This window comes from Lissotriton vulgaris, chromosome 8 (genome assembly GCF_964263255.1).
Source record: "Lissotriton vulgaris chromosome 8, aLisVul1.2, whole genome shotgun sequence".
NCBI classification, from domain to species: Eukaryota; Metazoa; Chordata; class Amphibia; order Caudata; family Salamandridae; genus Lissotriton; species Lissotriton vulgaris.
This window is the reverse complement of record NC_141696.1, coordinates 606,990,575-607,062,663: the sequence shown is the minus strand read 5'-3', so window position 1 is coordinate 607,062,663 and position 72,089 is coordinate 606,990,575.

Sequence of the window (72,089 nt, the reverse complement as noted above, 5' to 3'; positions counted from 1 at the left end):
AGCTTGTGATGTGTGCATTTCCTGTGTTGTGGGTTGCGTAATTATGGAGTTGAGGTATGGGGTGTGTGCATTTGTTATTGGCCAACGAGCCTTGCAATTCTGTGGGTGCTATCCTGATGAGGGACTGTCGGGAGGTGCAGCTAGTATGCACACTGCCTGGGTGGTTGGCAGCGGCGTTGGCGGAGATTCCACGGTGGTCCACTATTGCCTGCATATTGGTGGGATACGTACGCTTTCTGTTGCGCTTATTGTGTGCAGTGTCACCGGGGGCCACTAGTAGGACATGTGTGCAGTCAATTGCCTCCTGACACGTACAGGAAGCCAGCTGTTGCTTACACGCCTTGCTTGGTCTCCGGCTGTTCCTGCTCAGTGTGTGTGAAGAATAGATAGTGTGGTACCAAGCTGATGGTGTCATCCATGACCGTTGTGGGGGACTTGTATTGGCCTGGATGTGTGACTCCTCTGTCTCAGGTGGATGTTGGTTGGAAGGTACCAGAGGCCAACAGGTGCAACACCTCCAGCAGATTTGTCTGTGGTGGGATGTTAGGTTGTCCTCTGTATTGGTACCGTCAGCCTGTGGGCAATGGTGGTCAGGTTGCGGAGGAGGGTTGTCCCTTTGAGCATTTAGTGGGCAATGACATTCTTTGGTGTTGGATCTGTGAGGTTGTGTGCATTTTCGGAGGGTCACTGTCTTTGTCTGCACTACCTCAGTGTTGGTCCGGTGGGGACGGTGGGTGTCCGGGCAGTTGGGTGGGGTCCAGGGGGGTGGGGGTGGGGGTTGGGACCCGCTTGGGTGTCCAGCCCGCATGTTTAGTGACTCCATAGCATCTGTTGCTCTTCAGGTGTGGCTCTGTGCCGGGCTCCATTTTGTGGTGCAGGCTGTGGTCCGACTTTGCACCAGGTCAGAGCAGGTGTTAATTTCCTGCAGCTAACACGCCTTATCGCCTGTTTTGTGGTCTTATCGTCGATGTGGCTGGTCGTTGAGAATGTTGCGGAGTGGTGTTTTCACTGCTTTTTGCACAGGAATTCCTACTCTGCATCTCATTAGCGATAGTTGCTGGGGTCATCTTTGGCGATGTTTTTTGCTGCTGCTATCGCAGGTAAACTGGTGTTATGGGCTGTTAACACCAGCTTGTGAATGGGGTGATACATTTATCGCAACTTTGGCTGCTAAAGGTGCTGTTAACTCGGCGATAGCTCCTTGAGAATATGCCCCGGAGAGTATTCATGAATAAAGGGGAATAGAGTAGATGTAGGTAGTATACAGTAAAATCATTTATTTCTTGAATTAATGTTTTCTCTTTTGTTCTTTTCATTAGTTCGTATTTGGGCCTTCTTGCCATAATTCGAGTGATTGAGTGAAAGCCTTCTGCGCATGTGTGACCTCTACTTCCCCTGGAAGAATGATCCCATGATTAGACCACATCCAAGGCCACCGACCGCTTAACCCTGGGAAATACAGATGTCAGAAGTGCAGTGGCTGAAGTCATATGAACATTATTGATAGAAATCTTTCAACTGAGAATAAAACTCGGTAGGAATAAAGAAAAATGCATATTAATAAGGGGATGGGTTTAGGAACAAAGAGAAATGCTATGCCATCATGGTGTGATGACCAAACACCCCTTTCCTGTCCAATAAAAAATCGTATTTTTGTAATATTGCAATTTTAGGGGGTGGTACTTGAATCCCAAAAGGTATAAATAAGGTAGTTTAGTTAGGTGGGATGTGCGTAATCCTGAGAGAATGCTGAGAGAGGAGATGCTGTCGGAGTTATTGATGATGCTGATGCTGTGAGATGCTGAAGAAGATTCGAATAGAGACAATTAGTACATGTCTTAAGCAAATAATTAGAAGAAAATCGCAGAAGAATCCTTGAGGAGGAAGAGAGTGTCCACAGTCCTGACATAATTCCTGTCCTGAAGCCTTAGTCACGTGGTCTTTCCCAGGCGATTCATATCAGCCCTTTGGCCAGGGGGTTGGTCTTCACACCATCTGTGGTAACTATATGATTCGTATATTTCCTGATGTACTTCTGTCTTTATCCTCTTCTTTCTGAGCAACGTCAATCTATTGAATTCGTGAAAGTATTTGAATTGATTGATTCTTCCTCCCTAATGATTGATGGTGTCTGTGGTGCATTTGAATGGTTCACTCACATTTAAACTTTAGATAAAGGTTTGAAAACTTCCTGAGTCTGTGTTTATTATTATAGATAAATTATTTACAAGAGAGGTTATGTGCATCGTCACCATCAACTAGTTCCAACTAATTTGGTTTGTCGATCAAATGGAAAGAATTTATTGATCAGTGATAAGAATTTGGAAGGAATATGAATTACTGCAATATTGATCAATAGGTAAACAAACGTTCCCCCCAGCAGCTAACCAGGTGAATTTGAGTGATAGGTGTAAATTTTGATGGGCCCAGGTGAATATATGGTATTGGAGTATCTGTTGTTGGTGCGCTGCTGGATCCGTTTTCTGGTAGCAGAGGTAATGGTTATTATTGACTAGTTTGGTGATGAGTATTGATTATTGATTTATGTTTTAGCAAACCCGTTCACGTTGCATTTTATGTTATCTGGAAACACAGGTACAGTGATACCTGGAACTCCCGGGAAAGAATAGCGGGTGGTGGAAGTAGCCACACTGCTCTGAGATTACTCGTCTTTTGGAATAGCACTGAGAAGCTATGCTGGGCTGGCAGTGTTAAATTAGGGACTATTTCATGTAAAAGTGAGAGTAATTGAAAGCAGAGATTTCACTAGTGAAACTTTGGTGTTATATCACCTAGAAAGGGTGACACTGAAGGAGTAGCAGGTTCTTCCGATCTGGAATGACAGCAAAAGAGTTTGCTGGTGAGACTTGGTTTTACATAACCTAGAAAGGGTAAAACCGAAGGAGTAGCAGGTTTTTCTAAGCTTGAGTGAAGAGTAAACGGAAGACTTTACTCAGTAAAGAGTGAGCGGAATGGTTTACTCACAGTGAAAATAAATCTATCCTTTATTTAGTGGAACAGTGAGAGTAGCGAATGTTATATGTTGTTACTAACAAAGAATTTAATTAAAAGTATTGAGAAAAGTTATTGCATTACCTTGTGAAGGAAGGGTCAGTCACTGGAGTTAGACTGACGTCACGGTGTGCAGCTCTGGGATTGGTGGAAACAGTGGCGTGTGTGACAAACGTAGAATGTAAAGGAGGGGTCACTAGTAAGGAGTGAATACTGACGTCACAAAAAGGCCACGCTGGAATTGGTCAAACAACGAGCGTGACTCGAGTCTAATTAGTTGGGAAAATAAAAGCCGCATTAGGATAGGACAGAGAAAAAATTATATGTGAGATTGGGAAAAGGCTATTGTTGGGAATCGCCGAGATAGAAGATATTTAGGATTTGCAGAATAACATTTTACACATTGATACTTACCCAGAATGTATAGAGAAGATAGAAAATTGTCATTAATAAAAAGAATTAAGAACTTCTTTAGGAAAGACATCCCCATATTGAATAGAGAAGGGATACTTATTTATCCTCCGAAAACACCTGCTTCATTTATGATGATAGAGAGAGGTTATCATACCTGTGTATGGTTGGAGAATTGGATAAATTACACCCACTGTGATGAAGTCATAGCTTTCTCAGAATATGGGACATTCAATGGGAGAGTTCTTCAGAACTTGAGAATGAGAATGAATGATTTAGAACCCAGACCTAGAATAAATCAGTATGAAGCTTTAGAAGAATGGGAGACTGAGTCATTTGAGGTGATAAATCCAGAAGTGGTAGGACTTATAGAGGATTTTTCCCAAAATATTTATGTGAATTACAAGATAGTCAGATGAGGCAATCGAGGAAAGCAATGATTACAGAAGGGTTATATCCAGTGTTAACAGCTGAAGAACAGTTAGGAACCAAGGGTAGATAGAAATCAAAGCACAAGAATGTGACAGGGTATGGTGATTCAGAAGATGAATTTTTAGAGGATATTTTAACTAAAATTCCTCCCCTACATCAGGAAGGACTCAATAGAGTAGACACCCCAAGTGCCCCAGTATTAGGAACTTCTTTAGTTCTGCAAATTTTGTATGATAACTCGATAAATAGAGTACTCCAAGAAAAGGAAATTGAGGCTCCGAACAAAAATAGAGAAGAAATGATAAAGAAAATGAATCAAATAAATTACCTACGGGGCGTGGCTTGGACGGCGGTGGAAATGGCCGCCTAATCTGTCGCCGCTCCACACAGGGACAGAATCAGATGCAGTGTGACTCAGAGCTCGAGCGACACTCAGGACGGTGAAATCTGTAATCGCTAGATTTGGTGCGCTTGAAAAGCCGCTTTGCGACCTCGTTAATGATGAAGAAAGGGGTTTAAAGCCTCTCTGGCTGACAGCCGGGAGACCCGATGCCCAGCCGCCATCTTGAGATCGCAATCTTCGCTCCCGCGTCGGAGGAGCTCCGCTGATCACAAGACCCTTACAGCGTGAGGTTTCTGCACCGGAGGTGAGCGCTTGTTTTTCCTCACTCAGTGCAGTGCACGGATGGTCCCTATGATATGCCACCGCAGCGGGATGCGAAATAGCATGATTCACGCCAGTGATGCCTAACTCTAAAATGGCGCCTTGATCAGAGCCTGCTACAAACACAGCCTGCCTCCTCGCCATGCTGTCCTGTTCGGGGGTTTCTCTGGACTGTTTATGCGCCCCCACGCAGAGTCATGACTGCCGCTCTGTCTAAACCTACCCAACACATGCAAAGAAAAGTATTCTCAGATCCTCACCCAGCACGCCGCGCCTGACCTCAAAATGGCGGATGAAGGCACGATTTGAGACAGCGATTCACATGCAATTCACATGCTCATGTCCTCAAGTCCTGAACTCTTTCCTGTTGCTCCAGCATCACTCCAGCATCACTATGCCATCGGTCAGCCATTATATATAATACGGCCAGCTTCAGTCAGTAGAGTCAATCTGTAGCAGTCAGCTGAAGCATCTGTCAGTGTCAGTGATAGGCAGTGACCCAGCTCACTTAACTGTTCGTTTAACAGTAGCCAGTAGCCAGTAAAACCAGGAAACCAGCCTACAAATGCTCTTCAGCTCTAATAGCGTCCAGCAATAGAGACAGTCAGCGACAGTCAGCGACAGTCAGCAACTGCGATAGTCTTTGATAGCCTGCGATAGTCTGTGCCTCAGTCAGTGACAGAAAAGGAACCGCAATTTTCAGCACCCAACGGCATCCCATGTTTATATGATCGCTGGAGCCCAGCCTGCACCAATAAACTAACGTTTACCGATAGGAGGGCACACTGAGGTCACACGATTGCCGTTGTAGCCAGCCTATCCTGATCCATCGGGGTCTACTGTAAAAACTCATTGATACGGAAGGACTTTGCTATCACCTGCAGCCCGGTGCCCTAACACAGCGCCCCTGCTCCCTTGGCACTAAGCAGTGGTACCAGTGTCCCACTACAAAATAGGAACCCATTGAACATTGTGTGCTGTGAAAAGCAAGACTGCCAGAAGAGAATTCCCAGCCGTTAAATACAAGTCCGATTCAGCAGCCGGTTGTGGCTCGACCGATATCTTTCTACCTTTCTATCGATTGTGCACCACACAAACACCGAAAATGGCGGAGAGAGACTCCAAAAACACTAAGAAGGTGGGGCCAGAAACTTCCATCTCAGACTCACCTATTAAGAACAGGGGTGACGTTGCTAGCACTCTAGACATGATTCTGAAGAAGTTGGCGGACGTGCATGACCTAGCCAAGTCAACGAAAAGTAACACCGACGCGATGCAACTTGAACTAACCGCGATCAGGGCAGACATGAACTCCTTATCTCTCCGCCAAGACGAAACAGAGCAAAGAATTAGCGACATCGAAGACAAGTCTACAAACGGCGGTAAAATCACACAGCATCTCCAAACAGCCACCAACGATCTCAGACGCCAAGCCTCAAAATTGGAAGATCGCAACAGGAGAGGAAATGTGCGAATCTTTGGGGTCCCAGAAAATGCAGAAAAGGACGCTGACTCTTGTATATCATTTCTGGAAGCGTGGATTCCATCTGTTACGGGGATACAGTTCCAACATGGATTGGAGCTGGACAGAGCCCATAGAGCAACGACCTTTCCACATCGCACGTCGAGAGGCCCTCGACCTCTCATATGCAAACCACTTAGGTTCCAACACGCGGAAGCCATCCTAAGGTATGCTAGAAAAAAACACAACATCATCTGGGAAGGTAACAGAATCATATTTACCCAGGATTATTCCAGAGAAACGGTGGAAATACGGAAAGGTTTCCTATCACTTCGAGAAAAACTACGGGCGAAAGATATTCAGTTCTCTTTTGTAGGCCCGGCAAAATTCAAGATCTCAGACCATGGTTGTTCTCACCTCTTCACTAATCCGCATGACTTATCGTGCTACCTAAATGTCAAACCACAACAAGAAATGGACACGTCTGGGGGTCAATCTAATAAAAGAAAAACAGATGCCCAAGAAAAAGGCAGTTAGGACTATCTCTAGCTCCCATCATACGCGGTCTTTTTGACAGGTATGTCTAACTGCTGAGCTATGAAATGTGAATACAGGCGGACTTCTATTCCAGTTTCAACGGACCGACCTAAGTCTCTCATTGACTTTCATAGGCTGGACTTAGCCTCAGTGATCGAACTCTATAATATGGTCTGAGACAACCCTTCACCTCACTTAGTCTATCCCCAAGTTATAAGTTTTAAGTCTATTGACCTGCTCCACTTATGGGAGGGTTCCAGCATTGCACTGCACTACTTGCAGTGCTCAACCGACTCGTGCTTCTCAATAGCTATCACTAGCTATAAGTTGAGGAGAGTTCTGATGAGCATTAGCTGCCACTGATAATTTGATGTGAGGTTAATTTACTGTGAAGTTGCTTCACTTACTCTCAGGCAAGCGACATACGCTATATTGTTTGCATATAGACATACGCTATACTGTTTGCATATAAAAGACTCTACCTTCCGCAAGTTCCCTGAATGCCTAAATGTACCTATACATGACCAGAATTGTTGGCAATAGTTCTATCTGCCGAATGCAAAATATGAGGGGTTCTTTAAATTAGAAGTTCTTTGATTACTTAATTAATATTCTTCAATTAAGATATTACGTCGCCTAGCCTTCGGCGAGCCTAATGCTCTAAGTTAAATGATATAAGTTGAATGTACATAAAAGATGCTTCATCTCTCAATGTTAACAAAACGCTATCAGAATGTTTTCACACAAAATGCTATCAGAATGTTACCACACAATATTTCACCTACCATTTTGCTACATATGTCTCTGTGCGAGCGTCGACAGCACTGCCGTCGCAGCTCTCCAGTTCGAGTTTCGGGGAGGGAGGGAGGGGAGGGGGGGGGGGGAATTCCGATGGGGGAGGGGGGAGTAAGGGGGGGATTGTAGGGTTGTAAAGACGGATGTTTCAGGAGTATATCTGCTATGTACTACACTTTACCTATTCTTTACTCTTCTTCCTTTCCTTTCTTTCTCCTCTTTCTCCTCTCACACTTTCATAGCTACCTCTTACTTACTAATTACTCTCTACCACCACGATGTGTGCCACGCATTCCAGGTCCTTACTCGGCTTGCAGCGCTGTCTATTGGAATATCTATAAAATGCAGCCTACCTATGTGTGCGGAAATGCATGTTACAGCAAGACCACATTCACCCAAAATCTCGTGGCGACCCATCACCACAATGATCCGAACCTATATCCATGGCTTCGGATAAGAACTTAGCAGCTTTTGTACATATTGCTTCGCTAAACATTAAGGGGCTTAATCACCCAGTCAAGCGCAAAATTTTTTTGGATTACTTGGCCAAAACTAAAGGGGATATAATTCTCATGCAGGAAACCAAATTATCCCAGATTGATGCTGATAATCTTAAACAAAACTGGATCTCACTGACACTTTGCTCCCCTGCGACTCAAAAGAAAAGAGGGGTGATCACCCTGGTTGCTAAAAAATCAAACTTAGCCCTGATATCCCATTCGGTAGACTCCGAGGGTAGACTGAGTATTGCACACCTACAAAGAGACGAGGACCATATTTTTGTGGCAAATATCCATGGCCCTAATACAAACCTCCCTGAATTCTGGGAATATGTATCGAAAGAACTTGAAAATATTCCACAAGATGAGCTCCTAGTGGTCGGGGGGATCTTAACCTACCATTAGATCCCTTGTTAGACAGGCAATCCAAGAGTACATACCACCCCCCACACGCACACGAGGCATTGAAACGAATGTGTGCCAAATTCCACCTACATGACTCGTGGCGCCTCCAACACCCGGATGGCCGTGACTATACTTTTTATTCCCCTCCTCACAATTCTTATTCAAGAATAGGTTATCTATTGATATCCGACTCAAATCAAATCAAATCAAAACACCTTTATTCGGTTTCCGTTTGTGAAAGCCATAAAAGTACATGAAAAACACAATAAATATTTAAAAAACATTATTTGTTCGTTACAAATAAGCATTATAAAAACATTTTCAAGATCCTTTTTCAGCGAAAGGCTGTTACATATCATTATAAGTTCATACGGTGCCTAATGCATAGTTTTAAATATTGTGCCACGGATTTTGTCATTAAGTTGTTTTCCAAAAATTGCAGTGCTAAGTAGGCAGGGCGACATCTACGGATGTTCATAACTTTTAGTAGTGGTAATATCCACCTCCTGCGTAGTGGCGTGTAAAATTTGCAAAAGAAAAGAACGTGGATGGTTGACTGTGGGGACGTTAGGTCGCAAGGGCACGCCGAGATGTTATGAGTCCATACATTCTGGGTGGGAAATAAAACCATATAATGATATAAATTAAACCTAAAACGAGTGAGGAGGAGTTTTTCAAATTGCGACAAATCGTACTGCAGGTAGGGTTGGATAGTTGGGACCAGCTGTATTAACAGGCATTGTTGAACTGATGATTTGCCTATTTCACACAACATCCGTAGTTCAGATAAGTGCGACAGACAAAGTGATTTTAGTTCTTTTTTTGTTATGTCTGTTACAGATGGTGGGTCGTCAAAGAACCTCGGGAAGCCGATGCCAGTAAAGAATGATTTTACATAGACCAACCATTTTATCTTTTTCGCGTGTTCTAATTTCATGCAGTCCTCTATTATTGTTCTTGTGAGATGGCATTCATCCGTGGCCCATATTCTGCGCCATAGCATGATAGGCTGGATCTTGATGATGTCAGATATATAGTGTACCCCAAGTTCGAGGTGGCATCCGAATGTGGTTGTGCTTTTTGGAACAGCCAATAAAAACCTTAGGAAGGAGTTTTCGACTTTTTGTAGTTTTTCAACATTCGTTGTGCCCCAAACTCCTGCTCCAAAAGTGGCTGTGCTAATGCATTTTGCATTATATATCTTGATCATCTCATTCGGTGGTTTTTTACCCAAACGAATAGAGAAAGCTTTTAAGGCGCCAACTGTTCTTATGAGGGCTAAATTTCTGGAATTAATTGCTTCTCTCCAGTTGAACGCCTCATCAATAGTGATGCCAAGATAAGGATATGTATGGGTTCTTTCAAGGGGCTGATTGTCCACATAGATTTTCTTTACTTTTTTCCCTTTATTACCGGAGTGCATTACATAAGTTTTCCTTATGTTCACCTTTAAGTTTAAACTGGTCATAAAGGTGCAATAATTGTTTAGGGCTCTCTGAAGCTGGACTGGTGTTCGAGCAAGGATTACCGCGTCGTCGGCGTATAGTAGCGCTGGAATCTGCCGACGACCGGCTTCTGGGAAATCTTTGACGCCCTTTAGCATTGCAGCCTCAAGACCGTTCGTATAAAGCGTGAATAGGAAGGGGGCCAGCACACACCCTTGTCTGACCCCCTTCTGAATTGGGAAGGTGTTGGTTAATTGTCCTGCTGTCCCAAATCTGACCTTTCCCGTGGCGCCGGTATATAACTCACGGAGGATATCTACTATAGATGGTTCAATCCCCATTTGTAGCATTATTGTCCAAAGCTTTGAATGTTCCACGCAGTCGAAGGCAGCTGTGAGGTCAACGTAGACCATATGTAGACTGGATTTCTTTGCTGTTACATATTTTCCAGCAAGTAATGTTAAGTTCAAAACTTGATCCACGGTGCTCAGCCCTGCCCTGAACCCGTATTGAAGGTCCGATAGTACCCCTTGCTCTTTTGACCACTCCTGGAGTCGGTCAAGAAGTATACGCCCTACCATCTTTCCAATTGAATCCAGGAGGGAAATGGGGCGGTAGCAGGTGGGACTGTCTCTGCTGCCCTTTTTGAAAATGGGGACCAGAATCGATGTTGACCAGGAGTCAGGAAGGCCAGTGTCTTTTGCTGCGTTTACCACTTTGGTTAAAAGGGGAGACCATAATTCTGGTAGAAATTTGTAAACATCCATGGGAATGGAATCTGGCCCTGGTGCTTTGCCAATTTTAGCAGTTTTTATGGCATTCATTGTTTCTTTGATTGTGAAATGTATCTCTATTGGGTATTTCACCGGCGGGAGAGGGTCTAGGGAAGTTGGAACTATAGGTTAGACCACTCCAAAAACCCCTGAGAAATGTTGTACCCAGTCTTCTGCGCTTATTGCGACGTCCAAGGAGGGTCCATCATTGTTGTCTGTTAAAAAAGGGGTTTTGACTGTTTCCCAGAAGGCTGCGCTGTCTTTTAGGGTACTGCTTTTTATAAGTTGGGTCCAGAGATTTGCTTGTATCTCCTTTTTCCTTTGTTTAATTGCGTGTGTGTAGGATTTCCTTAGATCAATTACCTCTTCTCTATTTCTTGGTTTTTTTGTTAAGGCTTTCTTTAAATTAGAATAGGCTTTTGTGCATTTTGCGTTAAACCAGCCGTTTCTTGAAGTGTTATTTTGTCTAATAGGCCTGGTTAATTCATTGCTTATTGTTTTGACTATTACAAAGTATCTATTCATGATCTCTATTGAGTTTTGTAGAAGGATCTAGGCATTTATCAATTTCGTTACTACATGTTTTAATTATTTTCGCACTGGTAAGTTCTTGGTCTACTTTGCCCCATTTTAGGGTGTATCCGTTTATTCTGTCCAGTGTTAGTGCTTCTTGGTGTAGCAAGCCGGGATGAGCCCTTTCTGTTTTCTTTTGAAAAACTGGTTCTAGAAATGTTAGTCTAAGTGGAGAATGGTCACTGAGTACATTGTTGTCCACTTCGAACGATTTTATACGCGTGGCTTTGTTACTGGATATCAGAATATAGTCTATTAACGTTGAAAAACCTCTACCATGAAAGGTTGAGGTAAATTGAGTTGTAGGCGTTTTCAACATGTTTGCAAAGCCTATATCTAATTCAAACATAATGGCCTGCATATTGGTGCCTTCAGGGGTGTGGGAGAAATGAGGTAGGGAATTTCCATATTCGTCTGTAATCCCACAGATAGAGGCGTCACTTTTATTACATAAATGAAGATTAAAATCACCTCCCCAGATTATTGTGTGTGTGGCTCTAGCGTGTTTTGTTTTTTGTTCGTTAATCTCTTCAGAGATTTCATTTAAGACCTTCGACAGCTCCATAGGGGTCATGTTATTATAGAAGTTTATGAGGGTATAAACCTCTTGATTAATTCCTTTGATGTTGATAATCTGATAGTTCTGATGGAGTGATACAGGAATTATTTCGCGACTCGGCCAAAGGTTGGAGATGTATGTGATTAAACCTCCTTTGCTTCTCCCTGAATTTGATTTTATTGCCTGGGAGAAGTATGTTTTGTATCCCACAAGATGGATTGGATCATTAAGCCATGTCTCCTGTAGACATATTATATCAATCAGGTGGATCAGTTCTAAAAAACTTTTTTCCAGATATTTAGTTGCTAGGCCCGCCACATTCCAGAATAACATGTTCCTTTCATGATTTTTACTGGTGTTGACAGGTGGGCCCGGCTGGGCGGTGATTTCGTCGTTTGATTGAATGACAGAAGAGTCCAAGTTCAAGTTTATTGCAGATATCTGCATGTTTGGGACAATTTGTGACATAATTGTAGGTCTGATACTGGCCTTAGTGAGGCATTGGCGTTCTTTAGCCGGTTTTATCATGATTTGAGATTTTATCGGTACTCTTAATTCGTGTTGTGTGGTTTTGGGTGTGCAGTGAGTTTCGATAGAAATCTTGCTCTTGGGTAATTTGGCTGGTCTGTTAATGTGAACTCTGTTGTTAAACGGAAAAGTCGTAATGCATGTCTCTGATGATGGTCAGTCGACCATATCCAGGCAGCTATAACTGTTTGAGGTTGGTATTCCCGCCCGTGTATCCCTGTGAGGTGGATGACGTATCCTCCTACCATGGTTATTCCAATCACCCCGGTCGTTATAGTCATGACCCCATTCTCCCTGTTGCCAGCTTCTGTAGTTGTTTCCTTGGCCCCAGTCTCCCTGGTTCCAGCTTCTCTGGTTGCTTCCTTGACCCCAATCTCCCTGGTTCCAGCTTCTCTGGTTGCTTCCTTGACCCCAGTCTCCCTGATTCCAACTTCTCTGTTCGTGATTGGGGTGGTTCCAAGACCATTCTGGGTGCCAGTTAAAGTCCTCAGGGCGATGATTTTGTTGGGGATAAAAAAAGGATAGACGTTTTACCTTTATTCCTCCGTTGTTTCCTGATGAGTCCCAAGACATATATAGTCCACAGCGCGGGGGTTTTCAAGGTTGACAATTATACAGTCACCGGGTATTGTTTTTGGTTGGTGACCTATCCATGAAGCCCTTCTTGCTGTGGTAATTCTAGTGATATTATTTGGATGGTTGGGTCTGTTGATGTTTAGCCAGTAACAAGTTTTATTTAGTAAGGACCAAGTTGGTTCTTCTGTGTCATTACTTAGTTCTGGGACCCCAGTTAGGATTACAACAAAGGGTGCAGCTTCCGGTGGAAGGTTTACCAATTTGGACCGTTTTCTATGTAATCGTTCTGGTTTATTGATTTGTCTCTGTGTCTGATCAGGACGGGGGGTGTTTGAAGCAGGGAGTATGGAAGGGGTATTTGCTGGGAGAGCTTTTGTTTCAGGGGCGTTTGCTCTAGAAGATTTTCCTGGTGATTTGTTTTTTGTGTCTACGGCTGTTTTAAGGATTTCTTGGAGAGTCTTATTTTTTGGTGAGAGAGTTGGATTGGTAGATTTTTTTGCTGCCTCTCCTGGTTTTGCGTTTGAGTTATTTATTGTAGCCGTACTTATAGCTGATTGTTTTAGTTTATCTGTAGACTTCGCATTACCTGAAGAAACATTGAGTCCAGGTAAGTTTAAATGTTCTTTATTTTTAGAAGTTGTTTTTGAGGTGGCAACTAATATTGCTACTTGTTTCTCTATAATTTGCAGACTTTTTTGAATTGGTTGTAGCTGATATTTGACTATTTCAGCTATTTCCTTTAATAAAGAAGCTTGTGTTTTGGTATTATTGATGTTTTTTGTTAGGGTAGAAGCTGCCGGCTGCTTGTGAATCTGCTTGAGGTTGGGTCTGTCGTTGTGATCTTCGACTAAAAGTACGTCGGGATTGGTCTTACTGTTAGACTCAGTGGAGTCAACAAGTTTTCCACTGTTTGAATTTTGAACATTATTTGAATCACAGAATATAGGGGGTGAATCAGAGTCTAAATTTGTAGCGGCTGTGTTAGTTGAATTTTTTGGGAGTGTTTCTTTGTGGTGCGGCAGTTTCGGAATTGCCCCTTCCCTGATCCCTCTGAATTCACTTTGTATAAGTTCGGTTGGTGTCGGCTGTGGGCTTGCAAAGATATCTGGGGTTTGCTCTAGACCTTGGCTCAATTGTGTATCTGATAGTTGTAAAGATACTGATAGATCGACGGTGTTCGGAATCACAATATCCGCGTTTGTTTCCAAGTTGATACTGTTTTGTGGTGGGACATTTGGGGTTTGTGCTTGTGCTAGCATGCCCATTGACGAGCGTCTTGCTTGATCTAGTTCATAGGATACTCGTCGGTCGATCATCATGACCGTTTGATCGATGGTTTGATTCACTTTGGTGATGAAAAGGCCGATGGGGCCTACGGTAGTTGCCATATTTTTTAAGGTTTTGCTCCTAGAGCCTCTAGTAGTCATTGTGTGGTAACGAACAGTGAAGCCTATGGAGTAGACTTGTTTTACATTGAGGACATTGACGATGTATGGTCGCAGAATTACTTACTAATCAGGGCTTTGCCTTGTGTTAGTTCTTAGGGGGGTGGGCCCAGCCCAGTCTCCTCCGGTCTGTGACGGGCTAGGACGGGCCCACCCTTGGCCCAGGCTTCGCCCAGCGTCCCGCTAGCGTCCCGCGAGAGGGAACAGTGACGCCCTTTATGCGCCTCCTGGCGCGGCGTGCTGGGGGTGTGGCTGGAGACCTCGAGGGCTGCCGGGAGTTGTAGGCAGCCCCTCGCCTCGCTCCACTCGGCGGCCCCGCTGTTAGGTGGAGGGAAACAGCAGGACGGCGGGAGGGAGACGGTGGGGGGTCTCCACATCCCAAGGATAGGTTTGTTGTGGGGAGCCTTCCCCTTTCAGCGGGATAGAATGCAGGTCAGAGCGGCGAAAATCAGGTGCAGCAAAATCAGCGTGTCACTGCTCCTTGCAGCAGTGACGCCCTTTATGCGCCTCCTGGCGCGGCGTGCTGGGGGTGTGGCTGGAGACCTCGAGGGCTGCCGGGAGTTGTAGGCAGCCCCTCGCCTCGCCCCGCTGTTAGGTGGAGGGAAACAGCAGGACGGCGGGAGGGAGACGGTGGGGGGTCTCTACAGCCCAAGGATAGGTTTGTTGTGGGGAGCCTTCCCCTTTCAGCGTGATAGAATGCAGGTCAGAGCGGCGAAAATCAGGTGCGGCAAAATCAGCGTGTCCGACTCTCATACACACCTCATCGACGAACCTGATATAGCCCCAATATTGGTGTCGGACCATGCAGGTATCCATATGAAATTGGCAGGCTCACATTCACTTATCCCCCCCAGGCGATGGCGCTTCAACAATGAGATATTATCGGTGCCAGAGAACAAGATAAGCATAGAACGATGCATACAAGAATATTTCCAGATAAACTCGCAGCCAGAAACAGATCCCGCCTTAGTATGGGACGCGTTCAAGGCCACATTAAGGGGTACGCTGATAGGTATCAGGGCTCGTATGAATAAAGAATTATATTCCGAACTGGACTCTTTAGAGAAAACAATCAAGCAGCTAGAGATGCAACACTCCCGTGGTCTGAACGATAAAGCTACCATCGACCGTTTGACTAACCTGAAATATAAATACAACGCCATCCTTGGTAAAAGGGCAGGAGTATGGATTAATAAATTCAAAGCCTTAAGGCTATGTGAGGGTAACAAAGCAGGGAAACTCCTTGCTTCCTATCTTAAACACAAAAGGAAGCAATTCCATATAACATCTATTAGGGACCAGTCCGATACCACCAAAACCAAACAGAAAGACATTCTCCACACATTCCAGTCCTTTTACGAGAATCTTTATAAGAATAATAACCAATTCAACATGGACGAATGTAACAATTATCTAAACTCAATTCGACTCCCACGTTTATCCGCCCCTGACAAAGCCAAACTAGGGGCCCCACTGACTATAGCAGAAATTTCTACCGCTGTTAAAACACTGAAGAACAATAAAGCTCCGGGGCCTGACGGCTTCACGGCCAATTTTTATAAGACCTTTGAGGAACAACTTAACCCACGACTCCTCAAATTGTTCCTATCCTTCTCACTATCAAACAGAATCACCCCCACGATGAGTGAAGCAACAATAATAGTGATCCCTAAAGATGGGAAGGACCCCTTACTTCCTAAGAATTATAGGCCGATATCCCTCATAAATTTGGACTGCAAGATTTACGCGAAGGCTCTAGCATGCAGACTAAATGCTGTTTTACCCTCCTTAATAAATAACTCACAGGTGGGGTTCCTGAAACACCGCCTTTCTAACGACAATACCAGACTCCTATGCCATGTGCTGGAGAAGTCAAAAATCTCAATTGCCCCCGCAGTAGCAATCACCCTGGACGCGGAGAAGGCGTTTGATAGGGTGTCATGACCCTTTCTCCGTCAATGCATGCACATATTCAACATGGGTGATACTTTTATTGATATGGTCATGTCATTATACGCCTCCCCTTTGGCTAGAATTGCCATTAACAGTTCGCTATCAGAACCATTCCTTCTTGAACAAGGAACTAGACAGGGTTGCCCCTTATCTCCCGCTCTATTCCTTCTGGCGTTGGAACCTCTCCTCCGCGACATACAACAGAACGTAGATATTAGTGGCATCACCTTCGGCGATAAAAGTGTAAAAATTGCTGCTTACGCAGACGATATTCTGATAGTCACTGAGAATCCTGATACCTCTATAGCCGCACTGATGAACTCTATAGAATCCTACTCTAAACATTCAGGCTACAAACTGAATTGTGATAAATCTGAAGTAAAACCCCTCAACATATTCACTAATAAGGAATCTTTAGGCACATCAGGTTTAGTCTGGCAAAACAATTACATCAAATATCTGGGTATAGAATTTGGAAGCTCCATCATAGAGACACTACAGCATAATGAAAAACTCACTCTCGAAAAAATAAAAACTCACCTAGACGGATGGTCACCCCGCTTCATCACTTGGTGGGGCAGGCTAGAGACCATCAAGATGATGATTACACCGCTAGTAAACTACCTAATTACCATGCTCCCCTTAATGCTGTCCCAAGAATTTCATAATAGATTAGATAAAATTATTAACAATTTCATCTGGAAAGGAAAAAAAGCACGTATCAGCCTGCAAAAACTGAGATTAGATAAACCCATTGGTGGAGTCAATCTTCCAGACTTTAAGAGATATCAAATAGCCTTTTTAGCGAAACAAGGATCCTATTGGCTGTCCCCCCCAGTGGACTTTTCGCCGGTGTGGCTAGACATCGAAAAAGCACTCCTGGAAGGCATGCCTCCCATATCGATCCTATCAATGAAAGCGAATCAGCTCCCATGTTCTAAACCCATATTTACCAACACCAAAATAGCTTTACTCAGAGTAAATAAACTGCTAGACTCACCGATAAGAAAATCTAGGTGGGAAGCGATTTGGAAAAAACCCTCAATCACTTACAAAGGTAAACCACTATTCAACCCAACCTGGATCAAGAAGGGAATTATTTTCCCCCACCTACTCTATGATAACGGCTACCCTCTGCCCTTTACAAAAATCCAATCGAACTTTGGGATCGATAGTTCCGACTTTTACATATTCCTTAACGTTAAAACAGCCATTACAAAAGCGGGATTGACATCCAAACAACAGGCTCTTCCATCACTCCTCTCTTCCCTAAATAAAATTTGTCACCAGGTCTCGAGGCTATACAAATTGCTGAGCCCGCAGTCAACCGCATTAAATACCAAAACAACGCAGTTCTGGTCGTCAATCGCCTCCTTCTCCATCTCGGGGCTGGAGTGGTCCACGGCGTGGAGATCTTGCACGAGCCATAAAATAAGCCCTACATTATCACAAGCCAAGTTTTGGCTCATGCATAAAGTCTTCTGGACGCCGGCTCGCCTATACGCACACAAACTCAGCCCTGACGCATTTTACTGGAACTGCAACCGTGCAGAAGGAGATCTAGACCACCTCATCCTCCAATGCGACTGTGTCTCAACGTTTTGGGATAGGGTATTTGACTTCATTCACAAAGTATTTAATATATCACCTGCCAAAGAACTTCCCTATCTTGTTTTCGGCTTTACAAAGGAGACCCAAATCCCAGAAATAGACAGGGCCCTCCTAGACCTCCTCCTCACGGCAGCTGTGAAAGTCATTCTAAACAATTGGAAAAACACTGAAAAGGCAAGCTATGCCTGCTGGCTAAACTGGGTGATTAACCTCTGAGGAGCAGATAACATCACTCTACAAAACACACCAGGGCGACCCTCACAAAGGAAACTTTGGAACTCACTGGATATCTACTCCAAAACCCATAAACCTCCGTGATTCATCATGTTCCCCATACTTTCCCATAGCTTCCGGGTGCCTATGATACTTTACCACAGCTTAAATAGCTCATCACCCATAACCTGAACTGCTATGCCGCATCGTGGTGTCCCATCTAACATCTTACATCTTGCATCTTACCTCTTACCTCTTACCTCTATCCTTTGCTCTCTCTTTTTACTCTCTTCTTCTTCCTCCTATCTACTTCGATCCTTTCCACTTCCTATTGATCTCTATCCTCTCAGGAGCCCAGCCTAGAAAGGCTTCATGGTTGATTGCCACATTACCCTCGAGATCGTCCCGAACGACATGAACCCCATCGTGGGACATAATGCCTTTCTATGCTAAATGATGTATAATTACAAGTATTGGTTATATGTACATTGCAACTTCTGATTTGTATGCTATAAAACCCTGAAATTTCCAATAAAAACTTTTGAAATAAAAAAAAAAATTAGATAATTTATCAATCACAAGTTAAAGTGGTAGCCATGACTGACAGGGAAAAACAGGTAATAGCATAGAAGAGCACACAATCATCTTGTGTCCTTACAAAGAAGCAAAAAATATACACATGCCACACACATTTTAATGTAATACAAATATCTGTTGGTTTGACAATTGTATGAATGTGTTCATACAGGCGAGCACTAGAAGAAATAAAATACAAAGAAAACCTAAAAATGTTTTTTTAAAAAAATAATAACTTTGCCTACAGAAGCCCTGACAGCACCTGTAAATAGATGCCCTGACAATCCATTGTTTGGAAATAAAGCAAATGTACAAAATTCTCAAACTGTACCTGCCCCAATGAGCAACTCTGGAACAAAAAAAATAATTGCGGAAGATCAAACCAGTGAGTGCAGTTCAGTCATTTCATTAATGGATCTCCCTGTACGAGTGCCAGTAATTGGAACTCCAAAAAGAAGTTTACCTGATCATGGGAGGGAAAGAGGAACAGTGACACCTCCAATCACTAAAAGAACAACAGCGGTCAGTCCAGAAGATTTGGAAAGGTGGTCACAGGGAATAGAAAGACATAGTTGAGTCCCAAAGATTTTAGACATTTATAAATTGAAAGTGTAGATTGAGGAAATGATTGCTGGTAATGTGGGATTAGGGATGTTAGATTAGGGAAATTGAATGATTACAATGAAGAACAATATGTAGGAGTATTACACGAATTGCAAAGGTGTATCATGAAAAATTGATGGAAATGGCTGCAGAGATTGGAATAGACATAGGGAATTCTAAGGTGTTTCAAAAGCCCTATTAAGTGCAATTCACAGACAAGGATTTGGAAAACATGAATGTGTCTGGTTGCAAATTACAAGTAAAAGAACTAATAAACATTTTGCAGAAGTGGGGAGATATGGACAAGTAGAAAACTAGGTGGACAAAAAAGAAAGAGGAAGCAAAGGCTATGGAAGTGCCAACATCTTCTTTCTTATTGAAAGATACAGAAAAGGTAGAGAGGTTGTGTCCCATAAGAGAAGTACCTGGTGGTGGATATGTTTATGTCCCATGGAGCAGACAGGATATTTTGTCATTTACAAATGATTTTCCGAAATTGAGAGAAAAACCTGTGCAGTGGTACAAGCAGGTTGAAAGGTTTGTTAAGGTGGCTAGGGTTTTGTTGAAGGACCTGGATAGTTTGTTTAACATTGTGGTACCTGCAAATTTGTAGACAGAGTGTAACATCACAGTTGACTGGCCAAGTGAGGAGTATCCAAGAGATGCTAAAACAGGAGCTCCCTCAGACAATGTGATGAAAAAGTATCAGCAAGTGATTACTTTCTTAAAAGGGAAAATTCCCCCAAAGAGACAGAGGGGGGTAAAGATAGACAGGACAACTCAAGAATCAAATGAGTCTGTACATGCCCATTATGAGATGCTGTTACAGGTGTTCAAGCAGTACAGTGGTTTTAAGAATATTGGTGATAAGGGTATGGGACATTTTGTGTATGGCTTGAAACCAGAGATTAGTCAGATGATTCAGCAGCATATGCTTTGCTGGCAGAGCAAAAGTATTGACGATATTTTAAAATACACCAAATATTGTAGCAATGATAATGAAGCCAAACTTAAAAAGTTAAAAGAGAAAACTATGTGGGCACAAGTGAAATTGGCAGAACAGCAGGAATTAAAATTAAATGCAGAGACTGGCAAGGGGTTAAATCAGATCAGGGAATGAATGATGGTAAAATGAGAGGGCGAATGACTAGGGAGGATGCGAAAAAGAAGTTTCCATATCACGGATGCGGAATGCTTGGACATTGGAGAAAAGAGTGTAAGACTATTCAGAATAATAATGGGCCAAATCAAAATTTAAACCCACAAACGCAGACTGAAGGAGTTATGCCACAGCAGGTAGTTAATCCACAGTGTCAGGTGCCTCCAGCTCCTACACCAAACTTTGCGAACCCTCAAAAGTACAGCATGGACACCGGATTTCCAGGAGGAAGTGGTAAGAAAAAGTCTATGATTTCACAATATCTTTTGAAAAGTACTGACAGTGACTTAGAAGATTGAGGGTGCCTGAGAGGGGAAGAAGAGGAGTGCGTACTTGGCACATCCTTGCGGGTTGATCAGTCAGGTCCATTTATTCATTGGAAAGTGGAAGTTAATGATATCACTTTTCTATTGGATACTGGTGCTGCCCGTTCTACTGTGATTCCAGCAAACATTCCAAACCTACCTCTTTCGGGAGATAGTATCCAAGTTGTTGGTGTTTCAAACCAACAATTTAAAACCCCACTTACAAGGCCAATGGAGGTGCATATTGGTAATTTTAAAGATATGCATCGATTTATTGTTTGTGAGTTTAGTCCTGTAAATTTATTAGGTAGAGACCTGCTGTGCAAGATGAACTGCACAATCTATTGCACACCGGATGGTGTTGCTTTCCAAACCCCGGATGAAGATATTGTCTATAAGATAATGTTAGCGAAGCAAGGTACTGAAGTGAATGAGATGTTTTCTCTAAAGACCTCAAATGAATTACCAGAAGAGTTAAAAACTAAAGTGAACCCACAGGTGTGGGACTTTACAGGAAAATAAATTGGATTGACGGCAAATGTAGATCCTGTGAAAGCAACAGTGAAAGAAGGTGCAGTCTATCCAAACACCCGGCAATACAAGATGAGTCCAGAAGTGAAAGCAGGAGTTACTTTAGAAATAGAATGAATGATTTAACAATGCATTTTGAAAGAAATAACGAGCAGCTCTTGTAATTCTCTCATAATAGGAATTAAAAAGCTTAATGGAAAGTACGGAGTAGTACAGGATCTGCTGAAAATAAATAAAATTGTAGTGCCTTGTTTTCCAGTTGTACCAAAACCTGCAGTGATTTTATATCAGATACCCTGGAATGCAGGCTGATTTACAGTAATAGATATATGCCATGCCTTTTTCTCTATTTCTTTGCACCCAGATAGACAGTATATTTTTCCCTTTAAGTTTGATGACCGTGTCTTGGCATGGTGCAGAGTACCTCAAGGGTATAAAGAGAGTCCCTCAATCTTTAACCAGATCTTGAAAAAGTGTTTGGAAACATTAATAAATGCCCCGAAAGTCAGTTCTGGTGCAGTATATTGATAGCCTGCTGGTTGCATCAAGGACTCACAAGGACTGTATCACTGACTCAACTGCATTATTAAATAATTTGGCACAAGGAGGACATAAAGTTTCTCCTGAAAAATTGCAACTTTATAAACAAGGAGTCAAATACTTAGGCCACACCTTAGAAAGAGGAGTTAGAAAAGTAACGACAGAAAGAATAAAAATAATAAAACAAATGTCACTACCTCACACTCAAAGAGAAATGAGAATGTTTCTAGGAGTAGTTGGATATTGTAGACAATGGATTATGGGGTTTTTCTTGTTGGCAAAACCATTAATCCAGATGACCAGGAACTTTGCAAATGATCCAATTGTTTGGACTGATGAATGTGCTGAAGCTTTTATGAGATTACGAGTCTGTGTGAGGCCCCTGCTTTTGGCATGCCTGACTGTACAAAGGAATTTACACTTTTCTGTTGGGAAAGAGAATATTGTGCACTTTCAGTTTTGACCTAAAGTCATGGATTGAGCAGACGTCCAGTAGCCTATTTTTCTGCTACTTTAGACCCTGTAGCTTCAGCTCTACCTGGCTGCTTTAAGGCAGTTGCTGCTACTTGTATGTGCTCTTATCAAGTCTATAGAGGCGGAACTGAGAAGAATAGATGTGCTGCATCTATCTTTGATAGGTAGGGTGAACGCATTAAAAATGACGATGTTCCCCAAGGTGCTGTACCTCTTTTGGGCCATACCATTATTTCTTGAGGAGAAAATAATTAAAAATTTGGAATCTATATTCATTAGATTTATCTGGCAGTATGGGAAGGTCAGGCGCTCTACAAATTTGTTGTCACTTCCTAGGGAAAAGGGCGGACTGGCCTTACCTAATTTAAGATTCTATCACTGGACCTGTCTCTTGACTCAATTGTCGATTCTTCTCCATTTTGAGATGAGCCCTGGTGAAGCAAGTCTTAATGCTCAGATACCTCCATCCATTTTTGAGCTGTTGTTGGGGAAAAAGGCTATAGGCTTATTGCTGTGTGAAGTCGACCGGAGATTTTATAGGAAGGCCTGATTTAAGATTTTGGATGGGGTGTGGCAGGTTTGGAAAGCTAGCGTAAAGGCTTTTAATATTTCCAAGGTTAACCCATATCTACATTCATGCAACTCAAGCCTCCTCTCACAGTTGGGTGTAGATAGGACCCTGAAGGATTGGAGGAGGTGGGGGATTAAGACACTGGGTGATATTATGGAAGGAGATGGTGTAGCGAGTTTTGATGTCCTGCAGTGTAGGTTTGGAATTCCATCTAAAAATTTGGTTTTTGTATGGCCAAATTATTCGATCCTTGAAGGCATTAGGACCCAGACCGCCACCCCCGGCAAATATCCCCCTGTTGGAAATGTTGACTAGGGGCTGTAAGAAGATAAAGATTATATATAATCTTTTCATTACAGGAATTCAAGATGAATTGGAAAAGGTAGAATAAGTCTGGGCTATGAAACTGGGGAATCCCAACGTGGATGTTGACCTCGCCCTATATCTGAATAAAAAGATTTTTCGGGCCTCAAATCTGCGGGCTCAACACTATAAAACAGTGTTTAATCTTTATCACACGCCGGCTAAATTATTTGCTTGGGGGGTCAGGGAAGATGATAGATGCCCCAGATGCAGGGCTGGACAAGCAGATTTACTGCATATGTTTTTCAATTGTAGTCTGCTTGCACCAGTCAGGAGTGAGATCGAGAAATTGTGGGAGGGGCTGCTAGGTCATAAGATCAATCTATCCCCTACCCTGATGCTTCTCGGTATAGATTCGAACTTGAAGCTGGGAAAAGAAGAGAAGGCCTTGGTTTTTATCTCAGTGTCAGTGCTCCGGATTTTAATTTCAGCGGGTTGGAAAGATACTGTGGCCCCGTCTTTCCAAATGTGGCAATCCAGATTCCTCAGAATACATAATATGGAGTCCTGCCTTTATGAACAGAAGGGTGTGAAAACCCAGGACTTTGGAAGAGGTATCTGGGCCCCTGTTGCAAAATGGAGGGAGGCAAGAATGTAGCGTCTGACCTGGTGTGCCGCATTTATCTGCAACCTTAGACAGCAATGGGTTTTAAAATGTTAAAATGTTTGTGTTTCTAGATAATATCAAAGATGCTAAGATCAATTGAATCATCCCTAATCTATATTTATGTATTGATTAATGACTGTATTTATTGTGCCTGGTGCATCGGTTTTTGTATATAACGTTCCGATCCAATGAATTTTAATGTTTCTCTGTAATGCACCGTTAAATTCCCAATAAACAAAAAAAAAAAAGGGTAGTTTATGATGGCATAAGATTGATGGTGTGGAAAATTGACAGCGATCGATGTTAGCATTTAGCTGAAGCCATCTTGTTTCTGGCAGCCATTTTGTCTTTCCTGTGCTCACCACGTGCTGTTTCCTTCTTCACTGTTCTTTACCCTTGTGTTCTGTTGAAAGGACTGGCTATACGTAGACTCTGCTACTCTGCACATGCGCAGAGGGATCTGTAACTGTTCATACATATGTTTTAGACTGTAATTGTCAGGTTGTTTCTACCGGAGTCAGGAACTGCTAGCTGCTCCTTTACTGTTGACTGTGCATTTCTGTATGACCATCTATGTATGTAACTCTCCTATGTGTGCTTGTACCACCCTATTTTGAGCCCCTGTGTGGGTATTAAAGGCCTATGGTTCTTCTATTCCTTGTGCTACTTCATACACTACTGAAGGGTGTTGTGTGAATGTAGTTCCACCTCATGAGGTTTATAAATATCTCTTTTGACTTTTCAGTTTTTGTGCCAACTTCTATTTACTTGTCTGAGGACTTGCGTTCAGAGAAGGGCGAACCCCTTGCCGGGTAGGCCTGGCGAGGCCCACCTCTACAGATTGGCGCCCAACCAGTGAAGCTCATCTGCGACTCGGATGCCTGAAGGAGTGGTCAAAATGGAGGATTGGAATCTCACTGCAGACGATCGGTGCCCAAGGAGCCCTGCGTCTTGGCAACCACAGCATTTTTTCCTCTCCTCCTGTTCTGACCCTCTGGTTGTGCCGGTGCTCGACTGAGATCCCTTCTGATGTTCACTGTGCAGAGACCATTTGGTCAATTCAGAACTTGGCAGTTGGAATCTGGAGACCTATGCTCGGTAAGGTCATTTGTGAGACAGTGAGAGAAGTGCACCGGCTGCAAAGAGAGAGTTTAAAGAGAGAGTTTAGTGAGATATAAAAGTGATATAGTGATATATAAAGTGATATAATGTGATACAAAGTGATAAAGTGATATAACGTGATATGGAAATGGAAATTGGCCAATATATGGGAATATAAGGGAGTACATATATAAATATATATATATACATACATTCTGTGTTAAGTGCCACTGCTATATAGTATTGTATATCTTACAATATTCTTGGACATGCCTGTTTTAAGCACACTTCATAGAATGTGTTGCTTCTGTGATGGTACTGAAGTTAATCTAGAGAGGAATCAGTTGGGATGCCTAATAGGGACATGTATATTAAAAATGGTATTTCTTCTATAATGTACAGCACGTTATGGAATAAATATACTAGCAAGGATCCTGAGTTGCGATGGCCTTTACATGGGTCATTTGAGCTTAAAAAGATTCAGTATGTGGAACAATGTATGTTTAAATGCAAAGGTAGACAAGACATGTTTGACTTGTACGAATGTGGGAGAAAGAAGCACGTGAGAGAGTGAGAAGGGTGCAAGCTTTGTTGGAAATAGAACAACGTAAAAGTATTCATGCGAAAGCGCTAGATCTTAACAATAAAGAAATGCAGGAAATCAAGGAGAGGAAGAATAAGGAGCGCCATTTACAGGTAAATGGCTAATACTATGTCCGGCGCCCCCTCTACCCCCTTCTTAATAAACCACAGGATGATTCAATTCTGTTGGATCGTCCTTCGCCTTCAAATCCTTTTCCTTTTGCTCCTGTCTTTGATTATGATGATAATGATCCTCCTTCGGATCAGGGTAAGTCAGATTCTGCGCAAATAGACTCGCTCTATGTTGACCGCTGAGCATGCGACTGACCTTAGATCTGCTGCTCGTAAAGTTGCTCGTAATAGTCTTTTTGCTCCTGAGATTTTAGATGACGTACAAAAATGGCAGGACTGGTAACACGTATATTTTGCGGAAGTATTTGCCATAGAAGAAATTGAACGGGTTAGGAAGCATTCCACAGAGTTAGAGCCTGATGATATAGCAAAGGATTGTAAGCAGTTGCGTGATGGACTTTTTCTCTCCTCTCAGGTGGCCCGCTTAATTAGACGTTTGGTTAAACTGCGTGCTGATACACTACATTTGCGAGAAGAGAAAAAGGCAGATGCTGCAACTGCACAAACACTTCAGACCACCATGATGCAGTCTGATGCTTCAATGACAGATAAGAATGTTGTAGTTCATGCGAAGGCGCTCCTTTGTATGTTCCTACTAAGGGTTCTGGGACAAGTGATGAAAAAGATTCCACTGATGCAAAGGGTTATTTTATTTATAATTGGGTTTATACTCAATGGAGTCGAGCAGATGTCATGGCTCTTGACATCTGCTTTGCCTGACCCGCGCGAAAATCCGGCTGCTTTTTATGAGGAATTTGAAGGAGCTATTAATTCTTGTATCATGACCTTATCTGATATTGACATGTTTTTTGGGCTTATTTTACCCCCTGATATGTGGAGAACTATCATAGAGTCGATGACCATACAACTTTTGGGGATGTTTGGAAGGAGCTAGATGCGGAAAGGGGACTTGCGCAGAAACCGCGCCAAGTGATTTTAGATCTTCCAAAAGCCATCGTAGCTAAATTGAAAACTTTCATTCTTCCTAAAAAGATAGATTGGACTGTTTTAGCATACTGTAAGCATAAGGCAGATGAATCCTACTCCAATTTCTTTACACGTTTTGATGAGGCATTCAACGACTTTAGTGGGCAGTCATTGACAGATGACACGGGCAGGCATTTGTTTGTTGACACATTTGTCGCAAACATGCTGCCAGGATTAGCTAGTTGCCTAAAGGCCAGCAAAAGTTTGTGGACTATGTCCTCCCCTGTCTCTCTTTTGACTATGGCTCAGTATTACGAACAACAGGAATTGGAGCTGAAAACAAAGATTATGATTGCTCAGGTTTATGGTCCCTCGTATGGAAATAGTGGTTGAGGTGGACGTGCAATGTACCGCCCTGGTGTACCCTCTTTTTTCCGAGCTACTTTGTCTGCTGATCAGTGCTCTTATTGCAGGGAGACATGGTCTTCACCTACAGACCTATTGGGAAGAGCTTCTCGAACCTGTTGATGAATAGAAATCAAACTGTCAGTCAACTGTGATAGGTAGTCACTCATCAATAAAAATGGTACATCATGTATGGGGTGTGGCTTAGGAATTCCCCAAAATGTTCATAGGCCTTCCAAGTACCACCTCATATGGTGTAAGACCAGATTGCGAATGTGGCACTGATCTAATGGACAACAGTGCTAAGGGTAGTGCATCAGGCCATTTAACAGATGTGGAAGCCTGAATCTTAGCCAGTTTCAATTTGAGTGTAGCGTTATACCTTTCCACTAGCCCTGCTGATTGTGGATGGAAAGCAGCATGGAACTTCTGCTTGATCCCTAATCTCTTCAGGACATACTCGACAACTTGCCCAATAAAATGAGGTCCGTTGTCACTCCACAAAAGTTTACAAACACCAAATCTAGGGAAGAATTCCTTTAAAAGCACCTTTGCTGTAGTGAGAGCTGTAAAGAAATTAAATGAAATTAAATTTATAAAGCGCATGGCTGCCCGCAAGCGTCCCAGCGCTATAGAACAAGGGATACCAAAGACAGTGCCAGCGACTAGGGGTCTAGGGGAAACAGGAAGGTTTTGAGGAGCTTTCGGAACTTCGGATGGCTCGGCTCCATCCGAATCCTGAGTGGAAGAGCATTCCACAAGGTCGCTGAGTTCACTGAGAAGTGGCGACCCCCAGTCCGCATCCACCTAACTCTCTGGACAATTGCCAAATTGGCATGATTGGAGCGGAGCGATCTAGTGGCCTTGTATGGGCAAACAAAATGCTCTAAGATAGGGGGGCCCCTTCCCCTGTAGGGACTTATGAGCAATGCATAGGGCTTTAAATTTGACCCTATCATGAATTGGTAGCCAGTGAAGGGCTTTGAGTGCCGGTCTGGCTGACGATCTACGTGAGGTGCCAGTCAGGAGTCTCGCAGATTGCCTGTTTTTGAGTTACAGATAGCCTGTTTTTGAGTTCTCTGGCTAGGGGAAAGGCAGCCGGCCCAGATGGGCTTCCGGTAGAAATATATCAAATAGGGTCTGATATCTTGGTTCCCATTCTCACTGCCTTACTTAATAAAATACATCTAGCAGGAGTGTCTACTCCCCGACCTGGTCTGAGGCTACGGTCACCTTGGTTCTGAAGTCAAATAAAGACCCTACAATAGTTGAGGCGTACAGGCCAATCTCGCTGCTAAACACAGACTATAAAATCTTTGCGGGCGTGTTGGCAGCGAGATTGGCCAAAGTAATTAAGTCTTTGGTCCATGAAGACCAGCGGGGCTTCATGCCTGGCAGACAATTGAATGAATTGACTTTTCAGGCAATTGCGGCAATAGATTTTGCTACAGAGGAAAAATCTCCATGAACTATTGTGGCTATTGATGCCGCTAAGGCTTTTGACCAAGTTGGCTGGTTGTACTTATGGGAAGCATTGTCAAAGTTTGGTATACCAACTAATTTTATAACATCTGTGAAAGCATTATATCTCCACCCTAGAGCCAAGTATCTTGTAAATAACTTGCTTACAGACTGGGTCCAAATTACACGTGGCACTAGACAGGGATGTCCCCTCTCTCCCTTATTGTTTAATTTATATCTAGAGCCCTTAGTTATCCAGTTAAGATCGGATCCTCTAATTGAACCTTTCCGCATGAATGAACTAGATTTAAAATTTGCCTTATATGCGGATGACCTTTTAATGATTACATCTAATCCTGAAATATCAATCCCTCAACTATTCTATTAGGCGGAAGCCTTCGGAGAGGTCTCAGGATATAAAATTAACAAAGAAAAAACTGAGGTCATGCAATGGAATCAGGAGGATCAATTCCCTGGAACAAAGTCTCGGATGAGATATTTAGGCATACATCGGACTCAGAATATTTCAAGACATCCAAAGTAAACTTGGATAGAGTTTACAAGGACATTAATGTACTTTTACATCGTTGGCCGGGTCTACCACTGAATATCTTCGGGAGGGTGAACCTAGTGAAAATGGTCAATCTACCAAAGATTACCTTCCTTTTTAACTCGATACCTTTGTCATTCAGTCCCAAGGATATTGCCAAGTTGCAGGGACGAGTAGAATCATTCATCTGGAATTCTAAATCGCCCAGGATTTCCTTGAAAAAACTGAGAAGGAAAATGAAGACAGGTGGACTTGCTATGCCGGACATTCTCCACTACTGCCATGCCTTTCATTTTAAAAACTTTAGGTTAATGGCCGATAAAGCTGACACATCTTGCTTGGGTATGCTATTTCAGGCGCTATTACATAACATCCCTCTAGGTCATGAATCTTTTTTATTTAAGTTTGGAGACCCTAAGTTTAACAGGAAGGTTAGACTAAAGGTCTTGGGCACGGCTCTGAGAAACTGGGTGTTTGTAAGAAAAAAATTAGGTATCCCTTATTATACACCTCTTGCCCCAGTATGGGATTCCCTGGGAACACCTGAATGTCTCAGAGATCAATTATCGCTTCCCCTTAAAACAGCTTGTATTGTACAGTGGCAGGATATTCTGGATGGCTCAGAATTATTGGGGTGGGATCCACTTTCTCCGCTGACAAACGGAACTCTCACTAGGTTCAAATTTTATCAGCTTTCTAGCTGGTGTAGCACCATATCCTGGGGCCCTACAATGAATTCTAAATTTGAACGTGTAAAGAAAAAAGGGAGCTGGAAAAAAGAGATTTCCTTTTGGTATGAGGCACTAAACGAGAAAGATGAAGTCACAGAATCCGAACTTAATAAACTATGGGGGGAAGCGGCAGTTGTGCAATGTGATAATCTACCAGCTCTTTGGGGAGATTCTTTTAAATTACTATATACAGTGGTGAAATCAGCCCTTTTAAAACGAAATCATTTGTTCACCTTACATAGAGTATACATTTCCCCCAAGAAATTGACTAAGTTTACGAATCTCGAATATTGTTGCCCACGTTGTAAGTCTCCCGCTGCGGATGATTTGCACATGTTTTTTGAGTGTCCAAGACAATCTCTTTTTTGGTCTAAGATTGAAGAATTTATAAAGGAAGTCTTGAATATACATTTTGTTATTACTCCCATGACTATTCTTTTTGGCCTAGAGATAGGGTACCAGCTTAAGGAGATGAGGACCAAATTCATATTTTATGTAATGATTTTAGCTAGACGGGAAATATGTAAGTCCTGGAAGTCAGAGAATGCGCCCATCTTTGCTGACTGCCTAAGATACATTATATATATCAGCGAGTCTGACATTGCATGTGATAGTTCTAGCCTTGTTAAGACCTGGGCGGCCCTAGTGGCTTGGCGGAACAGTTGAGAAATATTCCTATGATTTCACCTGGGTGCTGTTGGCGCTTGGTCTCCAACCCAACCGAGGGTCGTTCAGATTAAAGGGTATGGAGTGGACCTAGCAAACAGTTGAGCCTGGAGGGGGATTCTCTTTACTCTCCTACTCTGGATTGAATTCTTCGAGTTTAGTCCTTGAGGTCGGAACATCGTAATTTGGAGAGGAGGAGATACTCTATCCAGAATACCCATTATTGGTATATGAGAAAAAAAAATAAAAAAATAAAAGGAGTCTCGCTGCCGAGTTCTGGACTCGTTGAAGAGTGTTAATTGTAGATTCAGGGGCTGCCAGGAGGAGAGCGTTGCTATAATCCATTCTAGATAAAATCAGACCCTGGATAAGTAGCCTCCTTGAGATTTCTGGAAGTAGGGGAAGTATTTTTCGAGCAGAGCGAAGTAACCCTATGCAGATGCCCGCTGTCTTTTTTGCCTGGGTCTTAAATGTCAAGTCCTGCTCCAGCCATACTCCCAGACTTTTTAGTTCATTCTTTGGGATAGGTGCCGGTCCCAGGCAGGCAGGCCAGATGGACTTTGGTAGAGATGTTATATGGTGGCCTAACAACATGAGCTGTTTTAGTCCCATTCAATTTGAGACGTGAGACGTTCATCCACGAGTGGATTTCTGAGAGGCAGGTGTGAAGGTTTTTCGTGCAGTGTTCTTCTTGGGCAAGCGCGACGACCAGTTGGGTGTTGTCGGCGAACGTGACTATTTTGATCCCAAATGGACTCACCACATCTTCGAGGGGGGCCATATAAACATTGAATAAGGTAGGGCTCAGTGATGAGCCCTGTGGAACCCCACACTCGAGAGGGGTTATCTTGGAGCGTGCTGATCCCTCCCACACCTGGAAGGTCCGATTCTCCAAGAAAGATGTGAGCCATTGCCGCGCTGTACCTGACACTCCCAGATTGCTCAAACAATGGATTAAGATCTTATGGTCCACCGTGTCGAACGCAGCGCTCAGGTCCAGGAGGATCACCAACATTGGTCCCCCTGAATCCAGAATGCACCTTGCCTCCTCTACAACTGCCAATAGGGCGGACTCTGTACCCTGCCCTGGGCGAAAGCCAGTCTGGGAATTACGAAGCAGTTTATTCGTTTCTAAGAAAGAAGAAAGTGCTGATTGGCTATTTTTTCCACCATTTTGCTGACACACGGCAGCAACGAAATTGGTCGGAAATTACCCAACTCTGCTGGGTCAAGCTCAGGTTTCTTAAGAAGCGCTTTAACCATGGCGCGATTCCCTGGATGAAGGAGGCATTGATAAGGTCTGTAATTATTGGGGCAGTGATGGCAGCTACCTGATTCAGGACATGCATGGGGGCAGGGTCATTGGGAGAGCCACTCTTTATGGTGTGTGAAATTTTTAGGAGGTCCTCCCTTGAGATCGGGACAAACGAGTCGAGGCAAGGGCCGATGGTGGGGGACAAAGAGTGAGCCCAGTCAGAGGCTTGACCGCTCTGCGGTAGAGTTTTAAGTATAGTTTGAATTTTATTTTCAAAGAAAGCGGCCAATTGGTTGCACCTAGCTTCGGATGCCACGTGCACCGTCAAAGGAGTTGGTGCTTTGAGGAGATCTTTGACGATTTTAAATGTCTGTCTAGATGAATTAGAGGAAGTTCTAATTTTCTCCTCATAGTAAGTGGCTTGAGCCAGTTTCCGAGATGATTTATAAGTCCTCATGGCTTCTCTATACTCTGATTTATCATGGGAGGCCCAATTTTTTCTCCACATGCGCTCATCTTTTTTACAGATCTTCCTTAGGTTTCGAAGTTGAGGGGTGTACCAAGGGGTTTTAAAGGCCCTACTCATTTTTTCCACTGTTTTTTTAGGCAGAACAGAATCGAGGGACTCGTTGAGCCAGTTTAAGAGGTTTAGATCCGCCTCGACGGGGTCAGGGTCAGATAGGGGAATCGTCTGCTCCAGTCTGTTAATCCAGCTTTCTAAAGGAAGTTTGGACCATACTCTCTCTAAAGTGCGTGGCGCCTGTGTTTGTGGGAGGTCCAAATTTGTTTGCCACTCAAATGGGACCAGGAAATGGTCGGACCAAGGTAGGGGGAGGGAGGACCTTGAGACCAGATGTGAGGCATTCGTAAATATAGGATCAAGAAGATGACCTTTTATGTGTGTGGCCTCTTTATTTATTAGCTCCAGCTTCAAAGTTTTCAGCTCGTGCTTAAGATCCATAGCCCCCTTATCAGAAGGGTCGTCGAAATGAAAATTTAAATCTCCTAATAAGATAAAGTTAGGTGCAGCGGTGGCTAAGGCAATAGTATTCTCTAGTAGTGAGTCTATGAATTGACCTGGGCTGCCTGGCGGACGATATACCAATATCCCAGATACGGATTTATTCAGTGACATTTGCAAATGAAAATGAGTGCTTTCGCAGTCCTTAACACCACCCTCTGCTATTCTACAGCCAAATCTGTCTCTATGTATTATTGCTAGCCCACCCCCTTTTCCAAGAGGTCTATGTTGACATTGCATGTTAAAGCCGTCTGGCAACGCCATGACAATATCAGCTCCAGAGTTTGGTGACAGCCATGTCTCTGTTAAAAACAATAGGTCCAGTTCAAATCTTGGACCAATAAATTTATTTCAACGGCGTGTTTTGGAAGGGACCTACAGTTTAGGAGTGCCATAGTAAGTGTGGCCGAGTTTGTAATGGCTTTGTTCTTCTCTAATGTGGACCCCACCCCATCATAGCCTCTCGGCCAGGGATATTCTGGGTTGAATATCAGATGTTCTCGGGGGTTAGGCCTGGGTTTGAAAAGCAGTAGATTCTCCCGAGTATAAGTCGTACGAGGGCCCGATGAGTCGACCAGCATCTCTGGCCCATGGCCCAGTCTGGCGCGGACGGGCACAGACGGGCTTGCCTCTGGCGCGCCATCGGTGTGCACTCTGCGCCCGCCCGCTGCGCGGACGGGAACAGGACTTCATTTTATGGTGTGTAGGCCCCTAATCGGCCGGACACTAGAGCGCTGTCCCCGTCCTCCCCCAAGATGGCGCCCGCAGTCTGCGCCGAGAGGGATCGAGGCTGGCGTTCTGTAGAAGCCCCTACAATCCCTGGAAGCAGCACCACAGGTAGAGAAGTGTGGCGAGGGGGGGGAACAATTAAAATCTCAAAGTGCAAAGTGCGATAATTATTTAAAGAATGCTTGTGCTGTCAGTATAATCAATTCAGTTTTAAAATCAATTCAGTTTTGTTAAAAAATAATAACCCTAAGCTCCCGGCTGCGCCTCAGGAGTCCTTGTTCTAGTGAGGAGCAGGGAATCAAATGCCCTTTTTATCGTGTACCGGCCCCCAATCAGCCGGACACTAGAGCGCTGTCCCCGTCCTCCCCCAAGATGGCGCCCGCAGTCTGCGCCGAGAGGGATTGAGGCCGGAGTTCTGTAGAAGCCCCAAGTCGGCTCCCCAAGGCCCCTACAATCCCTGGAAGAAGCACCACAGGCAGAGAAGTGTGGCAAAGAAGTGTGTATTGTCTTTCATAGGGTATGCCTCTATCCACTTACTGATGGCACATACTACTACAAGAACGTACTTTAAATTGTTACAGCGCTCAAGCTGGAAGTAATCCATTTGCAAAACTTCAAAAGGTGCGGTTGGTGTTGTAAACGCTCCTGTAGGAGTTTGTGTCCCTTTACCAGGATTATACTGAAGACAAATCAGACACGACTGCACCGTCTTTTTAGCTGTGCCGGCAATTTCTGGATGCTCTCAAACTTCCGTGAGCAATTTCGTTATCGAGGAGGCTCCAACATATGCCAGCCCATATGCCATATGAACCATAGGCTGCAAAAAGGCTGTGGGCAATTTTCACTTAGTCAACTCTTTATTCCTCCAACAGCCCTCATCATCCAATGTTCCCTCCTTAGACCATTGCTCAATTTCTTCTGCAGAAGCAGATCTCTGCATGTTTAGCACTTCCTGTCTGGTATCATTCTAGCGTTCAGCCTGTGACTTCACTACGTACATCGACGTGGTGCTTCGATGCGTTGCAGTTTCACGGGCTGTGTGATCTGCAAAAGCATTGCCTTGTCCTATTTCATCAGTTACTTTCTTGTGTGTGCTACATTTGACAATTGCTATTTTCTTTGGGTATGTGAAGGCAGTTAAAAGGTTGTGCACTAATTCTCCAAGCATTATTTGTATCCTGTGGGATGTAAGAAAGCCTCTCTCCTTCCAGAATAGCCCAAAATCATTTGCCACTCCGAAAGCATAGCGTCTATCTGTATAAATGTTCACAGAAAAGTCAGTACTAAGTTCACACGCTCATGTCAATGCTATTGGCTCAGCTGCCTGAGCTGACTTCTGTGGAATAGGAGCTATCTCAACTACTATCTGAAGTGTTGTAATTGCATATACAGCTGGTGTTGTGCCATTTGGTAACTTCAAACAGGAGCCATCAACCCATAGTTCCCCATCAACGCTTGAGAGGGGCGTGTCTTGCAAATCAACATGACCCTCTGTCAGTTCCTCAGTAAGGAATATACAATCATGAGACTCCTGTGGCTAAGACAGAGTTGCTGGGTACGGCAACAACGTAGCTGGATTCAAGGTTGAACATCTTTTCAAATGAGGGGCCAAAAGTGTTAATTCATATCCTGTCGAACGAGCACAAGATAAGAGCTGTGTTTTGTTTTTGTTCAAATGGGCGTCAACTGCATGAGGCACTAACACCAATTATCTGTGTGACAAAACTAACCCTTCACTCTGACGAATAGACACAGCTGCTGCTGTAACAGAGCAGAAACACCCAGGCAATGTGCGGGCAACTGGATCAAGAACAGCTGAAAAATATGCACAAGGACGCTGTTCATCACCGCGTGTCTATACTAACACTGAAAGTGCGCAACCATCTCTCTCGTGTGCATAGAGTGTAAAAGCCTTAGCGTAATCCGGAGTGCCTAATACTGGTGCAGAACAAAGGGCTTGTTTCAATTGTTGGAAAGAATTCTCGCATTCAGTCGTCCATGGAAGGGGCATTGGAGTATCTTTAGTCAAAAGAGCTAACAGGGGTTTAACAATATGTAAAAAGTCTAATATTCATTGCCTTCAAAAACAAGTAAGACCAATGAATACACAAACATCTTTCTGAGTACAAGGCACTGGTGTGTCTAAAATAGCTTGAATGCGGTCTGGTGTGAGTGCATGTCCCTCCTTAGACAGAAGGTGACCCAAATAAGTCACCTTCAGTCTACAATACTGCAATTTCTTCTGTGAAACTTTTTAATGGTGTGATGCAAGGAATGAAAGCAAAGACAGTGTGCCTTCTTCACACTGTTCAGGCGTATCGGCTGCCAACAGGATGTCATCGACATATTATATGAGAGCCACTCCCATGGGTAAAGGGAAACAATAAAGCTGTCTTTTCAATGCTTAGCTGTAAATACTGTGACTCTCTGTGTACCCCTAAGGAACTCTACAGAATCTATAGGATCGATTATTCAAAGTGAAGCCGAACAAATATCGGCTGTCAGGATGAATAGGAATTGAAAAGAAATTGTTCTTTAAATCGATCACGGTAAAGGTGGTCGCTGTCGGAGGAACCATGGTAAGGAGTGTCGTAATATCAGAAACCACTGGGTATTGTGGTACTACAATCTTGTTAACCTCTCGTAAATCAATGATAAATCTGTAGATTTTAGTATCAGTGTCTTTCTTCAAAATAGGCAGAATAGGGATTTTGAAAACATTGCAAGGAACTTTTTCCACAATTCCCACTTCAATCAGATCATGAACAATGCGTACAAGTGCTTCTTCACCTTCTCAAAAAATGTTTTATTGAGGCAATCGTGGCAATGAAGCTCCCTCCCATGGCGTCTTCAAAACCCACATGCCTTGCACCTGCTTTGCTATCTAGTAAACACTTTGTTTTTACTAAGAGCTAATGCAGGGAGAGTATTATTGAATAAAGGGGAATAGAGTAGATGTAGGTGGTATACAGTGAAATAATTCATTTCTTGAATTAATATTTTCTCTTTTGACCTTTACATTAGTTCTCATGTGGGCATTCTTGCCATAACCCGAGTGATTGAGTGAAAGCCTTCTGTGCAAGTGTGACATCTACTTCCCCTGGAATAATGATCCCATGATTAGACCACATTCAAGGCCACCAACTGACCAACTGCTAAACCCTGGGAAAAACGGATGTCAGAAGTGCAGTGGCTGAAGTCATATGAATATTAGTGATAGAAATGTTTCAACTGTGAATAAAACTCGGGTGCGAATAAAGTAAAATGAATGTTAATAAGGGGATGGGTTTGGAAACAAAGAGAAATGCTATGCCATCATGGTGTGATGAACAAACACTCCTTGCCTGCCCAATCAGAAATCATATTTTTGCGATATTTCAACTTTAGGGGGTGGTATGTGAATCCCAAAAAGGTATAAATAAGGTAGTTTAGTTAGTTGGGGTGTGCGTGATTAGTTGGGGTGTGCGTGATCCTGAGAGAATGCTGAGAGAGGAGATGCTGTCGGAGTTATTGATGATGCTGATGCTGATGCTGACAAAGATTAGAATAGAGACAATTAGTACTTATCTTAAGCAAAGATTTAGAAGAAGATCTCAGAAGAATCTCGAGGAGGAGGATAGTTTCAGAGAGGGGTGCGGCAAGTCGTTGGTTCTAAAGAGGTTGACTGTCCTGACCTAATTCCTGTCCTGAAGCCTTTGTCGCCTGATCTTTCCCAGGGGACCCTTACCAGCCCTTTGGCCAGGGGATTGGTCTTCACACCATCTGTGGTAACTATATGATTCGCATATTTCCTGATGTACTGCTGTCTCTATGCTCTCCTTTCTGAGCAACTTCAATCTATTGAATTTGTGAGAGTACTTGAATTGATTGATTCTTTGTCCCTAATGATTGATGGTGTCTACGGTGTATTTGAATGGTTCACTCACATTTAAACTTTAGATAAAGGTTTTGAAAACTTCCTGAGTCTGTGTTTATTAATATAGATGAATTATTTACAAGAGAGGGTATGTGCATCGTCACCATCAACTAGTGCCAACTAATTTGGTTCATCAACCTAATGCAAAGAACTTATTGTTCTGTGATAAGAATTTGAAAGGAATATGAATTACTACAATATTGATCAATAGGTAAACAAACTTTCCCCCCAGCAACTAACCAGGTGAATTTTAATGATAGGTGTATGTTTTGATGGGCCCAGGTGAATATATGGTTTTGGAGTATCTGCTGTTGGTGCGCTGCTGGATCAACAGGCGCAAACCAATCATTAAAAAAAGTCACCAGCTCCAAAGTGCAGCTCACCTACCACAAACACTTCTTGCTTGCCTCTCATCTCACAAGTTTGATAAGCGGAAGAGTTCGTTTTCTGGAAAGCGTGGAATGCGGGCAGTCCTCACGCAAACAAATATAATTAAAAATAAATACAATGCATTTTAGAAGGGTAGGCAGAAACAGCGATGGTTAATGTAAAAAGCATGAAAGTGGGCACCCTGCTCAAACAAAGCACAGCCCCGTCCACGTAAAAGTGAGTAAAAAAAAGAAACATGCAGGGAAAACATGGTGGCCGGCTAATTGCGGGCTGCGAGTGTCCTCTGAGGCGGGTGCTGATTATGGGCCCGATTCACAGAACTAACTTAAGACAAAATCCTAAACTTACTACTTTAGGTATTCACAGAAGTTAGGATTTTGTCTTAAGTGTGTCTTAAGACAGACTTAAGACAGACTTAAGACAGACTTAAGTTAGGATTTTGTCTTAAGTCTGTCTTAAGACTGTCTTAAGACAAACTTAAGACAAAATCCTAACTTATGTGAATACCAAAAGTAGTAAGTTTAGGATTTTGTCTTAAGTTAGTTCTGTGATTCGGGCCCTATATGTTTTTTTTCGAGTGGAATTTGGCGAGCAGTAGCAAGGAGTCAGAAGATGCCGTAATTTTGCATATTCCGTAAATCTGAGTTTAAAGGCCAGCGTGGGCGCTTCAAATGGTAGAACTTACCTGTATTTTTATGCTGGTAGTGTATGGTGGAAAGGGCTCCTGAGGCCGAACGGAGTCTGGAGAGGTGGGAGGGGGACGTGGAGGAGGAGCCCACGAGCAGAGTGGAACTCAGCTGGGAGAAAGCGGCGTCTGAGGTTGGGAAGGGTCGTCGAGCCGCGGCCAGGATTGTATTCCGAGGGGAAGGACGGGGGAGAGGCAGTCAGGCTGACAGAAGAATCAATAAAAATACAGAGGAGCAGTCTTCCTTGCTAGAGGCATCAAAGGTAAACTTTTTACACATTCAGGCACAAGCACAAGCCCAGGAACGGATTCAGGAGATTTGAGGCTGCGAGGAAAGCAGTAAAGGCAGCAAAGGTCCCGAGGTTGTGGATATCTGTAGGCAGCAGTGTTTGGGGGATTCTGTGGAGAGCAGTAACCCTGGAGTTGGGGCACTGTTAGGAGCAGGTTCAAGGGGCATTTCAAGGTATGCGCTTAGAAGTGCGGGGAAAGGGGGGCAGAAGTTCACTATTAATCTGGAGGGTTTTCCTGAACCAAACAATAAGGAGGTTAGGGAGGTGAAGGCCAGAGAAAGGTGCATTGCAAAAAACAATAAAGTTCACAACAAATTTGCAAGGGGGGCTTCTCTAGAGCGCAAAATAAAGGTGATACCTTCCCTTAGGTCATACTTCAAATTGTTACCGAAGACCCTGGTGTTGAAGGGGAAATCTCTGACGATGTCAGTAAGGCCAGTGACACCCCGTAAGGACAGACAGATACATCAAAGGCGAGAGAGTAACCTTGTTAAAGTTGGGGGCGGTTTGGGTGAGGTGACTGATGTAGATTCGGTTGATTGGTCCATACACTTGAGCCCTAACTGATTTCAGGCTCTGTCTCTAGGGATGTATGACGTTACAATGCATACTTTTACAACGCATGCCTTTACAGCGCATTTTTTACAACGCAACATCCTTTACAACGCTATCCATTACAACGCATGCCATTATAACGAATTTCCTAAAACTACCATTACAACGCATTCCATTACAATGCATACTACCTTTACAACGCATACCATTACATTGCATGTATGGTAAGTATTGGATAGTATAGGGGTAAAAATTACTATTCTAACTCCAGGGGGCTACAACAGTAGGGTAAGTGTTGGATAGTGAAGGGGTAAAAATTACTATTCTAACTCCAGGGGGAGCAACAGTATGGTAAGTGTTGGATAGTGTAGGGGTAAAAATTACTATTCTAACTCCAGGGGGTGCAACAGTAGGGTAAGTTTTGGATAGTGTAAGGGTACTATGGGTTGTGATGGTATGCGTTGTAATGGTATGCGTTGTAATGACTGCGTTGTAATGACATGCGTTGTCATGGTATGCGTTGTGATGGTATGCGTTGTAACAACTGCATTGTAATGACATGCGTTGTAATGGATCTTGTATCGTAAAAGTTTCATTGTAATGGTATTGCATTGTAAAAGTTGCGTTGTGAAGGTTGTTTCCCGTCTCTAGATATGGGTGATGTCGTAATGCCGGCCCAGGATGAGGCTGATTTAAGTATATCACAAATTGGCCTAGGCTCTGAAGTAACTTTATTCTCAGCAGAAGGAGGAACGATAATAATGGCAGAGGATGTACAACCTGAGCAGCAGAGGGAGGCAGAGCAGGAGAGCAGTGACTCTTCTATAATCACGATGCTTAAAAACCTTAATTTTGAGATGCATAAGAGATTTGAGACATCAGAGTCAAATCAGGAAAGTATTGGGGCAGCTTGTGGTTTGTTGGAAAAAAGATAGATGATCTGAATAGCCAAACGATTGCATAGAGATCCCTTCAGGTGGAACCCTAACCGTGCTAAACGTAGGAGAATTTTGATACATTTTATGACGTTACCTTAAAAGAGAAGATTCTAGCAAGTGCTCGTAAAAAAAAAATGTTGGAGATAGATGGTGCTAAGGTTGAGGTAAGTTCTGATCTATCGACTGTTACTGCCAAAAGACAGTGGGAGTTTGGGAAAAGGATGGAGTCGGTAAGGAAATTGGGGACTTCAGAACAACTGAAATTCCCAGCTCTTTTTAAAGTGTTGTGGAATAACAAGATGCACCCCTTTTGTTTTGTAGACGATGTAGATACATTTTTGGAACAATGTCAACCTGGTAATATTTGATACATGTAGTTTTAGGTAATTTTCAAGTTGCTCAGGCTGATCTTTTGGGGATTATTGCTCGCTTATTTTCCATTATGATGTAATGTTTGTGAATTCACTGCCCGTTAAGGGGCACTCATAGGGCTTGATAGCCATTGGTAGTTGGAAAGGGTTTTCCAGGGAAAGGGGGTGGGTTGTAGGTTTTTCTGGGGGAGGGGGAGGCAGCAGTAAGGGAAAAACGCAGAAAAATCCTCAAGTGCATTTTTGCTGTCACTGGAAGGGAGAGTGTGAGAGATTCTTTTTTCTTTGGTCGGGATCCGTGGGGGTAGTTCAAATGAGTTGAAGGTTTTATCATGGAATGTAAATGGCCTTCGTGTGAAGAGAAGAAGGGATATGATAATGGAATATTTGAAAGACTCTCCGGCACACATTGTCATATTACAGGAGACTCATTTGACCGAGGATGAGAGTAAGAAGCTGTTTTTACCATAAAGGTGGTTGGCTCACGCAGTATATACACCGCAAATAGCTGTAACTAAGGAAGTGGCAGTTTTAATTAAACAAGGCTTAAATATCTCAGTGGAAGGAAAGGCGTCTAGCGCAGGAGGGAGGTGGTTTATTGTTAAGTTAAAAGTTTTCGGGCAAGTGTTTATTGTGGTGGGATATTGTGGTATGAACCAGGACGACACTGGGCCTTTGAATGATCTTACCAGGGAACTACTGAATTTTTCTGGGCAGATTATTATGGCAGGTGATTTTAATACAGTTCTGAATCACAAATTAGATAGGTCTGAAAACAGCAGAGCGGTTGTAAATCCCAAAATGTCGAATAGAGTTAGATTGTTGATGAATCAGATTGGGTTTTGTGATATTTGGAGATTTAAGTCTGGTCAGCAGCTAGGATTCACGTTTTACAATCAAAAGTACAACCATAAATCCTGGATTGATTATTTTATGGTGGATCTAAGGATGGTAGATTCAGTAGTTCAGGTTGGACATTTTGGAGTACATCTATCTGATCACACAGCTATTTCTCTCCGGTTGACAAAAGGTGATAGCACATTAGCTTCAATCCAGAGGTTGGATCGAACAATACTTTCTGAACGGGAGACAGTGGAGGTTCTGAATGAGGAGACAAAGGATTTTTTTTAAAGAAACCAGGGTTCAGCTAAGATGGAGAATATTTGGGATGCATACAAGGCATATTTGCGAAGAAGACTAGGAGCCTTGGCAGCTAAGAAAAGGAGATTATATTATAGCAGGGTCTCAGATTTGGAGAAGAAGATTCGTAATCTGGATGTGGGCCTAGTAAACTTAGGAAATAGGGGGGCTAGTGAAAAGGTGATGGAAGATCTAATTGATTTAAAGGCAAATCTAGTAGGAATTTTGAGAGTTAGAGTTCAAGAGAAGTGGGAGGGTAGTCAGCTTGCTCATTTTGAGTATGGTGAGGACTGCAGAAAGCTTTTAGCTTGGAAGACAACGAGTGACCAAGTTCGAAATCTGATTAAAGAAGTAAAGTGTGAAGAGGTGGGTCTGATAATTACAGATAATAAACGAATTGCTGCAGCATTTCACGGGTATTTTGGGAAGTTTATGAGGAAGATCTGGTGGTTGAAGACCAGGCAGTGTTGAGATGGGTGGAATTTATGGACCCCCTATTGGATGATTTTAAGGACATCTTGAAACAAGAGATACCTGAGGGAGAGTTTGAGGAGGTCATAAGAGGGGGAAAAAAGGCAAGGCTCCTGGGCCTTCCTGCTGAAGTTTATAAAACTCTGGATGGAGTTTTAACACCCATTATGAGGCAGTTATTTAATGCGATTTTTGTGGAAGATAGCTCTTTGCCCCCTTCCTGGAATGAGGCCAATAATATAGCTCTAAAACCTAAGCCGGGGAAATCACCAAAGAGCGTGGATTTGTACAGGCCTATCTCCTTATTAAACACTGATTATACGTTTTTTGCTAAAATTATTGCAGGTAGGTTAAATAGCGTTATCTCACAGTTAGTTCATGAGGATCAAAAGGGTTTTAGAGGTAGACATTTGAAAGAGCTGACCTTTTCCCTCACTGGCTCCATAGACATGGCCTAATCATATGATCTTCCCTTGGTGGTTATCGCATTGAATGCCACCAAAGTTTTTGATCGAGTCAACTGGGTGTATGTGCACACTTTAGTTAAACACCTCAATCTGGGAGTAAACCTGTGTAAAACTCTGTCAGTTATATACCGGGCCCCCACAGCAAGAGTTTTGGTGAATGGGGTATTGACGCAGCCAGTACTGATTAGGTATGGCACCAGGCAAGGGTGCCCGCTGTCACCACTCTTGTTTGACTTATATATTGAGCCACTGGCACATAAGATAAGGATCTCCAAGAGTATTGTGCCTTTCGAGTTTGAAGGCTGGTCCAAGAAGATTGGATTGTATGCAGACAATATTATAATCTATACCCCTAAACTACAACAAACCATGAGCTGTCTCCTAGATATAACTAGTGAATTTGGGAGAGTTTCAGGTGATGATATTAACAAGGAGAAAACAGAAGTTATGGCCTGGAATATGAATACTGGGGGAATTCCTTGTAAAAAAAGATATGGGGTATCTTGGAGTTATGATAACCCATAACATAGCGGATCTTACTAAGACTAATTTTGATAGGCTTAAAACGGAGATTAGTGCTAGTCTACGGGGATGGTCGTTTTTACCACTCACACTGTTCGCCGTGCAAATTTGGTAAAAATGATGATCGTGCCAAAACTAGCATTCTTATTCAAAACGGTCCCCTTGACTTCCACAAAGGAACGTTTTTTAGGATTGCAGGGTGAGATTAGAACATTTCTTTGGGCATCAAAAGGTCAGTGCCTCTCACCTTCACTACACCAAAATTCTCACATATGGGATTTTAGCATCCTAGTCACACTAGTGAACATCTGTTGAAAACATCCCTGTGCTCCTTTCTCACAGTATGGGAGTTGTAGCCTTCAGCAGGACTAGGATTTCCTACTGGGAGGAGGAACCCATATGATGAAGCATGTCACCCTCGCGTGAGTGAGGGTTCTAGTCCTTAAGGGATAATCCCCCTTATTGGTAATTTTTCTAGCACATTTTCTTCTGAGAGCAGTTTGCACACTCACCACACACAACCCACATGCCTATCATACAGACTAGAGGTAGTATTGTGATACGTGTTGAGTATAGGGGAAGTTCTCCTCGTTGGTCTTTAAATTGATTCCCTAGGACCCTACCCCATCCTTTTGTTGTTATGTGGGATGCACCAGGATCCCAACTCTGGTCTAGGGATATGCTGGCCCAACCATTAAAGGAGATGCGCTTCAGAGTTGGAAGCAGTTATTCCCTGATGGAAAGTTAAATACTTGGGGCCAGTGTGAGGAGGAGTGGGTTTTTCTAGATTTAAATATCTACAGATCCAAAGTTGGTCGGTGGCATCGGGCGAACAAATAGGAACTTATAATAAAGTTGAGAAGAAGCTTTTCTCCAATTGTGTTTTCAAGAAAGAAATAGCACTATGGTACTGGCTGATGCTAGAAATGGAAGACGGTCCTTTTACGTTACCAGAGACTCTGTGGGGAGGCTGCTTGCCGGAGATCGCAGGGGAAAACCAATGTCAAGTAACAATGTCTATGCTTTATAAAATAGTAAAACCCGCATATTTAAGGAGGAATCATTTTTTTTACGGTGCACAGGGCTTACTGGACTCCATGAAGACTTTCCAAACTCGGCACAGGAGGTGTGGTGGTGTGCCCCAAGTGCAAAAGCTCAAATGAAGACGATCTGCACATGTTTCTGCGGTGCCCCAAGATTCAGGCTTTTTGGGAGACCGTGAGTAGCTGCTCGTCGAGTGCTCTAGGGTTGCAGATCAAGGTAAGCCCTGAGCTGGTTATATTTGGAAGAGCAGATCTGCAAGGTAAGGGCACGGATGACAAAGCAGAGCTTATTTTTTATGCTGTTCTTTTGGCACAAAGAGAGATATGTAAACAATGGGTCTCTCCGGTCCCTCCAACAGAGTTCGATTGGTTACGATCTATGAGATTTATTGCAAAATTGGACATTTCAGATCAGACTAGGAAAAGATATGCATTTTGGGATTTTTTGTGGGACGTTTTGGGTGAAGGGAAGGGTGTTTTGGCTTCTAGGAGTTAAAGGTCCAATGATTAAGCCTTTGCCTACCTCGGCTGGTGAAAGTCTTCTTTTTTAACTAGGAAGATGAGGTGAAAGGGTCTGATTTACCCTGGAAAGAGGCTCCCGGTTCTTCCTAAGGGTGCCCCCCGTAGAGGGAAGCCCCTGTTCTAAACAGCTTTGATCTCCCCCCCCTTATCCAGTAAATGAGGCTGAAAGCCCAGGGTGGTTTCATTGAGTAATGGGCGGCAATAAGGCAAATGAGGATAACAAACATTTTTAAAAAGAAATATGAAAGCAGTAAATTGTTATGTTTAGCTATGTTAAATTAATTTTATACAGCTACCCAACAAGGGTTTCCCAGCGCTAGATAAATAACCAGGTTTTTTAAAATTTACGAAAACTCATATATGAAGTTTCATTACGAATTGCAGTGGGAAGAGAGTTCCATATGGATGGACCAAGGCAGGCAAATAAACGACCTCCCATTCTTTTAAATTTCGTTCTGGGCACCAAAAATGTTCCTTGCGTGGCCGAAAGAAGTAGAAGAGGGGGCTGGTAAGGGTGAACTAAAGTTCGCAAATATTTAGGAGCAGTGCTGGCTTTAATTTTATGCATAAAACTCATGGCCTTAAACTTTACACGGTTTTCAACTTTAAGCCAATGAAGACTGCGCAAGGCACTGGAGGTGGATGAGGTTTTGGAAAGCTGTCAGAGCAGCCTGGCAGCAGAGTTTTGCACCACCTGCAGCTTCCGTGTGACATCTTTATTTGATCTCAAATAAGGGATGTTTCCATAGTCCATTCTAGATGTCACAAGTGCCTGGACTACGGTTTTCTGAGTGGAAACCGGAAGCATCCAAATAATTTTTTTCAGCCATTTTAAGATGGTGAAACAGGTGGCTGAAACCTTTACTGCCTGTTGCTTCATAGAAAGTTTGTCGTCAATGAGAACTCCTAAATTGCGAACGTACTCAGAGGGTTGAGGAAGATCACCCATTTCACACGGCCAATGCTGGGGACCCCAAAGATTGTTATTTTTACCCAAAATAAGGACCTCAGTTTTTTTGCCATTTAATTTAAGAAGATTGGCTTGCATCCAAGATGCAATGTTCCTCAGGCCAGTCTGAAGAACTGAGATTCCAGACACCTTTTCTGTGGAAAGGGAAACCATTATCTGGGTATCGTCAGCATAAGAGAAAAGGCACAGCCCCGCCTTCTCTGCTATTGTCACCAGAGGTTTAACATACAGGTTAAATAGAAGAGGACTTAAGATGGAGCCCTGGGGTACCCCATAAGAAGAGGAATGAGTTTTAGAAGTGGCTCTAGCTGAAAAAACGTGAAAAGTCTGTTTGGCTAAGAAAGATGAAAGCCAGCCAAGTGCAGAGCAAGTATAACCAATAGATTGCAAAGATTCAATTAACACAGTATGGGACACTGTGTCAAATGCAGCGCTCAGGTCGAGCAATATAATTGCAACGGTGTCCCCAGAATCCATGTGCTACCGTATAATTTCTAATACTCCAAGCAAAGTTGTCTCATTGGAATAACTGGCTCTAAAGCCGTACTTAGAGGAGTGAAAGATATAACCAACCACATAAAGGCCTACAGCGTAAGTTAATTAGTTGGCCGGTGCTCCTTGCCAGAAAACGAAAGTGATGTATTGGCACCCCAACCAATAAGAAGCCAGGACAGAAGAGCAACACAGAAATGAACTAATGGTAAGCAGCAGGCGGGGTTACCCTCCTGAATACTGCTTACATCAGGTCTTGCAAACAGCGCATGCATGCTGGTGCTCGACTTAAAAAGTAGATCAGCCCTAAATAGAGTGGGCATTGTAATGCCCTTACTTTGGCAGCCATTACTCTCCTTCAGGCCGTGGAAGCAAGCTTTACTTGGACAGAGCCAACAGGGGCACTGCCGAAATAAAGCTGATGGTTTGCCCTAATTTAAAGAGGGGAGGTGGAGAGACAGTTTAGCAGGCAGGATACTGCAACATGTTTGTGACATACTACCCTGTTCAGCAAACTCTATATCAGATCCTAAGTAGCTTACTTTTTAAAGAGTCTTGGTGTGAGCTGGAAATGTCTAGTGGTAGTTCTGGTCATCAGATATCCAACATTCGAATGCTGGTATCCCACAAGTCTTTTGTGCAGCAGGTCAAACCTATTTTCTTGCAGTAGGCCCAAGCAGTATAACCCTGAGGAATGGTAGCATCTACAGGGCCAATAAAAGTAAAAAACACTGGAAAGAATCTGCTTGATACTCCACCTTGCCCAACCCCATCATTTCCGTATGATTTCTAGACCTCTCTGGTTGTTCTATAGCCTAAAGACTTTGCCATACTTGTAATGTAGACATTTTGAAGAGATGTAGTTTAGGCTGGTAGTTATCTGTTCACAAGCAAAATATCTTTTAAAGCTCTTAGCTCACATCTCTACTACTTACAAACTGACAGTCATTGGAATATCTAATATGTCATTGGTTTCTTTCACTGTGACTTACATCTGTTTTCGCTGACAAGTATTTACTAGTGAGCCATGACAATGAATGTGTGTTCGTAACTTTAGTAACACGAACCTCAATAGAGATATTTTTTTGCTGCAGATTAATGGCCCGACTACTTATCCTAAACTTCCTTAATCTATGTCCTAGATTTCCTCATCAAATTCATAAATGTGAGGTAAGTAACTGCTCATCCAAAGGCAGATAAGGCTTCATTCCATGAATGAGATGAATGCTTTCTTTCATGTTTTGTATTGTGACCTTCTTGTTTAATAGGTTCTGATATATAATCCTCTTTAACATTATATCCACCTCTCAGGGCATCACCAGAGAATACCAACAATCACAAGGGCCACGGAACTTGCATCCTGGCAAGGTGTACTAAAGAAGGACCCCTCATAATGGTGGGAGGTTGGTTAGTGGCCTCTGTTGAGGAAGGCTAAGGCCTTGAGTAAAGAAAATGTCCAGTAATCAGTCAAGACCTCATTGCCCATCTTTGTCCCAGTCCATAGATATGCAAGGCTGCACCAAGATTGAAAATCAATTTATGGCACTCAAACGCACATCAAGATACAGGGCACCAGTGCAAACAAAGATTTCATGAAGATCCGACAATTATGCAGCCTACAGCACAACTGCACTAAAAAATTTCTAGTTGCTCATGTCAAGCTCTAGAGCCCCAAATGGTAGCCTTGCCAAATGCAAAAGAATGCACATGCATCTGCCCAGAAAGCATTTGTGCCACATGCCGAGCACACCTGGGCCCTGTGTAATGCCTGAGGACTGGGTAATAATCAAGTAAATCCACTTTTCCAAAGTAGTAATTATGGGCTTCTTATCCTGTCAAGACAGACCATAGCAAAAAAAGTATCAGCAGACCTTAAATACTCTGTCCTCTCCAAGTAATAGATGAGAGACTTGGGGGCATCAATAGAATGGGGATTCAAAACCCCTCCAAGGAAGGGTAGGGACAGAAAACTGACAAAACAATCTTTAGAGATGTGAAAGTGGGAGAAGGCCTTGGAAACTAAACATGAGCCTGGTCATAGGACAACTCTATCAGAAAAGAAACATAGATAAGGTGCTAATACCAATTTACTGAAGCAGCAGGTTCCTTTTTCTTTTCCACTCTCTAACTCTACCCCCGTTGTAATAGCAAAACTGCCGCCCTCTCTAGGAAATGGGAAAAGATTGATTCTGAGGCTTTTATGAAGGCACTATCGAATTCCTCCACTGCTTTTGGTGAGGACGTAGATACAGCAGACATGAACATCAGCAAATGGATGAATGCTGCTCTGCACCCTATAGCCCCCCTGGTCCCTAAATGTCAGACACAAACCTCCCTTGTCACGCTGATATAATGTGTCCCTAGCGTAGTCCAAGAAATTATGTAAAGGCCTTGAACGTACCTAGCAGATTTGTTATAGTAAAAGCAGCTGTTTCAACCACAAACAAGCACTTAAACAATAACAAAATAATCTTATAAGAACACCTGTAGAGAATTCTACTCTTAGGAGACTTGTGACAACATTGCTGCCTTCTTACCTGCTAAAGTGGCTAAAATCTATGATACGTTCCCACTCGAGGTCAAGGAATGAAGAAACCCACTAACCATAAGAGCAGACTCGACCAATCAGTGTGATCTTGTGAATTTCACAAGTCCATCCCAACAGGAACTACAGGGGCTCTTTCTACACATTAAATTTGGATCCCCTATTAACCCCGCCGGCCCAGAATATTGTGCCTAGGCTTGCTCCCCATTCTCCCCCACCTTACACAGTTGATTATTATGTCACTCAGTTCTGTGTGTGTACCCCAGGAATGGAAGCACATAATTGTGCTCCCTATTTGTAAGAAACTCACCCTTGATCCTATGATCCTGGATAATCTGAGACCCCTCTCCATCTTGCCCTCTTTTGCTAAAATCTTTGAAAAACACATTAACAATCAGCTAATGGGCTTCATTGAACCCAGGGACTTGTGTCACCCTTCGCAATCAGGCTTTAGGGCTGCTCACTCCACGGAGTCTGCTCTATTACTCACAACCGAAACTTTAAGACAAAGCGCTGATTCAGGCAAAACTTCAGCCTTAATAGCGCTTGATCTAAATGCACCTTTCAACATCGTATCCCATGGCCTCTTGATTCAGAGGCTAGAGGGGTGCAGTGTCTGCGCTCAGATGGCTTAATTCTCTTCTGCTTAATCACACATTCCAAGTCGCCCAGAGATCCTCTACATCAGAGACTCTTACTTTACCACAAGGAGTTCCAAAGACTCCATTCTGAGCCCCACTTTATTTAATGTCTACATTTGCCCCTAGCAGAGACAGTGTCAAACTAGTGTTGTATGCTGATGACACTCAACTGATCGTGACTCTCTCCCAGAATGGGATGGTCCAGCGCAACACATTAAATCATGTCTGGCAGAACTTGACTTGTCGATGGCTGACAGCTGTTGGAAGTTCAACTCCAATAAAAAAGCAAATCCTTATTGTTGTTAAAGACCCATCCATATTGTCATTGGCCTGGTGGCCTTATGCACTAGGCCAGATCCCTGAATCGAAGCCTAAAGCTAAAATCTTAGGCATATGGATTGATTCGAAAGTATCCTTTGAGCACCGGATTAGTGGCATAGCAGGAAAATGCTTTGGCACTCTTAAAACTGTTAGAAAGACTTTTGACATGCTCCAGATTGATTCACGCACAACTGTGGTACATGCTCTGGTAATGTTGCAGTTAGAATGCAGCAACGTCCTTTACCTGGGAGCTACCAAAGGTAGCCCGAAAAAACTTAAAAGAGTCCAAAACGCACAGAATAATCTGGAGAAGATTATTTGTTTTAAAGCCCTTTGCTCCTGCCATGGAATTCTCTCCCAGAAAGGTCCTAAATACTTATGCACTATGATACAGCCCTACTCCCTACTCCCTGCTGCATAATCTTCGATTTTCTAAGGCCAATCTGGTGCAAGTTCCCAAGGTCTTTAGGGCCAGACTGGGCGCACACTCCTCCTTCCTGGCTGCCAAGGCTCGGAACTCCCTCCCAGAACAGCTAAGAACTGAATCCTCTGAAACATTGTTTAGGAACAAACTCAAAACCTGGTGGTTCAGCTCTTAGTGTCTGGTGCTGGCTTTTGATTCAGAATCCTTGATTGTAGGTTAAGCAGGCCAAATCATAGCCCGGGGACACACCACATGGTGTAATCAGGCGCTTTAAAAATCATTATATTATTATTCATATTATTATTTTAAGTCACAGATATCAGCAAAGGAACATAAGCCTCCAAGGAAAAGTAACAGAATCTAGAGACTCAAAGAGAGGTCTTTGAAGCCACTGCAGTTCCAAAGGAAAAACTCAAGAACGTGGAGCGGTATGAATCACAGACCTCTGATTATGGTGTCTATTAACCTATATGGCTGCCAAGGTAATAATTTCAAATACCAAACTCAAGATATACAGAAACTCTAAAAAGATTCACTCTGTGTCTTTAAAAGGAGGGCATCAATCCCATTAATGAAACTATTGCACTAGAACTCGAAAATGTGAGCTGTCACAGGACCGAAGTATCAGCCCCAAAACCATGCACTAGATTTCAAAGCAAGAGTGTTTGGTATTAAAATCAACCATAGATGGATCTGAGATTCCTAAATAGAAAGAGATACCATTCTAGAGCAAACCTCTTCTGCAACCTCACTCTCAGGGGTATATTCACAAGAACGTGTGCTAAACATCACCAAAAAAAGCGAATGCACCTTTACACATCGCAGCCTATTGCGGGAAAATAACACTGTGTCAGCGTGGAATTCACAACAAGGCGGTAGCATGCGATAGACTGCCAAAACCGCGGCCAATGTCCATGATACAACCACCTCAACGGCGATAAAAACACAAACCCCAACGTGAAAAAACATGCGATGGGCCAAAGCGCGATGAGGAAATCAGCGATAAGCAGCAATGGAGGCCTGCAATACACACATGGAAGGTGGGAAAAATCAAAATAAAAGTAGGAAAAACACGCAAACCACAAACTGACAAACACTCAAGAACCATGGAAGCAACTGGAGCAGGCACAGAGGTTGAGTGCACCCCACAAGCACTCCGGACGACCAGCCTGGGACCTCAGGGACAGGGAGGGGCAAGGATGAGAAGAAGAGGAAGACGAAGTTCAGTTCACAGGAAAACAGGATCCTAGTCATGGAGGTGATGGAACACCATCAACAACTATTCGTCACCTCCAACGTGTCATTGGGAAAAAAAGGGATATGGCGGAACATCGTGGACAAGGTGAATGCCGTCGGAGAGCACAGAAGGTCAATGGGCGAGACCAAGAGGCGATGGATTGACATCAAGTGAAAGACCAAGGAGAAACTCACAGCCAACCAGAAGGCAGCAATGCAGACGGGAGGTGGGGGCCCAGTTCCACAGCTCATGCTGGATGACATGGAGGAGCTGGTGTCGATAGTCATCATTGTGGAGACTGGGGCCGGAGTCGGGGGAATGGACACTGCTCGACAGGACACAGCAGAACCACAACAAGATGTGTTAAACCAAAGGCACTGAGAGGACGGGTGGAGTGGGCCACAATGGCACACATGCACAATCAAGCAGTGTACACCCACAATGACTCTGGGTCATGGCCTGATCCACAAACTGTCACAATGTACAATGCCATGCTGGCTGAATATCAACATGTACATTGCAGGGGCACTGTAAACACCCCCTGCAGCTCAGTCCCAGCCACTCTTCACTGATGACGAGGAGGAGAACGCGAGCATCGACACCCAAACCCTCAAAAACATCATGGACATCATCCGCAACTCACCTCCACGATCAGGGCAGCCCAGCTACATCAAGGAGACCCCACCCACTGCCCAAAGCACCCAGGAGGAGGCACCCTCGAGGAACAAACCATGGCCTTCCAACGCCATGTGCTGGAGTGACAGAGGGAGACGGCTGAGCAAGTGCAGGTGGGGTTCAGCCTCATGGCTGCCAAAATGGATGTCATCCATGGGTGTCAGCTCCAGTCCCTAACGGAGACACCCACGGCCCGCTTCATGCTATCCAAGGAGCCCTGACTGATATCGCTGGAGTCATGACGCAGAGGGAAGAACACCTGTCTGCTCAGACTGGCTCCAGCGAAACCAGCCTATAGCTGGCACACATGCGGAGGCTCATGCAGGACATGGTAAGGATGGAGGTGGAAAGGATGGCAGCTACCACTGCACATCAGCGAGATGTAGCTGGGATCTACCATGCCCTGCAGATCCTCCTCATGGCATTGCTGCCACAAGGCAAGATGCTGATGAATGCTGCTGCCCCCACACATCCACATCTCCGCCCCCTGGTGTGACAGTCCCTCACAGTGCGGCAGGCGTATCCACTCCGGCACCTGATGTGCAACTGCCACACAGTGCGGCCGACAATTCACCTCCAGCCCCTGATGTGTCAGTGGCACACAGTGCCGCAGCCGGTACTGCAACACCCACAGGTGAGGCAGAGCACACATACGGGGACAAGGATGTGGATGGGATTGTTGTCAGAAGGAGGCAGTAGCATTTATCTCTGCCACCTAGCCTGTTTCTGCATGGTGTTGCACATAGCCTCATGACCTCCCACTGACCCCCGATACACTCCGCTGCACTCACCTTGGACAGCGACATGGACTACCATATCCTGTTTGATGACCAATGACACAGTGACCGCCTTCCTCTTCTGCAGCACATGTCATCCCCGGATGGACACTGGCTGGCCCTCCACGGGCCCATATTGTGTGGTGTGCTTGGCATGGCCAGGTACCGCTCAAGGTACAGCACTCCACTGGATGTGTAATAAACATCCAGTAACACACTGCTGTGTCATGTCTTTCATCATGCCTGCATGAATGTGTGGATGGAAGTGGGGACAGTGATTTCTCTTACGTCAATGATGCTCATCTATTGGGATGCCTGTCACCGCGTGTACATTGCCTATTGTGTCCGGGGTGTCGTGGACAATACAACAAAGACACACGCATTAGTCACTTCCTTGTCCGGAGATGGACTGAACCACACCCATAGCCCCCGAGTCATTGTTGTAAGCCCTGCGCTGGTCCGGCGTATGCCAGGCCAGACCACTCCGCTGACGCTCCAAGGGGGGCCCACATAGTGACCTGTTGCAGGCATACTCGCTGGTGGTGTGCAGGTCACTGGTCTAGTTGACAGCATGTCACGGCCACTCCCTGAGGGCAGGTCTGCACACACACCACACCCATCTGGCACAGGCATCACAGGCCATGTGACCCCACTAATATAAGGGGCCGAAAACATCACATTTCCCTCTACCGTTGGTGACTGGATGACGGATGCTCCACGGTGCTCAATTATAAAGGGCCCATGATTTGCTGCGCAAAGGGTTGGTGACACCAGAAGGCCTTGCGGCTGACATGGGCCTACCACCACGTGGGCTGAATAGCGTAGCACAGGGTTAGTGGCACCCGAAGGCCTTGCGGCTGACATGAGCCTACCACCACGTGGCACTGACTGGGGTTGCACAGGGTTGGTGGCACACGTAATTGCTGAGCGGGTGCCTGCGATGATGATGAGTGCACTGATGTGGTCTCCACCATTGATGACTCAGAACTCAACGTCATGTGTGGGACTTGCTGGGATGCGGGGCAGACCCGCATGATGTGGACAATGCCACGGTGGCGTGACAGGGGCCTGGAGCTTGCATGGGCACGCAGTGTACCTACTGATGGACACACCGGTGGCAGCAGGTGAGCAGTGGGGTCTGTGTGCGCAGGGGTGGCGGTTTTTCTCTCTCTCCCTTCTCTATCTCTCTCACTCTCTCTCCCTTTCTCTCTCTCTCTCCCTCTCTCTCTCGCTCTCTCTCTCTTCCTCTCCCTTCCCTCTCCCTCTCTCTCTCTCTCTCTCTCTCACTCTATCTCCCTTCACTCTCTCTCTCTCTCACTCTCTCTCCCTTCCCTCTCTCCTCTCACTCTCTCTGTCTCTCTCTCTCACTCTCTCTCACTTCCCTCTCTCTCTCTTCATCTTCATTTCCTTCCCTCTCTTTCTTTATCTGGCTCACTTTCCTTTTCTGTTTCTCTGTGTCTCACTCCTTTGAAGTGTGCATGACATACGTCCTGATTTTGTGCTTTCTCTTCCAAGCTGTGTCATTCAGATTGTCCCTGGCGGACCCGACAGGAGCCTTCAGCATTACTGTTTTGTGTTGTGTTTCAATTAAGATTTTTGTTTTTTACTTCACTGCTGTGTGACTGTTTCTCGTTCTTCTGGCCACACATGTGTGCATTTATTTTGGAACTGTGCGCCATCGTGCATTTGTTTTAGAGCTTGTGGCATGCATGGTATTTGTATGTCTGGGGGAGGGTCGGGGGGCCCTGGGGTGGTTGCGGGGATGTTGTGGCCCTCATTGATATCCGTATTGCATGATCATTCTCACCATGGCATCTGTGGATCTTCAGGTGTGGCTCTTGGGTGGGCTCTCTTTCATGCTTCAGTAGTCGTCCTGCTTAACACCAGCAGTAAAACACACAAGATGATGGACGGAATGTTACAGATTGGCAAAACATTCACCCCCAGTCACAGATCTGGGTTTAAACCATCGTTATTTTGCTCACTACGCCACCCCAGTTGAGACATGGCCATATGCAAATCAGTCTTGACCCTGTGCCTCATGGGAGCAGTCCAGCCCGAACTGCCAAGCCATGTCTTCCCTGGACCGGAATCAAGCATTCTAGGACCAGTTTATGGCTATCAGCTGTCATCAGCCAGGATAGCTTACTCCAGTGGCGTAGTGAGCAAGGGATCCACCTCTGGGCATACCCTTCCCACATAGGGCGAACAGCAAAACACACAAGATGATGCACAGAACGTTGCACATTGGCAAAACATTCACCCCCAGTCACAGATCTGGGTTTAATCCATCGTTATTTTGCTCACCATGCCACCCCAGTTCAGACATGGCCATATGCAAATCAGTCTTGACCCTGTGCCTCATAAGAACAGTCAAGCCCGAACTGCCAAGCCACGTCTTTTGTGGACCAGAATCAAGCATCCAAGGACTGGTTTCAGGCTACCAGCCGTCATCAGCCAGGTTAGCTTGACTCCAGTGGCAAAGTGAGCATGGGACCCACGTCTGGGCATACTTTTCCCACATAGGGCGAACAGCAAAACACACAAGATGATGGACGGAATGTTGCACATTGGTAAACATTCACCCCCAGTCACAGATCTGGGTTTAATCCATTGTTATTTTGCTCACTACGCCACCCCAGTTCAGACATGGCCATATGCAAATCAGTCTTGACCCTGTGCCTCATAAGAACAGTCTAGCCCGAACTGCCAAGCCATGTCTTCCCTGTAGCGGAATAAAGCATCCTAGGACCGGTTTCTGGCTATCAGCCGTCATCAGCCAGGATAGCTTGACTCCAGTGGCGTATGGAGCAAGGGATCCACCTCTGGGCATACCCTTCCCACATAGGGCGAACAGCAAAACACACAAGATGATGCACAGAACGTTGCACATTGGCAAAACATTCACCCCCAGTCACAGATCTGGGTTTAATCCATCGTTATTTTGCTCACCATGCCACCCTAGTTCAGACATGGCCATATGCAAATCAGTCTTGACCCTGTGCCTCATTGGAACAGTCAGGCCCGAATTGACAAGCCATGTCTTCCCTGGACCAGAATCAAGCATCCTAGGACTGGTTTCTGGCTATCAGCCATCATAAGCTAGGATAGCTTGACTCCAGTGGTGTAGTGAGCAGAGGACCCACGTCTGGGCATACCCTTCCCACATAGGGCGAACAGCAAAACACACAAGGTGATGCACGGAATGTTGTACATTGGTAAAACATTCACCCCCAGTCACAGATCTGGGTTTAATCCATCGTTATTTTGCTCACCACGCCACCCCGGTTCAGACATGGCCATGTGCAAATCAGTCTTGACCCTGTGCCTCATGGGAACAGTCCAGCCTGAACTGCCAAGTCATGTCTTCCCTGGACCGGAATCAAGCATCCTAGGACCAGTTTCTGGCTATCAGCCTGTTGTGAACTATTTTAGGACCCTATTGTAAGTTTCCCGATTCATGCCCTTATTTAGGTATAAATCACTGTGGGCCAGATGTAGGAGCACTAATACCGGTCGGAAACGGCCGATTTCGGCCGTTTCCGACCGGTATTAGGGTTTTCAGATGTAGGGGCATGTTATTTTAAGAATCGGTAATTTTACCGATTCGGTAAATATACCGATTCTGTAAAATACCGAATCGGTATATTTACCGAATCGGTAAATCCATATCTAGGTGACACTCCTAAGAGTGCCACAGGCCCTTACGAGTTGGTATTTTACCACACAATCCTATTGTGTGGTAAAATACCGAATTCAGGTGTGCATGCACATCTGTGCATGCACACCTGTGCAATGTGACACACAGACCTGCCCTTAGGGCAGGTCTGTGTACCACATGGCACACATGCCTGTATTTGGGGTGCTAGAGGGTGTCAAAGTAACACCCCCTGCACCCTTGCTGGAATCGATATTTGCTGAATCTGTAAATACCAATTCGGTAATGCCCATTGATTCCTATGGGCTTCAATGCCCATAGGAATCAATGGGCATTACCGAATCGGTATTTACAGAATCGGTAAATACCGAATCTTAACGATTCGGTATTTAACGATTCTGTAATACCTACATCCCCCCCCTTTATTTTACCACTTCTTAAATACTGAATCGGTAAAATTCGGTATTTAAGAAGTGGTAAAATAAAATTACCTACATCTAGGCCTGTGTCCTTATATAGGCATAGAAATCATAACCATATTTAGGCATAGCTCATGCAGTCCAAATACGGCAAGGCTATTTCCACTAGTTCCGAAAATCAACAACGTTTTCTTGGTAAAACCCGCCTTCAGCAGTCAGGGACTTCCCCTTGATTGAGTATTGATTTGTCCAAGAACTCATGGAGTTTTCAAAGAACTGAGACTCTTTGGTGACGTTATTATGTACACCTTTACGTCAAAGTCGGCACCTTTAAGGTATAAATATGCCCACACTCACCCAAGCAAACACACAGTGGTTTGGTGCAGTTGGACTATCTACTTGCCCAACGCGCCCTGCTACAGCAAGTGCCGAAGGAAGCCGACCCTCCAGCGGACGCACTGAGAGAGAAGCTGTCTTTTCTCCTGCCGAGAAATCCAGCTCCAGTGTTTCCAAGCTACCCTTGCAGGTTTTTTGGAAATCGAGTCCCGCGACCAGCCTTCTCCATTCTAATCTAAGGTACGGACCTGAATTAGACCCTTAGAGAAATCTTGAGCAGATTCTTGGCAAAATAATACTAAAACTTAAGCTACACTTCACTTACTTGTCCCTCGTACTGAACTTAGGTTAGGTACACCCGGGCTAGGCGTATTTTAGAAGCACCAGTTGAGTACTTTTAGCCTCTGTTATTTATGTTTGTATTTATATATGGTTTAGGAACATACAAGGCTCTTACAGTATTTTTTTATTCTACTATTTATACTGTACGCATTATATTTTACAAACAGTTTTACTATTGTAGCAGTTCATTTCTTATGCCTGAGAAAGAATACTGTTCAATAAAACCTTTTATTGAAAACGCCAGTCTTTCTACTTTCTCTGCACCTCTAGTGAAACGAAGCATGCATGATTGACTCATTGAAATATCTATCTATTGTTTCCACGACTTTTATCTTGGGGAAACAAAGTTGTCATGTTTATGCGGTTGTCAGAGACTAATCCCTTCTTGTGAATTCGAGAAAGTTTCTATTGACCTCTGAGCTATTAAGTCTAGTATATTCAATAGAGACCTTGTCAACCTCAGTCCTACTTCTAAACTATAGGATATATTATTCCAATGCACAGAGCCTATTGGGAATATCAGAACTACACTACATGGCACCCAACATTTGGTAAGTCACTAATTTAACTCTATATACTAGAGTAACTCAGTTGTGCTTTTCAGAGAGACCCCTTTTATCCCGTAAAAACTCCAATAGATGTCTGGAGTGGGTTAAAGGATAAAAATATCCGCCTTAAACTGAGTAGGACGAAAAATCCTATGTATTAGTTTTTTGGTTTTGTTCAACGTTGAAGGATACAGTGTTCCAAAATATTGTGCACCTTATCTTTTTTCCTTGAAACTTGCTCTGCAAACCTTCATAAAAAATGATGCAGAGTGACGAAGAGTTGGCTAGAGCTGCAGCAGCAGCACTTACACAAAACCTAGATACTACAGGTTTTAATGAGAATGACCCGGATGTTATACACATCCTGGCAAATGTAAGAAAAATTATAACTTACAAACTCATAAATAATGGAGTATCATCGAGAACTAGTAAGGTAATATTTGTCATAGAGGCACATCAATATCGGCAGACAGAGGTATTCTATTCATGGATTGTCTTTCCACAAGCAAATCCAGTAACACATGAGTTCCACTTCTATAAGATAGAGGAACCTCCAGTGGAATACGTTCCCTTCGAGGACGTTGAAATCCACTAACTTACCAAGAGCATCAGCACTTGCTTAATGGCACCCTGCAACATCAAAATCAGATTACCAGGCTTGGTCCACTAGGTCAGTATTAGCCAGCTATACACCACATCCTGACATTGAAAGAATGACAGGACCAGAACTGTTAGCTCAGCTAAAACAATTAATTAAAATACATAGACAATTGGTACAATATGTAATGCGGACTTTAACAGTCCAACCTGCTGTAAGAATTCCACAGCACGCCCCTCATCAGGGGAACACAAACAAAATCGCACCAGAGACTATACAGTCAGTAATCGGTAAGTTGCCTGCAAAAAGGGAACACATTTCATTCTGGTTAGCCCAGAAAATTACTCAAATAGAGGCAGTATTTCCCGATAGTACACCTCATGAGAAACACAGGATTCTAACAATCTGTTTACCAATGGGGATTGCACCACACGTAGAGGACTGTGACACTTGGGGTACAGTCTTTGCTCCAATCTGCACAAAAACACATGGTGTCCCGTCTATGGCGGTAATACCAGATGTTCTGAGACAGATTCAAAATGAATTCGGTCCAGAACTGGCCTTGCATCAAGGTATGAAATTACTGAAAGATTTCAAACAGGTCTCAGCTATCCTATTAGCTAATATTAAAGGTGAAGCAGCATCAGTGGCAATCCGCCAAAAATTAAAAGAACTTGATATTACTGAGCAACCGTATGAACTTGCCAGAAATATTGAAAAATCCTATGAAGAACTAGGAAGAGATAGTTTGGGGGGGAAACCTGTAAAACCTTAACTAACAGAAAATCCTGAAAAAGTTTTTTTCAAAAACAATCTAACTACTCGTAAAAAGAAATGGGAAAACAGTAGACAGTCACTTCCTAAAGAGAAGCATTCTCAATCCAGAGGTAGATCTCCTCAAAATGAGCACTCTGAAAAGAGATATAACCTTAGAAATAGGGATAATTTGAGCAAACCTGATAGATATCAAGATACTGATATAAGATCCTCTCATACCTTTCAGACTTCCTCGCAGAAATCCGAAAGAAGAGGACAATCAGAATATAAAGAGGAACATGTGAAGTCCAAAGACGAACAACACATTCCAAAAAATACGAAAAGACAATTCTCCAAAAAGAAGGTAGCAAGTATTAAAATCAGACATGCCAATGATCTTCAGGACACAACTCAAGAACAGGGAGTGGGCCCAAATAATGCTGGACAACGCAGCGGAGGTCACCATAGCTCACAGGATCCTGAAGGATCATCTGGAGACAGTGGATCTGAATGAATACATTCAGGTTGAAACTGCCGACACCAGGGTTAGTGTACCCCATAAGTTATATGAAGTAACGCTCCGAATAGAGGGGGATATAACTAGGAAAGTAAAAGCACTCTTTTGAGACAAGCTATCTAAAGGTTATGACATCCTTCTAGCTGACAAAGACTGGCCACCTGAATTTGTCAGGGAGTGCCCACATGGCGAAGAGATCATTATCAGAAAATATGTTATCCTTATGCACTCGAGACTTCTGATTATATTTCAAGGTTATATAGATTTAGAGGTTGGCACAACTCATGCCACAAGGCGTCCTGCCCTTGTCTTACAAACAACCTATATGATGTGGAAAGCGGCTCCTTCCCACAAATGAATGCGCTCTGATTGTCAATGAAACACTCAGGTTTCTTCACAACTTTAACTTGATTTCATCAATATTTATTCCAACATATGTATGAATCAAAATTCCATTTGGTTTTCCATTCTCATAATTTTTCGACAAAGTTCATATTGATTACAGCTTATTTCTCCAATGGTCAACAAATGTTAATCTCCCAATGCATTTCGGGTCGAAAAACTGACCCTTCGTCAGGGGACTATAAATGAAAAGAAACAGGACCAATTAATTCACTATCCTGTAGTTCAAAAAGCACAATTTTGAATAGAATGCATCCACAAAATCAAAAATAAAACATAAGCGACGTGGCAATTCATTATGGCTATACGAATCACAAGGTTAACAGTAGTTTATCACATGTAAAATAAACAGTTGCATAGCAAACGTTCGCCGGTTTCCTTATCTCAAAAATAACGTGCTGGCATAGTGTGACGGGTGTGACTCACGCTAAAATCAATTACGCACAACTTTTTAACTAGCTGACAGCAATCTGATTTACTTACATTAGACCATCGGGTCTGGAGCACCGGGCGTGCAAACTTTTCGGCTTGGTGATCAAGAAGTTACGCGCCAACTATTTACTGATTTGTAAGAAACTACAATTCCGGTCACGTGATCGGCGCGTACACCAATCACTGACTGCTATTGGCATTAGCTCAAGTCACATGGCGGAGTATGGTGAGGCTTCAAGGAAGTGACCTACGTCAACAAACTAAGGATATGTGACCTGCGTAAATAAACTAAGAATAGTACAATGTTATGCAAACAAGCGGTCACTTATATTGCATTGACATACGATCAGCACAATAAGAAATGTAATAATAAATAAATATCATATGTAGCAATCAATAGAATGTTCAATTAGGGTCTCGGATATAGTTTAAGCCAAATGCTGAGTAAGTCTACAGGAAACATGAATGTTCAATACGATCATTAAGCCCAATAGGGTTGGCAGAATTAAGCTTCTTAATCCAAAAATATTCACATCTAGAATTTTGATTCATACATATGTTGGAATAAATATTGATGAAATCAAGTTAAAGTTGTGAAGAAACCTGAGTGTTTCATTGACAATCAGAGCGCATTCATTTGTGGGAAGAAGAGATCATTATGCCAGCCTTCTCTAATCATATTCCTAATCATAAAAAATACACCTATGCCAGAAAATGGGTTGTTGCCCAGGTTCCAGCATTATATAAAAATGATGTGGGTTGGGATGAGGACTCTCCTCACCATAAAATCCAGTTAAAAAATCATCCTACTGCTCAGAGGCAGTATCCAGCAAAGCAAGAAGCTAAAAAACAAGTCAGAAAGATCTTAGATCAACTTGAATACCAGAGGGTGATTGAAACATGCACCTCATCAATGAACAATCCTTTGTTTCCTGTCTCCAAACCAGACAATACATATTGTCTAGTTTTGGACTACAGACATTGAAACTCTTGTAGCAAAACTTTTACAGTACAAAATGCACACAGTGCAGCACTGATAAATATAACATTGTGCACAAAAAATATATAACTACATTAGACATTTCAAACGGTTTCTTCTGTCAAAACATTGCACAAATATTGGGGAAACAGCGTCAATTTTGTCGTCTCCCCCAGGGGTTCAAGAACAGTCCAGGGTTATTTTCAGCCAGGGTAACAGAGTTACTACAAATATTTGATGATGAGGCATTATCTTATGTCAATGACATCTATCTTACAGATGATAATTTGGACAGGCACTTGAAAAGAGTTAACACCATAATACTTGGGTTTGCTTCTGATGGGTACAAATTCAACTTTAAAAAATCAAGAATTGCCCACCTCAATGTCCTTTTCCTAGGATACGAGTTGTCGAGTGAAGGCAAAAGCCTGGCAGCCAACCTTTTAGAAAAATGTGCGCTGCTCCAAACTCCAAAAATGCTGAATAACTTACAGTCAATTCTAGGATTCCTAAACTTTGGAAGAACTTACATTCTGAATTACGTAGAAAGGGTTAAACCTCCCTTCGAACTAATCAAACCTGATTTCAAACCTACTAATGGGACTCAAAAGCACACAGAAATTGTGCGTTCAGTTCAAACAGACATATTGGCAACAACACACTTACAAACACGCGACAATGTACGCAACCTTGTTATCCGAATCATCCCAGGGAGATGCGGATTCACATACCTAACCTTTAACAAAGGTGAAAAGGTACCAATGGCTTACAAATTTCACTTGTACACACAAGCTGAAATGAAATTCACTTCAACAGAAAAAATTCTGACAGCGGTTCAGACTGCTGTAGCAAAGGAGAGAGCCCTCATACAGGGTAAACGCATTCAAGTTGTTATACCTGTACCTGCCCTAGAGGCAGTAACGAAGGCAAGCATTCCAAATGCAAAAGCTCTACATCCAAGATGGATACAATGGGTTAATTCTCTTGCTGCAACAGACGTTTAATACGTTTTTGATCCTTACTTGAAGACACAAGAATTTCTCCAATACGAACAAGAATGTCCTCTGCCTACTGAAATTTTACCTCTAGAACATTACGGCTGTATAATATATACAGACGGATCAGCACAGCCCGCGATTGGGGGCAAACAAGCTTACAGTGCTGCGTGCGCGATTGTTAAAGGTCGCTGGCATAATGGTAAATTCAGACCTATGGTCACAAAAACTCAATCTCTCGGAGACTGTACAGCTCAGCGAGCTGAACTACAGGCATTCAAGATGGCGCTTGAAAATACTGATCGCGAATTCCCCACACCCATAGTGTGTGATTCGTATAACTGTGTCAGGAATTACTATGAATATCTGCAGACCTAGGTTCAAAATGGTTTTAAGAACACAAAAGGTGGCACAATAAAGCATAAAAAGCTTTGGGAACAAGTAATTCTTTTGCAGAAAGAAGTACAAAAGACTCACGTGATCCATACACTGAGTCATCAGCGTGATGGCAATCACGCTGCAGGGAATTTATTGGCTGATGAGGGCTGCAAAGGCAGCTGTTAAAATGGCTTCCGTAGCTACAAGCAATCATTCGAAAACACCGATAGATGGTGAAACCATGCTCGCTGTCGATGCCGCGAGCAAAGGCAGCGGAGCAGCGTTACCTCTAAATTATCAACTCGAATACAAATACATAATTGATGCGAACTCTGTTCCTTTTACTCAAATCCCTGAAGTGGGGGATAGAGTAATTCCAAACGGAACCAGAGAGGTGCTCTCATTTTTGAAGCACATATGGGAGAGGGTCTGATACATCAAGGGATCTCTAAATCTCTACCAGAATTAGAAGAGATGTACTGGTGGCCAGGGATGAAAGCCCAGATATGCGAATTCGGAATTAATTGCGATGACTGTTACAAGTACCACAGCTTTGAACACCACCAGATTCCTGACTACAGAGTAGCCAGCCCAGTACAGACACCACTGTTAGACAGCATAAGGCTATCTACATGCGGATGCCCGAATGGACTGATGCAGTCCCACAAATATTTTTTTTTTATTTTTTATTTTTTTTATTGTTCAGTTCATAGCATACAAAAACCAAAGCAAAGAAGAGAAATAAACATCAATTTAGCATGGTTTCAAAGCGACATCTCCATATGTTGCAGCATAGGTTGCCAAATCTTCAGCCCTAGTTGTTTTTTCTTCAGTGATTTAATACGGTACAAATTAAATTCAAGATAAAACACATTATAAAACTTAGCTCGCCACATTTCAAAGGAAGGCACCTCTGGTTTCAACCACATCGTGGCAATGCATAATCGAGCTACAGCCATCGCCATAAAAATAAAATAACAATAAGCAAAACAAATCTGTATAGCTTCCCTGTCTTTGCACACCCCGAATAGCAACAACTCTCGACTTATAGAAACATGCACCTTAGTTGTTTCGAGCAGAAATTGTTCAAGACATAAAATAAATGGTATTAGCACGTTACAATCAAAAAATACATGAAGAATATCTACTTCCTCAGTTTGACACCTAAAACATTTTCCATCATGGACATCACCCCACTTCATCATTTTAACTGGTGTATGGTATAAATTAAACACAGTTTTATAATGTTGGGTGCTTAAATTTGCAGTCAAAATCACTTCGCCCGCCATATCGATCGAATCTTGCAAAAATAAACCAGAGTTGCCTAGTCGGGCCTGCCATTTCGCATCTTGAGCTGTTATATCATCACGTTGCTTTGAGAGTAATATTTCATACAGAATCCCAATCTTTGCCCTTTTTAACAAAGCTTCAAGAAATTCATTACATAAAATGGTCTGTGATCTACAATGTTTATATAAGAAATCACGTAACTGCAAATATTTAAAGAAATCATTCATAGATATTGTATACCTTTCAACTAATCCCGTAAAGGAAACCAATACTCCATTTTTGTAAATATCCCCTAAACAACGAACACTCTTGTTTCTCCAGGTTTTCATCTTTGGATCCCAGAATATCAATGGAAATATCTCCATAGAGTCAAGGGGGTGTAAAAATTGATCCGTTTGATAGATAGAATCTTACGCAGCCATTTCCACCCTTATAAGCAGCAGTCATAGTTTTAAATACAGTACGTTTAAAATAGCTTGGTTCAAATCAAAAAATTTAAGCAAAGCTTCACACGCCTGGTCGCCTAGTAACATCTGATCTGATCTGAAATTTTGAAGCACGACGGGCTTTCTTCCACCCCCATATGAACCTATCCGTAATTGATTGAAGCTGCATTAATTGTACCCGTGTCAACTCCAGAGGCACCATCCAAAAATAATAGAGCACGTTAGGGAGTATACACATCTTTAACACATTCCGACGACCGGCCATAGTTAAATGTAAACATTCTACCTTTTCTAGCTATCTTTTGACTGACCCTAGTATATCAGCCCAGTTTACATCAATTATCTCCTGGAGTGACATCCTGATTTTAATCCCCAAGTACTTAGCCTCTGAAGTTACTCGCGGCTCGCCTGGGCACAACCCCGCCGTGCAAACAACCTGGGTTTTAGAGATATTCAATTTATATCCAGCAACCTGTCCAAACTCTTGAGTCAGAAATTCTAGCTCACTTAATGCTTGCACAGGATCCGATGTCACAACCGCGATGTCATCAGCATAGGCAAGAACTCGTACTTCATATTCGCCCACTGGCATTGATTGTATGGAGTTAGTAGACTCCAGTAGCTGCAATAAAGGTTCAATATAAATGGCAAAAAACAAAGGGGAGCATGGGCATCCTTGCCGTGTACCCCATGTATTATAAACAAAGGATGAATCATGCCCCATGGTACAGATCTTCGCCCGAGGGCGTTTATACATGGTTTGTAATGCCAGCAGAAACTGGGGTCCAAACCCCATCTTGCGCATTGTAGACCATAAAAAAGCCCATGTAACACGGTCAAATGCTTTTTCAGCATCTAAAAAAATGATACCCATATTCTTTTGAAATGCAGTTACATAGTCTATTAGCGATATGACCCCTTACAAGTGATTGCCTTGTTTCTGCCGGCAAGGAACCCGTGCTGATGCCGAGATACCAGTGCCTGTATCCATTCGTGGTATTGATGGCTTACTGCTATTCCGGAAAGCTATTAAGACCTTTCTTTTTCCACTGATCTAGTGTTTCCATTTTTTTGGCCTATAACTGCTATTTTGTACAATTTGACGGTCAGCGCCGGGACGCCCCTTAGCTGGGGCAGCTGTGCGCTTAACAAAATTATAACATAACATAACATAATATAACTTGTACAAGCCGAGTTGCCAATATTTTAGAATATATTTTAGAATATACTTTTGTGTCTGCATTAATTAATGATATGGGCCTATATGACCCCGGGGATCTGGGGGACTTATCTTTTTTCTTAAAAACCACTATCTTCACGTCATCCCAAGACCCTGGAGGATTTCCACATTGAGCGGCTAAAAAGGTTTCAAGCATATCTTCCTTTATAGTAGAGAATAACAACTGATAAACCTCCAAAGGGAGTTTATCCGGGCCAGCTGCTTTCCCCAAAGCTAAATCCTCTAATGCTATCTGTAAGTCTTGCATGGAATTTGGAGCTTCCAATACTTCCCTCTCAGACGGCCCGAACTTAGAGAAATCAAAATCACTGAGGTATTGTTCACTTTGATCCTGAACAACAGGTTCTTGAGTGTACAGTACGTTATAATATATACGAAAAACCTCCTTAATACCATCCATAGTTTCAACCATATCTCCTCTGTCATTCTCCAGCATTTGAATACGTTGAGAAGCCTGCCTATCCCGCATTCTTTGAGCTAGACATTAACATGTTGCTTCCCCGTACTCATATCTTTCAGCCTTATGTATTTTGAACTGAGTAACTATGTCCTGGCTCCAGACCCCGTTTATCCTAGCTTTACAGGAAGCAACCTTGGTTTGTGCAGCTTGACAATCCACATTGGAGCGAATTACTGAAATAAGTTCACACTCGGCCTCTCTAAGTTCCTCAAGCAGGCCCGCTATCAAGGCTTTCTGTTTCTTTTGTTTGTCCCAGCCGTAACTGCAAGTTTAGCCCCTAAGAAAAGCTTTGAAGGAATCCCAAACCATTGATTGAGTGGCCGTGCCTCTGCTATATTCTAAGAACTGCTTCGCCCATAGCTTAATATGAGTTATATATTCCTTGTCGCTAACAAGCTTTTTACTAAATGTAAATGCTCACGCTTCCTGCATAGTATTAAAACAAGTCAAGTCCATAACCACCGGACTGTGATCTGATGTAATGCGGGGCATTACTTGCATCTTTGCGCCAACAGTTAAAAATCGGGGTAAAAAATATAGTCTAGCCTAACAAGTTTAGAATGTGGAAAAGAAAAAAAAGTAGACCCTGGATTACCAGGATTAAACGTCGGCCACCCATCGACTAGACCATGTTACATTACCAACTGGTGCAGAGCCCTAAATACCCTCGGCTTACGACCTTTATAGTCCTTGAAGTGGACATCCCATGTTTGAGAATCCCTGTGTATATTAAAGTCCCCAATTAATAACAGGGGTGTTGCCCACTGCGCTAATTCAACATTCAGGAGCTCCAAAATTTCTGCCTCGTCTAAATTACAACCATACACTGTGCATATTGTAATTTTGGTAGCCCCTATAGTACATTCCGTAATCGCCCACCTCCCTAGATTATCAGCCTGCACCCTACTCGTACCTGTTTCAGCCCTACTTCCCATAATTGCCACACCCCGATTCATAGTAGATTGTCTAGATGCAGATAACAAAGTAAATCCCAACTCTGATAACATCCTGTAATTGGACCAGGGGATATGTGTTTTCTGTAAGCAAAGAACATCAGGGATGATTAACCCCTTCGATGCTGATGACGAGCTCAGCTCGTAATCTTACGCGGCTTTTAGAAAAAGCCGCGTAGGGGAAAAATAACCGCCGCAGCGATGCGGTTAAGCACAGCTCATTAATCACACGTTTCCTTCTCAAAATATTATTCAGCCCACAAACATTAAAGGAGCATATACGTAGACTCCTAGAAGACATTGAAGCTTGTATGTAGCTGGTCGTTAACATATAAACAAAAAACTAGATATATTCCAAAATTCTTACAACAAATGCTATGAACTGACATTTTATCATTTTTTTCCCTTACCCAAGCCCTCACCCCGCCCAATACCCCACCAGTGCCCCCTAGTCCCACACACCCCCTCACCAACCCCCCTCCACCCTCCCAAAGTGAACCCCCCCTTAACTAAGGCAATAGGGCTGGTCGCCCTGGTGATGCTCGGTGAGTGGCTCTCTAAATATTCAGCCCTCCCGCTATCTAAATATACAGAAGAAAATACCTAGTCCCCCCCAAAAAAAAATTCCAGGGCTGCAAGAAACAAAAGAAGATCAGTTATTTAAAGTAATTAGTTAGAATGTCACGTATTAGATTAGTAACGGCCAGGTTAGTACACCAGTCCATCAAGCCAAAGTATGAAGATATTCTTTTGCAGCAGCCACAGACGTGAAGAAATGGGTCTGTCCCTTATTAACTGTTTTTAAGGTTGCTGGTTGTAATAAAAACACTTGCAGGCCCTTAGTTTGAAACGGAACAATTAGCTGCCGTAACTGCCATCGCTTTTCAACTGTGGTATGGCAGTAATCTGGGCAAACAAAAAACAGTATACCTTTTCTAGATCTCTTCCTGCAGGTCTAGCCATATCATACAGTACCTGCCTTGCCAGAAAGTTATTCAAGGAGATTAATATAGCCCGTGGTTGCTGGGGCCCTGCATGCCCACTTCTTACCGGTCGCTGTCGAAATGGGAACCTATGGGATTTCACGAACCCAATTCCATTCTTTTACTTCTGGAAGTGCTTCCTCAAACAGTTCAGCTACAAATGTATGTATATTCTGCCCCTCAAGGCCTTCTGGGACCCCAAGAATACGTAAATTATTGCGACGCAATAATTTTTTAAGTCGGCAATCTTGTCCTGTACATCGTCCTTGTGGGCCTTTATTTCAGCAACATCAGCCTTTTGAGTCACCATCTGGTCTTCTAACGACGATATCCGGGCTTCAGCTTCCACCATTCTATCAGTAAAGTCATTACATGTTTTAGCCAAGCGTCGAACTGTATTTTGCAATTTCCAACATGCAGTATGTGTTGTTAAATGCTCAGCTTGAGCCTCCAACCTATGATCTGTAATAGATATATAAATTTCCTCCAACGATACTTGACAAGATATCTCCACATCTACGCCCCCACTGGCTTGGCCCGATAAGTCCAATCTCTCTAGTGACTGTGTCGCATCTGAAAGGTACCAATCAGTTATCTCAGCAGTGACTGATCCCACACTGCCTGACCTATCTTTCTTCCGAATAGTAGAGGCCTCGGCTAAAGTACCCCCAGAAAGGCCATTTTTGTGTTCACTGTCTTCCAGCATAGTAGGAGTGCTGTCTCCATATCCCTCCTCAGGAAGCGAGAGATCTCCTTACAGATCTGATCCTTCTGCGTGCTCCGAAAGTGAGTAGTACCCGCTATCCTTGCTACTTAACGACTCATGAGCTTCTTCTCTGACTGTGCTATTTCCATCATCCGTTATGCCCATGTCTTTAGCCCCCTCCACAGTCTGAGCCGGAGTTTGGGGTGTCTCGGAAAGCGATGTAGGTACAGCTGAAAGAATTTGAGGGGTGATGGTTCTGCTCCTTAGTGACTCTTGCTCTACTTTCCTCTCTTCCTACTTCGAGAGCATCTGAACTAGGGTTGGAAGCAGAGATATTGGCTTTTTTCCCTATAACAGGCTGAAACATTTGTGGTATCTTGGAAGTGCCTTGCGCTGAGTCTTTACTCAGCCCCGCGCTACCAAAGTCTTTGCCGTCCGGCACTTCTTTAGATATTGCTGCTAGGGCGGCACGTGTACCAACTGCCCCTTCCCCAGCAGGTCCTGTTTTCCCACCGCGAGCCACTTTAGGAGCCATATCTAAATGCGGAAAATATTAGAGTAAAGTCACACAGAATAGCCCACTGGCTCCTACTGGAAAATAATTGATAAGTCCAATGAGATATGTCCTCTCTACAAAAAAAAAGAAAAAACATACACAGACTCAGTCCGTTACCTCCAATGCTGAGCCTTGCCTTTCAATTCAGCCAATTCAGCCCATTCAGCCCATTCAGCCAGTGCAGAGCCAAAATCAACGTTACATACAGGCAGTCGTCCTGTTTAACAAGCCGCCATGCCACGGTCAATCAATCAATCAATCAGAGCATTTGTATAGCGCGCTACTCACCCGGAGGGTCTCAAGGCGCTTGGGGGAGGGGGTTCGCTACTGCTCGAACGGCCAGGTCTTGAGTTGCTTCCTGAAGGAGAGGTGGTCTTGGGTCCGGAGGAGGTGGATGGGGAGGGAGTTCCACGTCTTGGCAGCCAGGTAGGAGAAGGATCTTCCTCCCATGGTGGCTCTTCGGATGCGGGGAACGGCAGCGAGGGCGTGGCTGGTGAAACGTAGCTGGCGGGCGGGAGCGTAGAAGGTCAGGCGGTCGTTGAGGTATCTGGGGCCTTGGTTGTGGAGAGCTTTGTGTGCGTGGGTGAGGAGTCGGAACGTGATTCTCTTGCTGACGGGGATCCAGTGCAGGTCTCTCAGGTGTCTGGCGATGTGGCTGTGTCGGGGGATGTCCAGGATGAGTGGTGCTGAGGCGTTCTGAATGCGCTGGAGCCTTTTCTGAAGTTTGGTAGTGGTTCCGGCGTAGAGGGTGTTACCGTAGTCCAGACAGCTGGTGACAAGGGCCTGGGTGACCGTCTTCCTGGTTTCGGTGGGTATCCACCGGAAGATCTTCCGTAGCATGCGAAGGATGCTGAAGCATGACGAGGAGACGGCGTTGACTTGTCTGGTCATCGAAAGGGAGGAGTCTAGGGTGAAGCCCAGGTTGCGTGCGTGGTCCGACGGTTTGGGTGCGCTGCCCAGGGCAGGGGGCCACCAGGAGTCGTCCCAGGCGGAGGGTGATGATCCCAGGATGAGGACTTCCGTCGTGTCTGAATTCAGTTTCAGGCGGCTGTTTGTCATCCACTCGGCTACGTCTTTCATCCCTTCGTGGAGGTTGGTTCTGGCGGTGGCGGGGTCGTTGGTGAGGGAGAGGATCAGCTGAGTGTCGTCGGCGTAGGAGATGATGTTGAGGTTGTGTTGGCGTGCGATGGCCGCGAGGGGGCTCATGTAGACGTTGAAGAGGGTGGGGCTGAGCGATGATCCTTGTGGTACGCCGCAGGTGACTTCGGTGGCCTCGGATCTGAACGGGGGGACGGGGACTCTCTGTGTTCTTCCGGCGAGGAAGGAGATGATCCAATCCAGTGCCTTCTCCTGGATTCCGATGTCGAAGAGGCGCTGCACTAGGGTGCGGTGGCAGACAGTGCCGAACGCTGCGGAGAGGTCCAGGAGGATGAGTGCCGCTGTTTCCCCGTTGTCGAGCAGGGCTCGGATGTCGTCTGTGGCTGCGATGAGGGTGGTCTCGTGCTGTGGTTGGCTCTGAACCCGAACTGCGAGTGGTCGAGGGATCCATTCGTCTCGAGGAAGGCGGCCAGCTGTCTGTTGACGGTCTCGATGACTTTGGCAGGAAAAGGAAGGAGCGAGATGGGACGGTAGTTTTTTAGGTCGGTGGGGTCCGCTGATGGTGTCTTCAGAAGGGCACTGAGTTCGGCGTGCTTCCAGATCTCTGGGAAGGTGTCGGTGTCGAAGGAGGTGTTGATAATGTCCTGGAGGTGGGGTGCGATGATGTAGTCGGCCTTGTTGAAGACGTGGTGAGGGCAGGGGTCGGTTGGTGATCCAAAGTGGATGGAGTTCATTGTGCGGATGGTGTCTTCGGTGTTGATCGGGGTCCAGGCGCGGAGGGTGGTGGGGGGGGGTGTTGGTATGGTCATCGGGTGCGTCGGCTGTGCGTTGAAACTGTTGTGTATGTCTGCGATCTTGCTGTGGAAGAACGAGGCGAGTGAGTCGCAGAGGTCTTGTGAGGGAGTGATGTCGTTGTTTTCGGCGCTTGGGTTGGAGAGCTCTTTGACGATGTTGAAGAGTTCCTTGCTGTTGTGGGCGTTGTTGTCTAGTCGTTCCTTGAAAGAGGTTTTCTTGGTGGTGTGAATCAGCTGGTGGTGTTTTCGAGTGGCGAGCTTGAGGGTGGTCATGTTGTCTGTAGTCGGGTCTCTGCGCCAGGCTTTCTCGAGGGCCCGGCAGTTCTTCTTGGAGCTCTTGAGTTCGTCGGTGAACCAGGGTGCTCTCTTGTTGCCGGGTCTGATGGGGGATCTTCAGTGGAGCGAGGTTGTCTGTGCAGTTGCTGATCCACCTTGTGAGGTTGTTGGCGGCTTGGTTGGGGTTCGTTGAGCTGGCGGGAGGGTGCTGGCTCAGGGATGTGGTGAGCTGGTCGGCTGTGATCTTGTTCCAGCTTCTGCTGGGAACCTTTAGCGGGTGGTGGTGGAGCGTGGTCCTTCTGAAGCTGAAGTGGACGCAGCTGTGGTCTGTCCAGTGGAGTCCGGTGGCGTGGCTG